Source organism: Zingiber officinale, chromosome 1B (assembly GCF_018446385.1).
Source record: "Zingiber officinale cultivar Zhangliang chromosome 1B, Zo_v1.1, whole genome shotgun sequence".
Taxonomy (NCBI): Eukaryota; Viridiplantae; Streptophyta; class Magnoliopsida; order Zingiberales; family Zingiberaceae; genus Zingiber; species Zingiber officinale.
The window spans coordinates 152,194,679-152,266,767 of NC_055986.1; the positions used below are offsets into that span (position 1 = coordinate 152,194,679).

General features: G+C 39.6%; 2 protein-coding genes and 1 non-coding gene across 4 annotated transcripts; 1 reads left to right on the forward strand and 2 right to left on the reverse strand.

Moving 5' to 3' along the window:
- Window positions 1–25,450: 25,450 nt before the first annotated feature.
- On the forward strand, window positions 25,451–27,624 carry LOC121985222 (H/ACA ribonucleoprotein complex subunit 4-like). The gene has a single exon (XM_042538536.1). It carries the CDS (start codon window positions 25,544–25,546, stop codon window positions 27,407–27,409), a length of 1,866 nt encoding a protein of 621 aa, XP_042394470.1. The 5' UTR covers window positions 25,451–25,543; the 3' UTR covers window positions 27,410–27,624.
- A 13,234-nt stretch (window positions 27,625–40,858) lies between these two features.
- LOC121985230 (probable WRKY transcription factor 47) lies at window positions 40,859–49,603 on the reverse strand. 2 transcript variants are annotated; one of them, XM_042538557.1, is made up of 7 exons: window positions 49,463–49,603; window positions 49,181–49,400; window positions 48,978–49,055; window positions 48,748–48,894; window positions 47,822–48,148; window positions 47,619–47,732; window positions 40,859–41,573 (listed from the first exon to the last, which is right to left on the reverse strand). In XM_042538557.1, the coding sequence occupies exons 2-7, from the start codon at window positions 49,394–49,396 to the stop codon at window positions 40,992–40,994; spliced, it is 1,464 nt and encodes a 487-aa protein (XP_042394491.1). In that variant the 5' UTR covers window positions 49,397–49,400; window positions 49,463–49,603; the 3' UTR covers window positions 40,859–40,991. The 2 variants fall into 2 exon arrangements, with proteins under 2 accessions (XP_042394491.1, XP_042394483.1); XM_042538549.1 differs by lacking the exon at window positions 49,463–49,603 and having other exon boundaries at window positions 49,181–49,445.
- Window positions 49,604–60,076: 10,473 nt separating this feature from the next.
- LOC121994402 lies at window positions 60,077–60,182 on the reverse strand. Its single transcript, XR_006115708.1, has one exon. It is a non-coding gene; the product is annotated as a small nucleolar RNA R71 (small nucleolar RNA).
- Between the last annotated feature and the right edge of the window lie 11,907 nt (window positions 60,183–72,089).

Here is a 72,089-nt window from a genome sequence, read left to right on the forward strand (position 1 = left end):
CAAATGGGTGAACCGGACTTGACTCGAGTTGAATCGGACTAAACTAGTTCAAGAAATCAAATCAACGGTTCAGTAGACTGACTGGGTTGGGTCTAGATTGTTGTGTTGTCAGAAATATTGACATGGAAGATGTGTGGCAAAAGATCATCTTTATGATTTGAATCAGGATGAGGATAAGCTAGATGATGTTGATAGAGATAAGACTTCATCCAGATATAGCTTTATCCAGATAAGAGTTGATCCAGACAAGGATCCGATCCAACTCTATAAAAGGAGATGAAGGCTCTATGTTCAATACAACAATTATTTCATCCTACTCTTCATCTTTACGTTCATACGAACGTGCTACAAAGCTCTGCAATTGGGGAAGCTCAAGGAAGGGTGTGTTGCACTCAAGACTTCCAGATCGTCCGTCATCTTTTGTTTGGTTTGATTATTTCAAGTTGTATTTAATTTATTATTATTTGTGCTTGAATTTTAAACTGTAAGATGAGTTTCTCTACCTTTGGAAAGCATCCCAAAAAGAGACCATTAGTGGATGGGCGCCTCCCGTGATTATGCCTTGGATGTACTGATCTTGGGGAGTTGGGAACCAAGTAAATCCTGTGTGTTCTTTCTTATTATTTGATTTATTATTTCCACTGCTACTAACTAACTCTGTAGAAAAGAACATGACAAAATGTGAAAAGAAAGTATATAAAAAAGACGATCGATATTCACTCCCCTCTATTGACATGCATCGATCCTACAATTGGTATCAGAGCAGGAGGCTCTGATTGGACTAACCGCTGATAGAGCAAGCATACAACAAATTGAGGGGGAGAAGGATAAAAAGGTAATTTCACTTAATGCCAAATTTAAAATTACATATTATATGCTTCAACGCAGAGGCCTACGCACACTACCTGTCGGCGCGACATCACAAGGCTAGGGATTTCGACGGCGACACGAGAAGGGAACGACAAGTACATGTTTATATGATGATGTGAGGTCCATAGGGTAGGGGATGGGAGCTTAGGTGAGTTTGATAAGCATGCCAAGGATACTCGGTGGGGTTGAATGATTTTCAATTTAGAGTTTCCATGGATTCTTGGTTTCATCTCGCGATTCTCCTGTTCTTTGCTTGGAATAGGAAGATTGTGATGGATTACAGTATTGTGGAGGATTTCTCTTCATGGATTGAGTTTCTGAATAGGGTTCTTGGTGGTTTCGTTTGGTTTGAATGGTGTCTCCTCTTTTCTAATGCTTGGCTATGTTCGATTGGATTTGGTGATTGCTGATGCTTTATGATTTGAATGGTGAAGCTCTGGTTTCTTATGACATTGAAATCACTGGATGGACTTGAATTGAAACAATGATATTTTCTTTCCTCTGTGCTTCTTACTAATGTCATTGAACCTCTTCTTTTACTTTCCAAATTGCTGTGGAATTGGTATGGTTTTAACTTGATGAGGTTTGGTTTTGTGTGAATTTAAGTCGAGAATGATATGTTCCAAAAATAGCTGTATAGTCTGGATTTGAGGAAATTTCTGGGTTCTATTCAATGTTGCTCTGACTTTTAGTATAGCTGTGGATTTCTGAGGTTCATTCAAAAGATTTCAGTGTGTTTCATGGTGATATCCGGGATCATTAGGTACTTATGTATTCTATGATAGCTTGGGTGTTGTTGGAGGTTTGCATCATGGTACACTTGTTTTACGAGTTAGCGGTGACTTTATGGTCCAATCTCGTGGGTTGATGCATGTATTCGAAGAGTTCTTCCTTTTTTCCCTTAGTATTGGTTTTGGATTTGTTTTTGATTGGCAGATTGTTGTTAGACTCATTTTCCTTATGCTGTTGTTTAGAGATTCATAGATGATTTTGATAAGGATTTGTTTCTTCATGTTGGGTTCAAAATTTTGGTCAAAATTGGGATTGTTGTGTTGAGATTGAATTGTTGTGCTGTTCTGCTTCCTTTTGTTGCCGTGGTTTTGGTGAGGTTGGGAGGTTTTGATTCTATCACAAAATTGCATGTTATTCTGTTTTGTTGATAGAGAATCTTTGTCCAAATTCCAGTTGCAATTCTTGATGATTTCAGTTATAGATTTAAGCTACTGTTTAGTAACTGAATAATGTTGATTAAATAAAGGTTATTTTGAATTAGTGTATACAGAATGAATGGAATGTGCTACTGATATAGGTATAATGTAGATAGATTATGTTTTCTTATGTAGCTAATTGGATGAGTATGAGTATAAGTGGTAACAGTACAGGATGGGTGCCCCGGGATGAGCTCTGGGGAGGGCCCTTCCAAACATGACTAATATTGTAATTTATGACTGATACTATAATTTATGATTGATACTGTAATTTATGTTAGCTTCGGCTAAAATGACTGCATGCTCTCCTACGAGGTACCTCTAGAGTCATGGGACTGAATGACTGCCTCAAATAGTGGTTACCGGATGTGTGGCATATCTACCCATATTAGCTATTACATATTGTATTTTCCCTTTTTATTCTGTATTGAGTTTACGTTCTATGCCTATCAATTACTGTTCCTGCTACTTACAGATGTCATATTATTCATATTGGATTATACTTGCTGGGTCGGTAGACTCATGATGTCTACGTTACAGGTGAGAACGTCTCCCAGGATATGACGGAAGATATGCGGATGGAGTAGACAAGGAGACGAGATGGATGCATGGCACTGTCCGAATGCCTTAGGAGTGCATAGCAAACTTGTTCCTTTGTGAGATCTTCTTCATTTGTATAGGGAGATGCTTGGAGGATTTATCGTTTCTTTCTGTTAATTTCTTACTTGAGATGTTGTCATTTACATTGGATAAGATGATTTATTTCGATGGAGTCGTTACTACGGTTATTTCTATAGCAGATGTTGAGAGGGTTGTTTTAAAAAAAACATAATGGAAAAACTAACGATGTTTCAGTTGGTATCAGAGCGACACTCCTAAGTGACAGCATGCGCACGTCATCTCGTCAGGAACTCGTCTACTTCTACCAACAAGTTTGTAAGATCTACATAATTATAGTCCTTGATTTAATGTGGTAACTTAGCTATGATATAACTGATACATTGATATGTATATATGAGACAACGATGAGAATATGTTGGAAACGTACAGGTTATGGCTGATCAAAGGAACAATGGTAAGATAGGTAGCCAGAACAATCAGTTCCTAGAAGGGCTTACTGCACTTCTACAAGAGCAGAACCATATTCATAGAGAGCAGATCCAGCAATTAGTGCAGGCTAGGGAGCAGGAGAGTGCACCCAGATGTCCTACAACCAGTGCACACCCAGTCTACAAATAATTTTGGGAGCTCAGACCAACATAGTCTAAAGGCACCACAAACTCGATCGCTACAGAAGGATGGATTCGATCCCTGGAAATGATATATGGATTTATGCAGCTTACAGATGCGAAAAAGGTCAGATGTGCGATATTCATGCTGCGGGATGATGCACGAGTATGGTGGGAGGGTGCACGCTTAACAGTGGATCTGACTATATTGACTTGGGTTGATTTCAAGGAAGTATTCTATGGGAAACATTTCAAAGTCGATAATAGAGCCCGACTGTCGAGGGAGTTCTTGGAGCTTTGCCAAGGAGATTTGACAGTGGCTGAGTGCGTTAGGAAGTTTGAGAGGGGGTACCCATGCTTGCCAGCCAGCCAATCGAGGAGCTGAAGCACTGTACTAAGGGATTGAGTGTTAGAGTATATACTAAAAGCCTAGCTTTTGGTATAAACATTTATCTAGAAATAAGAATCACATTGGTCAAATGTCTACATTTATGATAAATGTAGTTGTTCAATTAATTTATATTATAGATAACATGGTGTGTGGTGTCACACACAGAGGATCATGTTATCAGTACCTTATAAATTATAAACAGTAGCTCACGACCATAATGGAAAGGAACAAACCATTGGAAGGTCGTAGTGTAATTAGGTATTAGTTTATCTTAACTATATAATTACACTAGTACACTTAGAGTGTATTGAGTATGACCATTTGAGGTCGTTCCTTTTGTACTGACTTTATGAAGGAACAAAGACCTCAGTTATTATGGAAGTGTGTGCTCTTAATCCTAATATAATAACAAGCACATATATTTGATATTTATTTCTTTAATTTATCAATGGGTGAGATTTAGTTCGATAAATCAATAAGCCCGATAAGTTGGGAAATGATATCACTTATAGTGTGTGTTGTTGATTATAGAAGGAAACTGTGTCCTAGTGATCTAGGTTGAGAATGTCCCCAAGAGGAGCTCATAAGGATTGTCATGTTAAACCCTGCAGGTGGACTTAGTCCGACATGACGATGAAGTTGAGTGGTACTACTCTTGGACTAAGATATTAATTAAGTGAGTTGTCAGTAACTTACTTAATTAGTGGACATTTGTTATCTTAAACACAGGGAGACTAACACACTCATAATAAGAAGGAGCCCAAAATGTAATTTGGGATTGGTGCGGTAGTTTAATAATAGTTCTTTAGTGGAATGAATTATTATTGATGAAATTAAGTTGTGTGTTCGGGGCGAACACGGGATGCTTAATTTCATCGGGAGACCAAAACCAATTCCTCCTCTCGGTCCCTATCGTAGCCTCTAGTATATAGAGATTTATACCCATCGCATACCACCTTCTTACCCATCCAATGGGGCCAAGCTAGCTTGGAACCCAAGCTAGGGCCGCCAAGACCAAGTGGATGAGCCGTGTAGGTGGCGGCCAAAGCTTGGGTCCCAAGCTTAGGTGGCCCGCCACTAGAATATTTAAAAGGATTTTATTAAAATTATTTTTATGTGGATATCATGATTTTAAAGAGAGTTTAAAATTAAAATTTCCTTTTATAACTTTCTACAAAAGATTAAGAGAAGAGATTAATCTCTTTCCTTATTTGTAGTTTAAAAGGATGGTTTTAATTTTGGTAAAACTTTCCTTATTTGTAAATCATCTACATGTTTAAAAGAGAGTTTAAAATTTGAAATCTTTCCTTATTTGTTGATTAAAGGAGGATTTTAAATTTTAAGAAAACTTTCCTTTTAACCATGTTCATGATTTAAAAGAAAGTTTAAAAATTAATAATTCTCTTTTATTAGTTTCTACAAAAGATTGAGAAAAGATTTGATATCTTTCCTTATTTGTAGATTAAAAGAGATTTTAATTTTTAGAGATAACTTTCTTTTTATCCACATGTTTAAAAGAAAGATTTTAATTTATTAAATTTCCTTTTTTAAACCAATCATGAAGGGATTAAATTATTGGAGAAATTTTATAAATTTCTGGAGACAAATTAGGAAGTTTTAATTAATTAAAACTCTCCTTGTTTGTAGCTTTGGTGTGGCCGGCCAAATAAAATTGAGAAAGAAAATTGTTTTTAATTAAATAATTTTTCCTTTTCAATGGAAAAAGAATTAAGGAAATTTTTATTAAATTTTCCTTATTTGCCGAGATCAAGGATTATAAAAGAGGGGGTAGAGGAGGCTTCAAAGCTAACGACTCTATTCTATTTTCTTCTTTTTTCCTTGGTGTTGTGGCCGACCTCTTTCTCTCCTCTCCTCTTGGTGGCCGAACCTTCTCTATTGGCTTGGAGCTTTTGTGGTGGCCGGATACTACTTGGAGAAGAAGAAGAAGAAGGAGAGAAAGCTTGTATCCCTTGAAGCTTGGTTGGTGTTTTGTTCTTCGTCCTTGGTGAAGCTTCTTTGTGTTGGCCGAACCTAGCTAGGAGGAGAAGAAGGTGCTTGGTGGTTTCTCATCTCGGAAGATCGTTGCCCACACAACGTCCGAGGTTAGAAGAGGAATACGGTAGAAGATCAAGAGGTCTTTCTAGAAGGTATAACTAGTAATTTTTCTTTCCGCATCATGCTAGTTATTTATGGAAATAATACCAAATACAAGAGGCTTACGATTCTAGTATTTCGAATATGTTTTTCGAAGTTGTGTTCTTTTGTTTTATTTTTCCTTGTGATTTGATTGTTCTTTTCGGTTAACCTAAAGTTATTTTAGGAAATTAAATATTAGATTTCTATAAAAGGTTTTGTCTAGTCGGTGGTGGTTGCTCCCATATCCAAGAAGGCCATGTGCCTCGCCACGTCAGTACTGGGAACCAATTATGGAAATTAATATTTAATGGAATTAATAACTTAAGGTGATTTGGGTCGAACGTGTTAAGTTCCGCAGGAGATCCAAGTCAAAACCTAAAAGAACAAATAGATTAAGTTTTGGATCAAACGTGTTAAGTTCCGCAGGCGATCCAAAATTTAATTTAAAAGAACACATGGTAGCTAGGAAAAGGTTCAGACCTTTGTACAAAATTTTTGTACAGTGGAACCTCTAGGCTTTCCGAGTAGCAACCAACATTAAGAGCTGCCATTCGCCATGATGTCAGATTAAGTTATGTCACCACATTCAGAGAGGCAGTGGACCAGGCATTGATGTCTGAAAGGAACAGGAATGACATTGTAAAATGGCAAAAAAAAAAGCGAATAACCATAAGGGAATTTTTAGAAATTTTATGGGAATTTTTCGGAGACCGTATGGCGTGGGTTATGGGGATAAATATTGGGCCCCCAGAAAGTCTGTTTAGGCTATCCCATTGAACGAGGAAAAGTTTTATTTTCTTTTTCATTTTCTTTTCTTTTTTTCTTTTCCTCCATTTCTTACCCGAACCCCCTCTCCTCCCGATCCCTTCCTCCTCCTCTCCTCTGCGCGGCGCCAACTAATTGCCTCCCTCAAATCGACGACGCTTCCTCTTCTCCCCTCGCGCACAAAACCGCCGGCGGAAGCTTCGAGTCCTTCCCCTTTCCTCTTCCCCTTCTTCCGTGCCCTAGATCTATCTCTCGCCTCCGCACCTCTGCACGGGACGATCTCCGACCGAGGGCAGAGAGGCGTGCCCTAGCCCCGAACCACGACCGACCCATTTCTCGTCTTTCCAATCAGAGGCACCACCTTTGCAAGAGGTGATCTTCGGCCAAAAGGGGAGGGTCCTAGCCCTGGTTTGGTTGGAGTTGATCATGATCTGCTACTTTCTCCTCCCGTGCGCTGGTGGTGAGGTATTACCGTCGATCTCTTCTCGTTGTTTTCTTCTAGCCGATCGTTGACCCCTGAGGTGGTTCTACCAGCATCTTTAGTTGCAAGACCCTAGCAACAGTGGCCCTTCTATTGGATTCTAGCCATTTCAGTAGTTAAGTGAACCCAAAGGTGGTGAATGTTGCTGGGGCCAGATCTGCGATTCTTGGAGAGGAAGCCAAAGTGCATGTTGTGGAGGTAAGGGAATCAATGGACATGGTTTAGGGGTAAGACATGTTTTGTGTTAGGTTATTAGAGGTTTGATTCTCTTTTCCGTTGTAGGATATTTGATTAGCTTTTCAACGACCACAGTAGCTGCAGTCGGCAAGTTCCGACAGTGAGTTCTTCAAGATTGGATCAGCTGCTGAAGCATTAGTTTCAGGTGAGTATTGGAATTTGTTTTAGAACGTGTTATTATATGGTAGTGTGGTTATTTAAATAGGTGATTGGAGGAATAGATAATCAGGGTTAAATGATGGATCTAATCTAAGTTCGGATTAGACTCATTTTATGTGGCTAACCGAGGTTAATGAATGAATTAGGGGTTCTGGTAAATAAGGATTTTTGGTTTAGCTATTTTGTTTATGATTTATTACAGGATTCAGATTCGGGACGAGCACTTCGACATAGAGGTTGATTAACTCGATCTACATTGGAGGCATGTACCTTGACCTATCTATTTTGATATGTCTTGTTTATATGTTTAGTAGATTTTAACAAGTAGTACTAAATATGTTTATATCTGCATTGGCATACCACTATTTGTTTTTCGAACATGTTTTGTTTGTTACTTGTTTAGCATTCATGCCCTGTTTACTACTTATGTTATAGAGGTAGTGACATGTTATACTTTATGATATATCGGACTGGTTAGATACCATATCTGACCTATGTACCTAGATCATATTATTTGATCCACGTATTTGGTACATGTTTTTATGGAGGTAGATAGGATCATGATATTTCTATGCTTAGTGTCATGCATCATTACGTATGATTGCATGCTGAGCGATTGACAGCTCTATTATTATTGAGCACATCGCCAGTTACATGGATCTGCACACACAATCACTCATGGGTTAGTGGTTTTTATTCATGCAGGGTGTGTTGCAGCAGGTTACTCTTTTTGGCTCAGTTGGTCCGCTCATGGGTAGTGTGACGCAGCGTGGTAGCCGGCAGGGATCCCTCCTCTGGATTATCTCAAGGAGATGAGAGCATTGCACTCCCCCACTTATGATTTGGGGTAGGAGGATAGGTATACTCCGACAGCATACCGTCCACTCGGTCACTCATCAGGAGTAGTGACGACAGAGTGCACGGTTGTCACAGCCCTACCCACTCGGTCTCACCATCGTGTGTGAGATGGTTGACTAGCGTTAGGGGTGACCAGGACATGTCATTGGCATCATACGCATTGATGCATTTATTGCTTGTGTTTGTTGCATATTGGATGAATGCATTTGATTGACATGCATACAGGATTATGATACTCCTCGGTCTGACGACCTTGCTTTTCCTTATATCCAGGTCCTGATTAATACAAATACTCCTTTACCTTATAGTTTTTCATTTTCCATATGATATTTATTCAGGAGACTGTACGGATATTTATTACTGCTGGTTATTATTTACTATGCATGTCAACTAGGTATCCGCTAAGTGTTGGACTCACACCCCGTTATTACTATTTTCAGGTTGAGGCTGTTCAGGAGGTTCCAGTCGCTAGTCCCCCACCACTTCGCGTAGCGACGAGTTCACACATTTTGGTTGTTCTTATTATGTTATTATCTATGTTTTCAGACTTGTATCTTTTGGCACTTGGATTTGGTACGATCCCTTGTTATCGATAGATTTTCATTTGGATGTATGCTGGACATTTGAGTTTTATGGGTGTAGTTGAGTAGGACTTATGATTTGAGTTTCATGGGTGTAGTTGAGTAGGATATCGAATTTGTATTTTATGGGTGTAGTTGAGTAGAATATTTGAAATGATTCCCTTATCGTTGCTTAGGTTTAGGGTTTTTACTATTACACTGTGTGGTTGTCACTTTTATTTTATTGTTATTGTTATGGCCGTGTTGGCGTGGCCCTGAGGGCATTGTAGGAAGTTTCATATTGTCACCCGTACAGGGGAGATATTGCCAAAATTTCTTCTGGCAGAGACTACTTGGGGTGTGACAGGCATGATCAAGGAGGAACAGAACAAGATATCGAGTTATCAGGAAAGGGATCAATAAGAGCTGGGTAAGAAGAGGTTTGTTCCTATTCAGTTCCAAGGCAAGCAACCGCCAAAACATACACAACCATGTCAGCGATTTCAGAAATCACAACCAACTAAAGGTACTGCTCCCAAGGTTGAGGACAAAGTTCGGTGCCTCAAGTGCGAGAAGATTCATGCTGGACAGTGTCTGACGGGTACAGATGTTTGTTATATGTTCAAGAAGACAGGGTTTGCTAGAGACTGTCCTCAGCTCAAAGAGCCAACCAAAGGAAGAGTATTTGCTATGACACAAGAGCAGGTGGATCTAAATGTGGCTATCATCATAGGTATGATTTTTGTTGCTAACATACCATCTCATGCATTAATAGATCTTAGAGTTACCCATTCTTTTATATCTGTGGCTTATACCACAAAACTGGGCATTACACCTGAATGAATGGTTATGAGATATAGCATTTCTTTACCTTCCGGAGAAGAACTGCACAGTAATAGGATGGTAAGGAATTGCCAGATGATGATGCAAAACTATATAGTGGGTGCATAACTTATCGTGCTGGAAATGACAAAATTTGATGTGATCCTTAGAATGGATTAGCTAACTTGGCACGAGGCGGCCATCGATTGCAAACAATGGACGGTTAAGTTAAAGCTACCAAATGAAGAATTCTTCATTTTTTATGCAGCCCCAAGATCGACCTTCGCTCACATGATTTCAGTGTGTAAAGCTCAACGAATGCTAAGTAAGAGGTGTGAGGGCCTGCTAGTCAATATTACGGTTAATTCAGAGACTCGTCGACCGAGTTTGGAGGAAGTGGAGGTAGCTTGAGATTTTCCATAAGTGTTCCCAGAGGATATTATGAGTCTACCCCCTATCCGGGAGGTGGAGTTCGGAATAGAATTGATACCGAGGACCACACCAGTGTCAAAAGCACCATATCGATTGGCGCCTACAGAAATGAAAGAATTGAAGGAGCAGTTGCAGGAACTATTGGACAAGGATTTCATCCGACCAAGCGTGTCACCATGGGGAGCACCGGTATTGTTTGTTCATAAGAAGGATGAGACCATGCGTTCGTGCATTGATTACCGAGAGCTGAATCGAGGTACAATCAAGAATAAGTAACTATTACCCATGATTGACGATCTGTTCGATCAGCTATAAGGAGCAACAGTGTTCTCAAAAATTGACTTGAGATCAGGGTATCATCATATGAAGGTGAAAGAGAAAGATGTTCATAAAACGACATTCAGAACTCGATACGGACACTACAAGTTTATGGTTATGTCATTTGGACTTACTAATGGCCCAACAGCATTTATGGACTTGATGAATCGGATCTTTCAGTCGTATTTGGACCATTTCGTTATTGTCTTTATTGATGATATACTAATTTACTCTCGAAGTCACAAGGAGCATCGTCTGCACCTGCCAACCGTGTTTCTGCGCTTGCCAACGGTGTTGCAGACACTGAAGGATAAACGTTTGTACACAAAATTTAGCAAGCGAGACTTCTGGTTGAGAAGGATTCCATTTATGGGGCATATAGTTTCATAGAAAAGGATAGAGGTGGATCTAGCCAAAGTAGAGGTAATCAAAAATTGGGGTATACCAAAGAATGTTATCGAGATCCGAAGCTTCTTAGGGCTGGCAGGCTACTACCGGAGGTTCATCTAGAATTTCTCACAGATCGCTCTGCCCTTGACTTCGCTGACCAAGAAAGGGGTAGGTATGAATGCACAGACCAGTGTGAGAAAAGTTTTGAGGAGTTGAAAGAAAGTTTGATGACATCACCAGTGCTTGCTATCCCGGATGGTTCTGGACGGTTCGTAGTGTACATCGACACCTCCAAAAATGGATTAGGAGATGTGCTAATGCAGAATGGGAAGGTCATTGCATATGCTTCACGTCAGTTGAAGGTGCATGAGCAAAACTATCCCACACATTGATCTGGAACTAGCGACAGTCGTTTTTGCTCTAAAGATTTGGAGGCATTACCTTTATGGGGAACGTTGTGAGATTTTCACAGACCATAAGAGTTTGAAATATTTTTTCGCACAGAAGGAACTAGATATGAGACAGAGGTGGTGGCTAGAACTAGTGAAGGACTATGACTATAATATTAATTATCATCCGGGTAAGGCCAATGTGGTGGTAGACACCTTGAGTCGCAAGTCCGCAATGTTGTTGCAACTAACCACTCAACAGCAGTTAATATCCAAATTTTGACGGCTGAGTTTGGAGGTAGTGGCACAAAATGAGTAGATTAGTTTGTCAGCATTGACCATAAAATCAAACTTACTGGACCAGATCCGAGAAGGACAGGTGATGGATAAACAATTAATCAAATGAAAATGTAGGGATGAGGAAAAGGGGTGTGCTATCTATTCGATGGTGGATGGAGTTGTGTGATACAAGGGCCGCATTTGGGTACCTAAGATGGGGTCACTCCGGGAGAACCTCATGATTGAAGCACATACCACTCCGTACTCCGCTCATCCTGAAAGCACGAAGATATACAAGGATATGTAGTTATTGTATTGGTGGTCAGGCATGAAGAAAGACATAGTCAAAGTAGCACACGAATACCTTACTTAGCAGCAAGTAAAGACCGAACATCAAAGGCCAGCAGGACTATTGGAACCACTCTCAATTCTCGTCTGGAAGTGGGAAGAGGTTTCCATGGATTTTGTGGTAGGTAAAGAGCCTACACAACTATTAAGGGTGAATATGTCACACATGTGGTAATCACCATTTGAATCAGTCATTCAATCCATAATCATGACCCTAGAGGTACCTCCTACGAGAACATGCAGTCATATATCCGAAGCTAACATAAATTACATTATCAGTCAAGTTTGGAAGGGCCCTCCCCGGAGCTCATCCCGGGGCACTTATCCCGTACTGTCACCACACATGCACATACCCATCCAACACCCCTATTCAATAAACATGATCTACACATATCATACTTTGCAAACATACATGAACAATACTTGAACGAAACCGTTACTTGAGGAACTTAACTCAATTCATTCCATAATCATGCATACACATAAACATACTAGTAAACGAATACCTATTCACATTAGAAAATCATGCATAAACATAAGCAAACCAGTAACCATGAACCCATCCACATCCAAGAGTCATGCGAAACAAAAGAGAGATCAAATCATAAGAAGAATTGAAATTACCATGGAAAACATGATCCCATGGAGCTCAAGTTACACTATTCGATACTAAAAACCCACAATAGCTTAAGAAAAGTGAAACCATAGGAACACATCTATCCCTTCAACCTACGAAAAGCTCAATCCATCAATGTGATAACAATTTGAAGAGCCAAGAGCTTCATCACACACAAACGGATCATACCCAATTTCCACATTCAGAAAATCGACACTATCACAAGAAAACAAGAACACCATGAGTCCAATTCACTACCTTGATGTCTGTCTAAAAGAAAATAAGTCCAAAGCCAACACCAAGAGCAAAAATCATATTGGATTCACACCTTGAACTACTAGATCAGACCATATAGTCACGACTAACTCAAAAACCCAAGAACACCATCAAACCAAACCTCCAATCGAATACTAATCGTTCGAGAATTCATAAGCACCCTTTTTAGCCAAGAACCCACCAGGTAACACATTTAAATCAACTGAATAAGTCTCAAAATTCCATAACCATATGAAGGTATAGAGCAACATTGAATTGAAATTGAACTAAAATCTCAGCTATTCGAAGCAACATAACAACCTCAACAGGAAATCCACACATCTGAATTTGTCCAGCATTTTAGAAACAACAGGGAGCAACAAGATCAATAACAATCAAGGCGTAAAATACCATCAACTTGCCCCAAAACTTTTGGCAGCACAAGGAGAAAGCCAAACACCATCTCAACTAGCCGAGACTACCAAGAACATAATCCCTAACACAAACATCAAGAAGAAATCGAACAAAGCCAGTCATTCACGTGCTAAGGTCAAATCCATTGTAGAAATCAGAAAGGGAAACATGCATGAAGCAAGAACAATCAAGAACATCACAGAAATCCCGAATCCCATCTCATCCAAGTAGACAATCATCTTTAGCAAGCATATCAATTCCTCCTAGCACCTACTCCTTACCTCACTGATCTCATACCAACATAATGGAAAGTACTTACCTTTCACTCCTTTTATCTTCTGTCGAGTGCCTTCACCTGATGCTATTGCGTCGATGGTGATCTTCGTCCGGTAGGAGGTGTCCTCCATGAGATCAGCTGCATAGTGGAACTCTTGACTGGAGCTCAAGACGAGGAATGACAGAGATGGCAAGGGAAGAAGACGGCGATTCAGGAATACAGTGAAGAGAAAGGAATCGGGCGAAGCTAGGTATAGCTTTTATACCTAGGTTAATTAAACCCTAACCTTAGGCTAATTAAAGCAATCAACTCCCAACTTAATTGGGTATCTTATGTTTCCATTAAACTTCATACCTCTATCCTCTTGAAACATGTCGTACAAGTTTATTTATAATTATGAAAATTTTCTAAAATTCGTAGAAAATTTTATAACCTAATCCCTTAATTAATGCTAGTGTGACTTAAGAAACTTTCATAAATAAATTCCTTAATTACACTCATGAGAACTTACACGAGAAGTGTAGCGTGTTACACTTCTCTGACTCTGCCGATAGTTATGAAAGAGGATTTAGTGGATTACCCGTCGATAGGTCCGTGGGACCTGGGTCTTGGAGTAGGAGTCGCTGAAGGCTCTGAACCAAGAAAAATCGACCATGTCTGTTTTTGTTTTTCGTGTTTGATTTTTCGCTATGCACTTTGTTTTTCAAAACTAAAAAAGTTAGTTTTCTAAAACCACATGATTCACCCCCTCCCTCACGTGTGTCTCGATCCAACACATTGTTATATCTCCATCATGATAAAGTTTTCGATCCTTGAATTCCAAAGATCAAATCTCGACGCTATAAATGGTGGGGGCACCCTAGTATCATATCCGAATCCATATTAGAAATTCATCTTGAAGTTGAATTCCCTTGATGATAATCTTTGACTTATTAACTTTAGAGCTTCAACTTCTTCTTCTTCTTCTAGCTTGTTGCCCTTTTCGACGATAAGTCTGGTGAAGAGAGGCCTTACTTTAATACCACATGTTAGGATCAAGGGGAGCTAGAGGAGGATGGAGGTGAATATCTCACTTACTTCGACGAAGATGATCTTGCAACAGAATACTTGAAGCGAACAACTCTCCAATGCTAATATGAGGATTTACTTGGTATCCTCCTCAACGAGGTGACTAATCCAAGGATCTACACAGCGTACGCCCTCCATTATGAAAATACTCCTTTTCGAAAATACTCTAGAGGTGGAGAAACCTCATACAAGCTGTCAACAAGAAAATACAATAAGGAAATGAATGAATAATAAAATAAACATCTTGCTTAATCTCTTGTAGCTTGTAGATGCCTCTTGCAGACTCATAAATACAACATCACTTTGCCTTGAATCTTCCAAGAACCGGTGGTGAGAATCAGAGAGAAGAACTTGCGTTTGAATCTTCATCGTCGCCTTTATATCCTGGAGATTAGGGCTCCAAATCGATTGACCTTACCCCCAATCGATTGTCACGTCAGATCTGAGCACATCTAGATGTCCAAACCTTGCAACGACTCTTTTTCCTTCTCCCAATTGATCACTTGGTTGATTAAGTGCTTCTGAATCAATCACTCAATCGATAGATCGCCTCTATGCTCTCGCTATGCATCACGATTTCTCCTCCCAATTGATTAGCGGATCGATTGGCGCATCCTAATCGATCAACTAATCAATTGGGAACGCCTTTGTACATCATAAATAAAACATGCCCAATCGATCAATTAGCGCAACCCAATCGATCACCTGATTGATTGGGAACTTCTCTATGTCACAGAGAAATATAGTCAATAGATCACCTAATAGATTAACACAACACTCAGTCAATCACTTGATCTATTGCCCAACCTTAACATGCTTAACTCAAGTATAGGGTTCCCTTGTCCAACTTTCGGTCAATAATGACCTAGTTAGACTTCTCCACCAAGTGTCCGATCAACCTTTTAACCCATTTAGAGTTTGCCAACTTCCCGTTGGACTTCTGATAAACAAGTGCATTCCTCCTTGACTCATTTGGATTTTCCTTTTTCCTAACCTCAGTTAGGACTTTACCTTGCCAACGTGTGTTCCTCCATGACCCACTTGAACTTCCAAACACCAAACGTTCAGTCAACCTTTGGCCCATAGATGGATCCTCATTGGGGCTATACTGGGCTATAGCCCAGTCCTATTGTCCCATCCAAAATTTTTTTTTAGGGAGAGATATAATGTGAGTTTAATTAATTTTGGGTTGTTGGCTTGGTGTAGATCTTGCAGTGCTGCACATCTCTACAAATCGACGATTAAACCATCCGTTGAGTCATCAGGAATCAGCGAAGCCACAAAGGCTCGGATCTCGGAAGCGCTGACGTCTACCATCATTAGCAGTAGAAGAAAGGTCAACCCTAATTTCTCTGTTTTCATTTTCATCTTAATTAGATTTTAAAAGTGTCCACCTTCTTGTCCTCGTTTTTCTTCGTGATTTCATAGTTACACCTATTTCAGATGATCATATGACACATGGTTCGGTGGTTGTCTCTTTTCATGGATAGATATTTAGGATGCAATAAGATTTAGAGCTTGGAATAATAACTAATCTTTTTTTTCCTTGGCCACATAAATTAGATATTTAGATGTGGCATTATGCCTTGTCTTGGTTTTATGTGATTAATCACTTGATTTTGATTTTGTCTATTTTATTAGCATGTCTACTACTACTCTTAATTTTTTATTTATTCTATTGTTATTTCATTATTTATTTAGGGATATAATTTGAATTATTTTACAATGGAACACCAATCTATTATGAAGAAAGGAAAAACGATAACCTCTTACTTTAAAAAAAGAGATCGTCAAACAAGTGAAAGCACTTCAATTCCAACCGTCCCTACAAGGCAATATCAATCTAGTGAAAGTCTTCTGATTCTTAGTGTCCAAATTCCTTCAATTTCTTCTTTAAGCGGTGACCATCAATCATCCTCTATTTGTATTGAACGAGATCCGGGAAAAAGAAAATAGATATATGAATATCATATCAATGCACGAGATGAGATTGTTGGTGCAACCTTAGGTCAAGGTTGACCTGGTTGACCCGACTCGAGGTGACTTGACTCAAGTTGTATTTTGATGTTTGACTTGGGAAGATTGTCGGTGCAACCTTAGGTCAAGGTTGACCTAGTTGAGTTGCATGTTGATGTTTGACACTCGTGAGAGAGTTCTATTCTTGATGTGAGACAAGAATAGATGGTTGGGAGTTTATTGGTCCAACCCTAGGTCAAGGATTGACCTGGTTGACCTGAAAAGTCCAAGTATGGAGACTTGGCACTGGGAAAGTCCAAGCAGGGAGCTTGGCACGCAAAAAGTCCAAGTATGGAGACTTGGCACTGGAAAAGTCCAAGCAAGGAGCTTGGCACGGGAAAAGTCCAAGCAGGGAGCTTGGCAGTGGAAAAGTCCTAACTGGGATGTTAGGCAGTGTGGAAAGTCCTGGTGAGTGAAGCCAGGTGAAAATCCTAGTGAGTGAAGCTAGGTGAAAGTGGAAGTCCTGGTGAGTGAAGCCAGGCAGTGGGAAAGTCCTGGTGAGTGAAGCCAGGCAGTTGGAAAGTCCTGGTGAGTGAAGCCGGGCAAGGAAAAATCCAGATGGATCAAGGGTGATCGGACATCTAGTGTTGAGAAGGTCAAGTAGGTCAAGGGAGTGACCGGATACTTGACACGAAGAGAAAAGTCCAAGTGGGTTTGAAGGGATTGACCGGACACTTGGTAGGGAGTCTTAGCAGGTCAAGAGAGTGACCAGATGCTAAGCATGAGATACCAATAGGTCAAGGTTGACCGGATATTGGTTTGGAAGACTTGGAACTTGGTTTGGGCAAAACCCAAGCTCTGGATCGATCAGTGGATCGATCCAGCGATACGCTGGGTATCTGATCGGTCTGGTGACCGATCAGATAACGATCGCTGGCTTATCGAGTTCTTCGATCGGTCCGCACCGATCGAAAGCCAACAAGGCAAAGAGAAGGAGGGATCGGGCCGGACCGATCCATAGCACTCCGATCGGTCCACGATCGATCAGAGACGATCAAAGAACTTGGGCGAGTTCTTCAGGAGAGTGCCGATCGGTCCGGGACCGATCAAGACAGTCCCGATCGTCCCCAAGACCGATCGAGAGATTCGACCGATCGCTTCACCGATCGGTCCACGCACCAGCCGCTGCGTAGCAACGCTAGTTCTCCGCCTTCTTCTTCGCAGTATAAAAGAGGGCTACGGACTTGGTGATACTCTCAGCCTACTTCTTCTTCCTTCGAAGTTCTCTCCGCTCAAGCTTCGCTTCTTCTTCCTGCTGAGTTTTGTTGAGCTCGTTGGGTGCTAAAGCTTCGCGTGAGCTTCTTCCTGTTGCTGGTTTTCTAGCTAGGCCTGGATCCGAGAAGCTGCTGCTTCACCAGGGTTCCTGCTGACTTCAAGAAGGCAAGCAAGTGTTGTTTACATTTCTGTTCTTGTTTTCTTGTTCCTATTTGTACTCCTATTGCTGTTGCAAAGATTGTGGTGAGGTTTCTCCACCCACAAGGAGTATCTATTAGCCGGGTTTCCGGGGACTCATCCACCGACGGATTGGTAGGCTTCGTCCACCTTACGAACACGCCGAGGAGTAGGAGTTCATCTCCGAACCTCGTTATATGGTTTGTCTTTCTTCTCTTGTTTTCTTTCTACGTTGTATTTCCGCTGCACTAACCCAATCGTAGGAAGAAACGCGAAAGATTGGGGTCGGTTATTCACACCCCCCTCTCTAGCCGTACGAACGATCCTAACAAGTGGTATCAGAGCGAGGTCGCTCTTCATCGGATCAACACCCGTGGGAGCAAAGCTAGAGAATGGATCTCTATGGAGAAGACATCACCATTCCACCCTTCTACGAATGCGGTGACTTCGCGTATTGGAAGGTAAGGATGAAGTACTTTCTTATGACTAACATAATGAATTGGTTTTGTGTACAAGAAGGTTTTATTCCTCCGGTGGATAAGGAAGGAAAACCACTTGAGAAGAAGGAGTGGACAAGAGAACAAATTCACAAATCCGAAATCAATGAAGAGGTAACGAGAATAATTGAATTTTCATTGCCTTCTAACATCTTGTGTAAGATAGGTTACAACAATGCCAAGGAATTATGGGATAACTTGGCCAAGTTCCATGAGGGAAGCTCAAATTCAAGCCATGAAGAGGAGCTAAGTGAGCCAAGTAGCTCACATCATGGAGGAGAGGAATTAGAAGTTGAGGGTTACTCAACATCTAAGGACGAAGAGGAGGAGAGTTCTTCTTCAAGTTCGGAGCAAGAAGAAGAAGCTTCTACCTCCGAAAGGGATGAAGAAGAGAGCTCGCATCCACCCTCAACCCTAGGTAACTCAAGCAATTTAAGTTCAATTAAATTACACATTATGTGCTTTGAGTGTAGGGAACATGGACATTACAAGAGTAAGTGTCCAAAGAGGGTAAGAAAGACTCCACCGGCGCCAAAGGTCAAGGAAGCCGGAGTCCCGAAACGCAAGGGCAAGGAGCACATCGTGTGCTTCCAATGCAAGCAAAGGGGACACTATAGGAGCCATTGTCCGAGGGGAGGCAACCTCACAAGGGCAAGAGACCGGGCACAACGATAGGGGGAGCTAAGGCAAACCCTAAGGTAACCTCTAAGGTTCATTATTGCAATTCTAATAAAACTCATGCTAGTAGTTTTGTTGCAATTGTTAATAATGATAAGCATGTTAACTTTAGAAACCAATACATGTGCTTAGGAGCTAAACATGTTAGCCTAGGTAAGGATAACACTAGAAATACCAACCCTAAGATTAACGCTTCTAAAGTTAAGGAAAACCTAGGTAGAAATCCCAAGAAGACTAGACACATGCCTAGGAATATCTCAAGAGAAAATGACAAATTAAAACTTGAGGTATTAGAGAGGGAAAATCAAGTCTTGAGGTCAAGACTTGATAATTTAGAAAAGGCTCTTAAAAACATGGAGAAGTCATCTCTAGGGTTTAAGAGTCAAAAACCCAAGTCCAAGGACAAGAAAGGTTTGGGTCACAAACCTAAGTCCCAAATGGTCAAGCCCACTTACCACAATGTTCCATTCGATTATGGAACAAAACCTAGGGCTAGGAAGACCATTACCAAGGTTACAAGGGGAGTCACCCCTATAGTTGACTTTGACGAGACCCAAATGACCAAGGCTTCAAAGCCGAAGAGGGTCATTAGGAGGGTTGCTAGGGAAGTCATCCCTAGTGAATATTTAGTGAACCCAATGAGCTCAAATAGGTATTGGGTTCCTAGGAGCATCTTCTCTACCCCATAAATGGGTTAGAGAGTGTCAACTCCAATAAGAAGGGTAGTTAACCCAACTTTGAGGAAATTGACACTCAAGGAGCATTTTCAAGGTTTTGAGAACTTTTGAAAATGAAATGGAATTATCATTTACTACTTTGAAGAGTTAAATGTGCCTAAAGATTGGAAATTTCATTTTTAATCTTATTTGGCACAATTTAAGAAAACCTAGAGAAATACCATAATTGGGATTTTGGTTTTCTCTTAGGGATATATGGGCAATCTAGGGTTAGATTTTAAGTTAGCTAAGGCTAAGGATACTTAGATAGGGAATTTAGGAATTTTATTTGTGCTAACTTGCCATGATTGGTTGCCATATGCCATGCCATGACATCATATTCATTTTATTATCATTTGAAATGTCATGATAATGCTTAGGCTAGTTTATATGTCATGCTTTATTTAAGTTTTCAAACTTTATACCATGACATCATGACATTGGCACATATTTTTACTTATGATATCATTATATGTCATGTCATCATCTCTTGCATTATAATCAATGAAATTGATTTAAGGACAAACATATAATTTGATATTGAGATCAAATTGGTGTTTAGAAAATGCATGAGAACTTAGCCTAAGTTGACCTTAACCCATATCTCACATCAAATTGACTTGAATGTGGTTTGATACACCTTAGATGTGTGTGAGATATTAGGATCATGAGTTAGGATCAAGGTGCATTGTCCTTGTACCTAGATGACCCTAATTCAAGAAATTAAGGATCATAGGGAAAGCTTGTGTACAAGTCATGTACATCTAGCCCTAAGATTATGGTCCTAAATTCAAATGGTTTTAAAAGCATTTTAAAATTATTTTGAAAAACCTTGATGAAGCTTTCCTAGTGATAGCATTCATCATTGAACATTGTGATACAAAGTTGAGTTAAACTTGAACTATTTCAAAGTTTTTGAACTTTGTATCGAGATTGAAAAATGGAAACTATTTTCATAGAAAACTATTTTTTCTTGATAGTGTATGATATGAGGAATGTATCCTCAAAGTTTCGTAATTTTTGAAATTTTCTGTATTTTTCTGTGAGTTTCTGAACTTCTCCCGGAGAGAAAATCAGAAATCTCTGATTTCAGTGGCTGGATCGGTCCGGGGACCGATCCAGGGAAGATCTGATCGGTCTGCGGACCGATCCAGAGTATTGTGGATCGGTCTGCAGACCGATCCAGTGAGTTCCAGTAGCACGAGTGCGATCTGGTGAAGGGCTGATCGGTCTGGGGACCGATCAGGGCGTGCCGAATTTCTGATTTTTCAGCTGTTGTCTGAAATTTCAGTTATGGAAATGGTGTTTTTGGATTTCTAAAGGTTTGGAACTCTCAAAGACATTGTTGGTGCAATGGTCAAAGGGGGAGTTGACCTTTAGGGGGAGTTTTACCTAATTGTCAAGGGGGAGTTGACTTTTAGGGGGAGTTTTTACTCCTTAAGACTTTTGAGGATTAGTGATATGGGATTATCACTAAGTTGATTGTTGAGTTTAGTATCAAGGGGGAAATTAAGAGTTTCAATGAAAGGTATGGGACTTTCATTAGGAAGAAACTTTTGACCTTGATACCCTCCTTTTCTTTTGATGTGTGTCAAAAGGGAGAGTGTTCATTGGAGAGTTATTGGAGAACCCAAGTTAGGTTATCGGGTTAACCTAAGCTAGGGAAGAATGTCAAGGAATGTTCGAGAAAGAACATTGGAATTCTTTTGATGTGTGTCAAAAGGGGAGAATTATCGAGAACCCAAGTTAGGTTATCGGTTAACCTAAGGGAGAATGCCTGAGAATGTTCAAGGAAGAACATGGACATTGGAAGATGAGTGGAAAACCTAAGTTAGGTTATCGTTAACCTAACTTAATTATGAGTTTTGTCAAACATCAAAAGGGGAGATTGTTGGTGCAACCTTAGGTCAAGGTTGACCTGACCCGACTCGAGGTGACTTGACTCGAGTTGTATTTTGATGTTTGACTTGGGAAGATTGTCGGTGCAACCTTAGGTCAAGGTTGACCTAGTTGAGTTGCATGTTGATGTTTGACACTTGTGAGAGAGTTCTATTCTTGATGTGAGACAAGAATAGATGGTTGGGAGTTTATTGGTCCAACCCTAGGTCAAGGATTGACCTGATTGACTGAAAAGTCCAAGTATGGAGACTTGGCATCGGGAAAGTCCAAGCAGGAGCTTGCACGCAAAAGTCCAAGTATGGAGACTTGGCATCGAAAAGTCCAAGCAGGAGCTTGGCACGGAAAAGTCCAAGCAGGAGCTTGGCAATGGAAAAGTCCTAACTGGATGTTAGGCAGGTGGAAAGTCCCGTGAGTGAAGCCGGTGAAAATCCTAGTGAGTGAAGCTAGGTGAAAGTGGAAGTCCCGGTGAGTGAAGCCAGGCAAGGGAAAGTCCCGTGAGTGAAGCCAGGCAGTTGGAAAGTCCCGTGAGTGAAGCCAGGAAAAATCCAGATGGATCAAGGGTGATCGACATCTGGTGTTGAGAAGGTCAAGTAGGTCAAGGGAGTGACCGGATACTTGACACGAAGAGAAAAGTCCAAGTGGGTTTGAAGGATTGACCGGACACTTGGTAGGAGTCTTAGCAGTCAAGAGAGTGACCGATGCTAAGCATGAGATACCAATAGGTCAAGGTTGACCGGATATTGGTTCGAAGACTTGGAACTTGGTTTGGGCAAAACCAAGCTCGATCGATCGGATCGATCCACGATATTGGGTATCCGATCGGTCCGTGACCGATCGATAACGATCGCTGGCTTATCGAGGTTCTTGATCGGTCCGCACCGACCGTAAAGCCAATGAAGGCAAAGAGAAGGAGGGATCGGTCCGTGGACCGATCCATATGACTCTGATCGGTCCGACCGATCAGAGACGATCAAAGAACTTGGGCGAGTTCTCTGTGAAGAGTGCCGATCGGGACCGATCAGCACAGTCCCGATCGGTCCCCAAGACCGATCGAGATTCGACCGATCAAAGCTCACCGATCGGTTCACGCACTAGCCGCCGCGTAGCAACGCTAGTTCTCCGCTTCTTCTTCGCAGTATAAAGAGGGCTACAGACTTGTGATACTCTCAGCTACTTCTTCTTCCTTCCGAAGTTCTTCCCCACCAAGCTTCGCTTCTTCTTCCCGCCGAGCTTTGTTGAGCTCTGGGTGCTAAAGCTTCGCGTGAGCTTCTTCCTGTTGTTGGTTTTCTAGCTAGGCTTGGATCCGAGAAGCTGCTGCTTCACCAGGGTTCCTGCTGACTTCAAGAAGGCAAGCAAGTGTTGTTTACATTTCTGTTCTTGTTTTCTTGTTCCTATTTGTACTCCTATTGCTGTTGCAAAGATTGTGGTGAGGTTTCTCTACCCACAAGGAGTATCTATTAGCCGGGGTTCCGGGGACTCATCCACCGACGGATTGGTAGGCTTCGTCCACCTTACGGACACGCCGAGGAGTAGGAGTTCATCTCCGAACCTCGTTATATGGTTTGTCTTTCTTCTCCTGTTTTCTTTCTACGTTGTATTTCCGCTGCACTAACCCAATCGTAGGAAGAAACGCGAAAGATTGGGGTCGGCTATTCACACCCCCCTCTCTAGCCGTACGAAGGATCCTAACAGAGATAAGACGTTTATATCTAAAGATGAGGCCTTATCAACCAGATATGTTGGAGTATCTGGCTACAAAATTTGGAAGTCAGAATCGTTGGTTTAAAAAAAATGGTTCTAGAAATTTCATTGGTTAGAGTATTCGCCTTCAACAAATAAGGCATATTGCTTTTATTGTTTTCTTTTCCTAAATGATGTTAATTCATCTAATATCTTAGCACTAGTTAAATGAAGGATTTGACAATTAGAAAAGGGTAAACCAAGGAAAAACATGTGCATTTCTTGCCCATATTGGTTCTGCAACTTCTTTACCTCATACTATATGTGAAAGAAAGACTGAAAATTTGATGAGACCCTCGTAACATATTGATAATGTGATGCATGTCCAATCTAAAGAGGAAAAAGAGAAAAATCGGATATAGATGTACAAATGATTTTCTTGAAGATTGTTTAGCACTCTATATTGAACAAGATTTACTTAAGGATATAGATGTAAATTCTATTATAGATGAATTTTATGTTTTAAAATCTCGTAGAGCACAACTTTGTTGAATAGAATAATGTAATGACTTTTTTGTTATACATATATATAATCTATTATATTTTTTTATGACATATAATTTATTATATTAAGTTCAAGCCCCCCTAACTTAAATTCTTGGATCCGTCCCTGCTTTGGCCCACTTGAATTTTTTAATGTCTGACTTTACTCACTAGGACTTATCACCACCTAACTTCACTAACTAGGATTTTCTACCTGGCTTCACTGACTATGATTTCCATCATCTAGCTTCACTTACTAAGATTTTCCTATTTGACTTCACTCACCAAGATTTTCTCAACGCCTAGCTTCGCTTACTAGGATTTCTCAGCTGTCTGACTTCACTCATTAGGTCTCTCCATCTGTTCGGCTTCACTCATCGGGACTTTCCAACTGTCTGGCTTTACTCACCATGACTTTCTCACCCGCCCGACTTCACTTATCGGGATTTTTCACACAAAGTGTTTAGTCAACATTGACCCATTTGATTTTTCTTCTTCTACCAACCATCCCTATAGTCTTGTCCTTGCCTAACTTCAAGTTAGCACTTTCATAGTCAAGTGTTTAGTCAACCATGACCTACTTGACTACTCTTTCACTTCAAACTAGTCAAACTTTGACCAGAGGAGACTTACACCAACATTCTCCCTAATGGACAATTGCACTTGCAATCTCCATATATTGTCAAACATCAAAACTAAACCTTGAGTCAAATTAGTCAACTTTGACCTAGAGATAATTGCACCAATATTTTTTTTCTTGGATTAATAACCATTTAGGTTATAACTAAGTAAAACTCTGTATTTTTTTTATTATTTTTATGTCATTTATTTTTATAAATTAATTATGTCCTTGCTAAGATAGAAGCAAGAGAAATTATAACTTGATTTACAGATCGTATATTCAACTCTGCTAGTCAAATAAACTTTGAAAATTGATTTACAGATCGTATATTCAACTCTTCTAGTCAAATAAACTTTGAAAATGAACAAATAAATTTATACTCTTAAGTTTAATAACTAATAAAATAAGTTTAAAATATAAAAATTTTAAACAATCAAACACATTTGAATTGAGAGATCAATAACATTTAAAAGATCCAAATTTAAATAAAGATTAAACTAAACTCAAGCACATAAAAAAATCAAATCAAATTTTAATAATTATTTTAAGGGTTTGATTCAATTTAGGCTCGGCTCGATTTAGCTACACTTATTTATCACCTTAATTTTGAGTGGGTTTTCAAGAAATAATGAATTTGTTTATTCGACTATTCTATGAATTAATGTAACTTAGCCCCATGGGATATCAAGTTAGTTAAAAAGTAATATATTTATTATGATAAGACATCAATTACTAATAAATATTTAACCCAAAGTAAAAACCCTCTTATTCTCTAGGCAACGGTTGATTATACAGCCAACGGTTGATTATAAATTTACCAGTAATTTATCCCGTTTAGTATATTTTTGAGACTGTGAGAGACGATACAATTCTACAATGTGACCGAGCGGGAGGGCCGCCGCAATCTAAAGCTCGCGTTCCCTGTAATAAAATACCTCTGCCGCCTCTCTTAATCCCCCAAAACCCTAAATAAACCCACCCTCGCCTCCACAGCCGCCATGTCTTCTCAAGGATCCCAGATTCCCTCGTCTTCTCCACCAACCACCGAGAAGAAGGGGAAGACTAAAAAAAGCTCGGACAACGCCACGCCCTCTGCCAACGACGGCCATCTCTATCTCGCCCCTTCCGCCGTCGTCTCCAGCGAAGGCGACCAAGTCAAGGACTTCTTCATCAAGCCTCAGTCCTTCACTCCCTCCGTCGACACCTCGGCCTGGCCGATCCTCCTCAAGAACTACGATCGCCTCAACGTTCGCACCGGCCACTACACGCCACTCCCCGCCGGCCACTCCCCCCTCAAACGGCCGCTCGCAGAGTATCTCCGCTATGGCATCCTCAACCTCGACAAGCCCTCTAACCCGTCCTCCCACGAGGTTGTCGCGTGGATAAAGCGCCTAGTTCGTGCCGAGAAGACCGGCCACAGCGGTACCCTCGACCCCAAGGTCACTGGCAACCTCATTGTATGTATAGATCGCGCCACTCGTCTCGTCAAATCCCAGCAAGGTGCTGGAAAGGAGTACGTCTGCGTCGCCCGACTCCACTCTGCCGTCCCTGATGTTGCCAAGGTCGCTCGTGCCCTTGAGACCCTCACTGGCGCCGTCTTTCAGCGTCCTCCTCTTATTTCGGCCGTCAAGCGTGAGCTTCGCATCAGAACCATATACGAGAGCAAGCTGCTTGAGTATGACCCTGACCGGCACTTGGTCGTCTTCTGGATCTCATGCCAGGCTGGAACGTATGTCCGTACTCTCTGCGTCCATCTTGGGCTGATCCTTGGTGTTGGAGGGCATATGCAGGAGTTGCGGCGCGTCCGCTCTGGCATCCTCGGTGAGAAGGATAACATGGTGACCATGCACGATGTGTTGGACGCGCAGTGGATGTATGACAACTTCAAGGATGAGAGCTACTTGAGGCGGGTTGTGATGCCACTGGAGGTTCTGCTTACTAGCTACAAGAGGGTGGTTGTCAAGGATTCTGCTGTAAATGCCATTTGCTATGGTGCCAAACTGATGATTCCTGGTCTTCTTAGATTCGAGAACGATATTGAGGTTGGAGAGGAAGTGGTACTGATGACAACGAAAGGTGAAGCGGTTGCTCTTGGAGTTGCTGAGATGACAACTTCTGTTATGGCAACATGTGACCATGGATCAGTGGCCAAAATAAAACGAGTGGTAATGGACCGGGATACTTACCCCCGCAAATGGGGGTTGGGCCCAAGAGCTCTGATGAAGAAGAAGATGGTTGCTGAGGGGCTGTTGGATAAGCACGGAAAGCCGAATGAGAAGACCCCAGCTGAGTGGCTAAGAAATGTAGTGCTGCCAACTGGTGGAGATTCAATGGTCGCTGGTCTCGCTGCTGCACCTGAGCCTATGGTGAAGATGGAAATGGTGATTGAAGAAGTTACAGAGGAGAAGAAAAAGAAAAGGAAACACAAGGATAAGGATGATGATCTCACTGATGGATGGAAGCACAAGGTGGAGGATGCTGGAGAACCACCGGCTTCTAAGAAGGTGAAGGTCGAAGAAGTTGCTGAGGATGCTGTTTTGGATTCTGAAGCAAAGACGGCGAAGAAAAATGAAGATGAGGTTGAGGAAGCATCGAAGCAGAAGAGTGAAAAGAAGAAAAAGAAGTCCGAAACAGAGTCGGGAGAAGTAGAATTAGCTGATGCTGAGAAGAGTTCCAAGAAGAAAGAAAAGAAGGAAAAGAGAAATAAAAGTAAAAGTGAAGCTGGTTATTCTGATGAAGAGAAATTGACTGAGAAGAAGAAAAAGAAGAATAAAGAGGACATGGGTGGTGAAGAAGCTGCATTGGCAGGCAACACAGAGAAAAGTGAGGAGAAGAAGAAGAAGAAAAAGAAGCACGATTCATGAGTAAAAAAAGAGTTCACATATGCTGGTGTCAACTCACTTGCATATGGTCATTCCATTGTGCTAGTTTCTTCCAAATCTTATTTTCATTTCTGCAAAATGAGTATGGAGCGAGGTATATGGCAATGCCATATATGCTTTTGCTTATGCTTGTGACTTGTTACCCTTGTTCGATTTTCAAAATCCTGTTACTGTTAAATGCGATTTTGATTAGCTTACTTTCTGCAGCATCTTTGCTTTATATTTTGACAAATATTTCTATCAGGCTTGAGTGAACTCTTCTCAATTCTGCTAAGTTCATTACACGTCACAAAGATGCAAGGTAGTTCTTTTTAGTTCTATTGGCATATATTGAAGTTCGCTATTATATTATACAAGTGGAAGTTAGAATAAATCTACAACAATCTTTCTCAAAAATATAAAAAATTTAAATAGTAAATATCCATGTTCTAAAAGGCCGGTGCATAAGTCTGATGTGGACATCAAACGCATTATTTTGCCTTAGACAGTGTTTTAAACGGCCAAATATGATAAAAGGTGATTCATTCGCTCTCAATATCTCTATCAATTTATTTTTATTGTGGCAAAAGATGAATACGTTCGCCCCCAATGTCCTCGTCAACCCATTCCAAGACCAACACGGAGGAGGTAAATCACGGGCGGTTACTAGCCATTAGTACAGATAGTAAGACATGGGGGATAGCATGCTCGGACACGTCGAATTTTGACTCTGAGACCTCATGTGACAATACATCATGCTCAGACACATCGTGTTTTAGGTTATCAGAAAAAATGATTAACCAGGCTGGGTAACATCGAGCCTGGGGTGACTGGCCAGACCTCACGGAAGTTTCCCACCGGCTATCAGGGTAAATTGGGAAACGCTCGCAACGGGCAGCTCAGGAATCCAGCATCCTTTAGTTGCGTGCCCCATTTGGAGAAAAAATTCCTACAAATTCGTCATAATTGTGGCTCGAATCACGAGTACCTGTGTGACAATCTGGATACCCTGCCACTGCACCATAGCCCCGGGACATGTGTCAAAGCAAATAAGTGAGGCGGTTAAATTTAGCAAAAATTTTAAAAATTATATATATAGTGATGCACTATCGTTCTCTTCTAAAATATAAATAACTTCATCCTAAATCCTAAATCCTAAATCCTAAATCCTAAATCCAACTCCCTCCCCCATCACACACAACCCACCTTATTCTACTTAGAAAGCCATCGCTTGCTATCAACACCACCATACTAGGTCAGCTTTTATATATTTCTAGTAATTTTTTTTCTAATTTTTAATTGTTTATTTAATTATTAAGGATTAATGGCGAAAATAAGAAGCAATTGAATGTAGAATTAAAGCAAAAGTCTAATAATATTATTTGAGATTATGTGGTGTTGTATCGGATGAAGCATCATATTGCGGGTATTATAGGATAAGTTGAAGCATATCCTAAAGCATCCGATGAAGATAAAAAAAAAAAGAATAAGAACTTATCTTGAAAATAGTGAGAATAAAAAGTGAGAAAGAATGAAATAACTAAAAGAAGAGAGGACGGAAGTAAATATAAGTGTTGATGTAGAGGATGATGATTGTCAAGTGGAGGAAAATTCTTCTAAAAGAAGTCAAAAAGTAATGGTATATACTTAGGCGCATTTAATAGTATTCTCTCCATCGGAGTCACTGCTATTATTTGTGTGGCCGAAGATGAACCAACTATTAATTTTATTAGTCATAAAGTTAGGTTGACAAGATAATAAAATTAATAGGTAAAACCTCCTCTTATAAATGTTTGAATTAGTATACGTCCACACTATCGTGGCATACGAAATTCACGGTGTTTTGAGGTGTTGGTGAATTTAAATAATATTGTTTGAGGAATCAATATTAATTTAAATTCTAAAGTTTTGACTAAATATTTTATTTTATGATTCTCAAGATTTCAAAATGACTTTCAATCCTCTTGTTGTTATTTTAAAAGAAAACAAACTTATTGGTCCAAATTATATTGATTGGACACGAAACTTGGACATTGTCTTAACTGCTGAAGAATACAAGTTCGTACTTCTTGAGGTCTGTCCTAGCATGCCTGATAAGGACTCTAGTGAAGAGGAGAAAGAGAGACATAGGAAATGAGTCAAGGCAGATGAGATGGCGTGGTATTACATTTTGGCTTCTATGTCAAATGTATTGCAACATCAGCATCAGACCCTACCCACTGCCTATGACATGATGCTCAATCTCAAAGAACTCTTCGGACACCAGAATCGGGTTGCCAGGCAAGAGAACAATAAAGGTGTATCTTATTCATTAGTTGTTGAAACATGTTTAGCGGTGTTATCTACCGATACCTGGTGTGTAGATACGGGAGCCACTGATCGTGTCTGCAATTCATTGCAGGGGTTCCAGAAAACCCAACGACTACATGAAGGGGAAATCACCGCTACATGGGCAATACTACTAGAGTGGCGGCTATTGCAGTGGGAGATGTTTATTTATCTTTTGATAAGAATAAAATTTTGATTCTGAGAAATTGTCTTTACGTACCATGTTTTAGAAAGAACTTGGTTTTAGTTTCTAAATTATTTATGGATGGATATTCTGTTTCTTTTGATGACAAAGTGGTTGTCAAGAAAAATAGGATGGTTATCTGTTTTGGTGCGTTGGTTGGCAATTTGTATACTCTTAATCTAATACTCCCACGATGCAATAAATGAAAATTAATAACACATCTTCTAATTCTAATAAGAGAAAGCAACCTTCGGAAATGAACCAAACATATCTTTGACATCTAAGGTTGGGTCATATTAACTTGAGTAAGATTCAAAGGTTAATAGCCGATGGACCTTTATGTTCATTGGTAGTGGAAAACTTTCCGATTGCGAGTCTTGCTTGGAAGGAAAAATGACAAGAGGCCTTTTAAGGCAAAGGGGTATAGAGCCAAATTGTTAGAGTGTATACTAAAAGCTTAGCTTTTGATATAAATATTTATCTAGAAATAAGAATCACATTGGTCAAATGTCTACATTTATGATAAATATAGTTGCTCAATTAATTTATATTGTAGACAACATGGTGTGTGGTGTCACACACAGAAGATCATGTTATTGGTTCCTTATAAATTATAAACAGTAGCTCACGACCAAGATGGAAAGGAACAAACCATTGGAATGTCGTAGTGTAATTAGGTATTAGTTTATCTTAACTATATAATTACACTAGTACACTTAGAGTGTATTGAGTATGATCATTTGAGGTCGTTCCTTTTAAACTGACTTTATGAAGGAACAAAGACCTCAGTTATTATGGAAGTGTGTGCTCTTAATCCTAATATAATAACAAGCACATATATTTGATATTTATTTCTTTAATTTATCAATGGGTGAGATTTAGTTCGATGAATCAATAAGCCCGATAAGTTGGGAAATGATATCACTTATAGTGTGTGTTGTTGATTATAGAAGGAAACTGTGTCCTAGTAATCTAGGTTGAGAATGCCCCCAAGAGGAGCTCATAAGGATTGTCATGTTAAACCCTGCAGGTGGACTTAGTCCGACATGATGATGAAGTTGAGTGGTACTACTCTTGGAGCTAAATATTAACTAAGTGAGTTGTCAGTAACTTACTTAATTAGTGGACATTTGTTATCTTAAACACAGGGAGACTAACACACTCATAATAAGGAGCCCAAAATGTAATTTGGAATTGGTGCGGTAGTTCAATAATAGTTCTTTAGTGGAATGAATTATTATTGATGAAATTAAGTTGTGTGTTCGGGGCAAACACGGGATGCTTAATTTCATCGGGAGACCAAGACCAATTCCTCCTCTCGGTCCATATCGTAGCTTCTAGTATATAGAGATTTATACCCACCGCATACCCACCTTCTTATCCATCCAATGGGGCCGGCCAAGCTAGCTTGGAACCCAAGCTAGGGCCGGCCAAAATCAAGTGGATGAGTCATGTAGGTGGCCGGCCACTAGAATATTAAAAAGGATTTTTATTAAAATTATTTCTTATGTGGATATCATGATTTTAAAAGAGAGTTTAAAAATTAAAAATTTCCTTTTATAGCTTTCTACAAAAGATTAAGAGAAGAGATTAATCTCTTTCCTTATTTGTAGTTTAAAAGGATGGTTTTAATTTTTGGTAAAAACTTTCCTTATTTGTAAATCATCTACATGTTTAAAAGAGAGTTTAAAATTTGAAATCTTTCCTTATTTGTTGATTAAAGGAGGATTTTAAATTTTAAGAAAACTTTCCTTTTTAACCATGTTCATGATTTAAAAGAAAGTTTAAAAATTAATAATTCTCTTTTATTAGTTTGTACAAAAGATTAAGAAAAGACTTGATATCTTTCCTTATTTGTAGATTAAAAGAGATTTTAATTTTTAGAGATAACTTTCTTTTTATCCACATGTTTAAAAGAAATATTTTAATTTATTAAATTTCCTTTTTATAAACCAATCATGAAGGGATTAAAATTATTGGAGAAATTTTTATAAATTTCTGGAGACAAATTAGGAAGTTTTAATTAATTAAAACTATCATTGTTTGTAGCTTTTATATGGCCGGCCAAATAAAATTGAGAAAGAAAATTATTTTTAATTAAATAAATTTTCCTTTTCAATGGCAAAAGAATTAAGGAAGTTTTTATTAAAATTTCCTTATTTGCCAAGATCTAGGATTATAAAAGAGGGGGTAGAGGAGGCTTCAAGGCTAACAAATCTATTCTATTTTTCTCCCTCTTTTCCTTGGTGGTGTGGCCGGCCCTTTCTTCTTCTCTTCTTCTTCTCTTTGTGGCCGAACCTCTTCATGCTCATGGAGTTTTAATTGGTGGCCGGATCTAGCTTGAGGAAGAAGGAGAGAAAGCCTACATCCCTTGGAGCTTGGTTGGTGGAAAAGATCTTCATCTTTTGGAAGCTTTGTGCTTGGCCGAAATTTGAAGAAAGGAGAAGGTGCTTTGGTGGTTTCTCATCTCAGAAGATCGTTGCCCACACAACGTCCGAGGTTAGAAGAGGAATACGGTAGAAGATCAAGAGGTTTTTTCTAAAAGATATAATTAGTATTTTTTCTTTCCGCATCATACTAGTTATTTTTGGAAATAATACTAAATACAAGAGGCATACGATTCTAGAGTTTCGAATTTGTTTTCGATATAGTGTTCTTTTGTTTTTCTTTTCCTTGTGATTTGATTGTTCTTTTCGGTTAACCTAAAGTTATTTTAGGAAATTAAATATTAGCTTTCCATAAAAGGTTTTGTCTAGTCGGTGGTGGTTGCTCCCATATCCAAGAAGGTCATGTGCCTCGCCACGTCAGTACTGGGAACCAATTATGGAAATTAATATTTAATGGAATTAATAACTTAAGATGACTTGGGTCAAACGTGTTAAGTTCCGCAGGAGATCCAAGTCAAAACCTAAAAGAACAAATAGATTAAGTTTTGGATCAAACGTGTTAAGTTCCGCAGGCGATCCAAAATTTAATTTAAAAGAACACATGGTAGCTAGGAAAAGGTTCAGACCTTTGTACAAAATTTTTGTACAGTGGAACCTCTAGGTTTTCCGAGTAGCAACCAACACAAAGAAGTGTTGGAATTAGTTCATCTGATTTGTGTAGGCCTATGACTATCCAGGCAAGAGGTGGTTTTGAATATTTTATCTCTTTTATAGACGACTATTCGAGATATAGTTATATTTACTTGATGCGCTACAAGTCTGAGTGCTTTGATAAGTTCAAAGAGTACAAGGCTGATGTGGAGAAACGTCATGGTAAAAGTATCAAGACACTACGGTCTGATCATGGTGGAGAGTACCTCTTAGGAGAGTTTAGGAATTACTTATCAGAGGCCGGGATTCAATCCAAATTGTCTGCACTTGGTACACCCCAACAGAATGATGTGGTGGAACGAAGGAATATGACTCTTATAGAAATGGTTAGATCAATGATGAGTTATTCAGAATTATCAAATTCATTTTAGGGATATGCTCTGGAAACGACGACGTACATTCTGAACTTGATACATTCTAAGTAGTACCATTTACTCCCACAGAATTATGGAATGAGCGTAAGCTTAGTTTGAAACACATTCGGATTTTGGGTAGTCTAGCACACGTGCTGAAGGGAGACACTAATAAGTTGGAATCATGTACAGAAGTTTGCTTGTTCGTGGGATATCCTAGAGGAATGAAAGGTGATTTGTTTTATAGTCCTAAAGATCAGAAGGTCATTGTTAGCACCAATGCCCGATTTTTAGAAGAGGATTATGTAATGAACCACAAACCCATGAGAAAAATTGTTCTTGAGGAAATAAGAGAGGACACTTCTACGTTAGTATCAACGGTACAAGATGAGATACCACAAGTAACTGCAACACGTGTCACAAATGATGCACAATTACAGGTAGTGTCTCGTCGTAGTGAGAGGGTTGTTAGGAAACCTGATAGATTCATATTTTGGGAGAGTCTTCGGACTTGATCCCTGGCGAACATAAAGTTGATCCCTGGACATATGATGAAACACTCCAAGATAAAGATGCAACATCTTAGCAAAATACAATGAACTCTAAAATATAATCTATGCATTCTAATCAGGTCTGAGAGCTTGTAGAACTACCAAATGGTGTAAAAGCCATTGGATGTAAATGAGTCTACAAAAGGAAAAGAGAAACAGACGGGAAGGTGGAAACCTTTAAAGAGAGGCTTGTTGCGAAGGGGTATACTCAGAAAGAAGGAATCAATTATGAGGAAACTTTTTCGCCGGTAGTCATGCTTAAGTCTATTCGGATTCTTTTATCTATTGCTGCTCATATGGATTGTGAGGTTTGGCAAATGGATGTCAAGACAACTTTCCTTAATGGAAGTCTTGATGAAAGCATCTATATGAAGCAACTAGAGGGATTCATTGGGAAGGGCAAAGAGCATCTTGTATGTAAGCTCAATTGGTCCATTTATGGACTGAAGTAAGCTACAAAATCTTGGAACATCTGATTTGATGAAGTGATCCAGTCTTATGGATTCATTCAGTGTCCGGATGAGTGTTGTGTATACAAGAAAAGTGACAAAAACGTGGTGGTATTTCTTGTACTATAGGTAGATGACATTTTTGCTCATTGTAAAAATGTCAAAGTGTTGTCAGACGTAAGAGTATGGTTTTCCAAGCAATTTAATATGAAGGACTTGGGAGAATGTGGGCATATTCTTGAGATCAAAGTAATAAGGGATCGCAAGAAAAGGATGTTGTGCTTATCCCAAGCTTCATATATTGATACTACCCTACCTCGTTTTAGCATGCAAAACTCCAAGAAAGGTTTTCTACCTTTTTGGCATCGAGTACCTTTATCTAAGGAGATGTGTCCTAAGACATCAAAGGAGATTAAGGCAATTCCTTATGCTTCGGCTGTAGGAAGCCTAATGTATGCGATGTTATGTACGAGACCGGATATCTATTTTGCCGTGGGCATGGTTAGCAGATATCAAAGTAACCTAGGACCGGGACATTGGACTGACATAAAGCATATATTAAAGTACCTGAAAAGAACTAGAGATTATATGTTGGTTTACTAGGCAGATGATTTGCTCCCTATGGGTTACACGGATTCAGATTTCCAATCAGATAGGGACAGTAGTAAGTCAACCTCGGGGTATGTGTTTACTTTGGGAGGTGGAGCCATAGCATGGAGGAGTGTTAAGCAGAAACACATTTCAGACTCCACCATGGAAGCTGAGTATGTGGTAGCCTCTGAGACAGCCAAAGAAGCTGTATGGCTCAGAAACTTCTTGATGGACTTAGATGTGATTCCTAGTTTGCCCATAGTTATCATAATTTATTGTGATAATAGTGGTACAGTTGCAAACTTGAAGAAACCACGAGCCCATAAGGCACGTAAACACATTGAGCGCAAGTACCACCTGATACGAGCCATCGTAAAATGAGGAGAGGTTATTGTCGCCAAGATTACATCAACAGATAACCTAGCAGATCCTTTCACTAAGGCTCTTCCGGTGGGAGCTTTTGATAGACATGTTGAAGGGATGAGAATCAGATGTATGACAGCATAATCTTTTAGTATAAGTGGGAGATTATTAGGATGTATACTATAAGTCTAGCTTTTGCATGAACATCTATTTTGAAATATTTTAAAATGAGAATCACTTTGGTCAAATGTCTGCATTTTATATTTCTATATATGTCAATGCAATTGCCCATTTAATATATATTGTAGATAACATGGTGTGTGGTGTTACACAGAAGATCATGTTATCGGTTCCTTATAAATTATAAATAGTAGCTCACAACCAAGATAGGTTGGGACAAACCATTGGAATGGTTGTTGTGTAATTTGGTATTAGTCTATCTTGACTATAAAATTACACTAGTACACTATGTGTGTATTGAGCAGGACCATTTGAAGTTGTTCGATTCATACTGACTACATAAAAGAACAGAACCTCTGTTATTATGGATGTGCATCTTCTTAATCCCTATATAATAATAAGCACGTATACTTAGTATTTATTTCTTTGACTTATCAATGGGTGAGATTTATCCATTAAATTAATAGGCCCGATGAGCTGGGAGATAGTATTATTTATATGATGTGTTGTTAATTATAGAAGAAATCTGTGTCCTAATTATTTAGGCTGATGATGTCCCCTTGAGGAGCTCATAAGGATTATCATGTAAACCCTGTAGGTGGACTTAGTCCGGCATGATAATAAAGTTGAGTGATACTACTCTTGGAATCAGATGTTAATTAACTGAGTCGTCAGTAACTCATTTAATTAATGGACATACAATATTTTAGACACGAGGAGATTAACACACTCATAATAAGAAGGAGCCCATATTGTAATATGAGATTGGTGCGATAGTTCAATAATAACCCTTTAGTGGTATAGGTTATTATTGATGGACTTGAGTTGGGTGTTTGGGACGAACATGGGAAACCCAAGCCCATCGGAAGACCTAAACCAATTCATCCTCTAGGTCTCTGTTGTAGCCTCTATATATAAAGTCTCGCATCCACCCATCCATAACCGAGTTTGGTTTAACTTGGTTTGGTTTAACTTAACTTGGTTTGGTTTTACTTTAACTTGGTTTGGTTTAACTTAACTTGGTTTGTTTTAACATAGTTTGTTTAGATTTTTTTTAAACAAAATTTTGTTAATTTTTCTTTCCTTGTAACCGACGACAAGTCTATAAAAAGGAGCAGGATGTGGCCCCTAAAACCTAACTTTCTACTATTCCATAACTCCCTTCTCTCCTTGTAGTTGTCGCCCCCTCTCCTCCTCCTTAGGGTCGGCGCCCCTTTCCCCCTCCTCCTCCTTGCTTAGGGCCAGCACCCTTATCCCCTCCTCCTCCTTGGTGGCCGGTGCCACTTCTTCATCTTGGTGGCTAGCGGCTTGAAGAAGGGGAAGAAGAGGAAGAAGTGGAAGAAGAGAAAGAAGAGGAAGAAGTGGAAGAAGAGAAAGAAGATTAGAAGGTGCCCCATCCTAGAGACTCCTTTTGTGGTCGACGTTTTGGAAGAGAAGAAAAGAAGGGTGGTGTCGTCTTGGTAGATCGTCGCCCACACGACGCCCAAGAAGAGGAGAGGAATACGGCAGAAGATCAAGAGGTCTTTAGCTACGAAAAAATGTACAACTAGTTCTTTAATTCTGCTGCGTTTCTAGTTTTGTTCTCTTCGTATCGATTTTGGATATCGATTTTGAATACCAACACAAGAGGCTAGCGATCTTGTACTTTGATCAAGGTGTGCTTTGATCATTCAAGAACTTGCTTGATTGATCAAACAAATGTCTGATCGAATGTGCGGCTTGCTAGGAATAGTTCTGTACTTATATAATTTTTGTACGGGAAATTTAAACAGAAAAAAATTCCAGCGCCCTTCACCTTTAAGTTCAGCCGGGCTTTGCCCGTTCGAGTGCATACAAGCACCCTCGTACTTGTTCAGTATTCACTTGGCTAAACGTATGCTAGAAACTTTATAAGGCTGAGTGCCTTTAAGCTCCGTTGAGCTTTACCTAATTGAGTGCAGATAAGCACTCTTACACTTGTTCTGTCTTCACTCGACCGAACGTATGCTAAAAGTTTTTGTAAGGCAGAATACCTTTTGTCCCGACAGATTTATGTTCGTCCGAGCTCGTGCACAAAATCCCTCAGTTTGTCGATCTCTACATGCCCCTTTGTGTGGCACAGACTTGGTAAGGCTAAGCACCTTTGGACCCGGCTAGTGTTTCCCGTCCGGGCGTATACAAAGAGTCTTATGCTCAACCAGGTATGGGCATCACCCCATCCTCTCGACTTTGGCTTCCACGTCACCTGAAGGGTTCACTCACCATAACCCATATCAATTAATTTTACCTAATCAATGATTTTTTCAAATGTGAATGTGTCTAAAAAAAATATAAATCACATTAAAAAAATCACCGATCTCAATATATTAGGTAAAATTAATATTTGAGAGTATTTATATAATATAGAGATTTATAGTAATCCACATAAACTAATTTTTTTGTCATTCTAAACTCTCTAGATCAATTAACCAACTTCAAAAATTTCAAAATAAGTCTAACTTGTTAAATTCATAACTTTCTATAGAAATTTTGCTAAGTTGTAAGTACACGTAATTGATTTACCAATGGAAGAAAAATATATTTGGTCAAATTATTATTTGAGGATATTTATATAGTCAGGAGATGTTTAGAAGCCCATAGAAACTTATTTTATACCATTCCGAACTCTCTAGATCCGTCAACCGGGTTCAGAATTTTTTTTAAAAAAAAGGTTATTCTGCGATGAATTCTAGATTTGTTGTAGAATGGATAAATATTTTTTATATAATTTAAAATTTTCTGATGTTGATTGATAGACCTAGAGAATTCAGAATGACATGAAACCAGTTTCTATAGGTTCATATAAATCACCTAATTATATAAATCTTCTCAAAAACTAATATTTCCTAATCAGTGACTTTTTGATTACGAATGTCTCAGAATAATCTAAACCGTGTTAAAAAAAATCACTAATCTCAATATATTATGTTAAATTAATATTTAAAAGCATTTATATAGTCAAGAGATTTATAGGGACTTATAGGAACTAGTTTCATATCATTCCGAGCTCTCTAAGTTCCTTAACCGACTTCGAAAAGTTTAAATTAAAAAATAGCATTCTGCGACAAATTTTTCGATTCATCATAGAATCTGCGATGAATTCATGAATTCGTCACAAATCTGCGAAAAATCCATAGATTAGTCACAAATCTACGATGAATCCAAAAATTCATCACAGAATGTCATTTCTTTAATTAAACTTTTCAAAGCCCGTTGCGGAACCTACAAAGGTTAGAATGATATGAAATCAGTTTCTATGAGTTCCTATAAATCACCTGATTATGTAAATTTCTTCAAACAAAAAATTTACCTAATCAGTGATTTTTTAAACTCTAATATGTTTGAAAAATCTAAATAACATTTAAAAAATCATCGATCTCAATATATTAGGTAAAATTAATATTTGAGGACATTTATATAATCAAGAGATTTATATAAACTCATAGGAATTATTTTCATGTCATTCTAAGCTATCTAAGTTCCTCAACTAGCTTCAAAAAGTTTAAATATATATTAAAAAAAAATTAGAATTATGAGATGAAGATTCGTCGTAGATTCAGCGACGAATTCTAGATTTTTCATAAGTTTTGCTATGAATCCATTATTTGTCACTGAATCTACCATGTATATAAAATTTGTCACAAAATTTATGATGAATATTGAAGTTCATTGCTAATTTTCAATGACTTTAGTGACAAATTATATTTTGTTGCTAATTTACGATGAAAATATTTTTCGCAAAATTGGTTGCTAATTTACGACAATTTATATTTTTGTTACAAAATTTATCGTAAATTAGTAACAAAAATTTTTTGTCGTAAATATTCATCGCTAAATAACAGTATTTTTTTTAGTGAACCTTGTATATCCAATCATCATCAAATTCACCCCAACAATCATTTTGTTATAAAAGAAACCCAATTGCTTAGTCGATTGAAACCATTGGAATGTACTACCTAGTTGATTCAGCAATGAAGAACAAAAATATTTTTGTTGGTTGATCAACCTTAGCTAACTATTTAGTTGACTTACTTACCAATCGATTGATACCATCCTTGAGTCAACTAAATCCTTGGATTAGATCAATTCTAAGTTAGAGTGTTCTTCAAAGTCAAGTTCTAGACAAATCCCAAATAACAAGTTCATTTCACTATCAAAACTTACCAAGTTTCACTTGCCAATAGGTGGCAGTACTTCTAGGACTTCTTTGTTTGCCAACAAGCTCTGCTTTCAAGTTTTTCATGGCCCAAGAGGCTTTTCCTCTAGGTCTTTCTTGTTTGCCAAGTTTTCGTTTATCTACACCCACCAAGACTTCTAGTCATCAAGCATGTGCTCACTTTTGATATGCTTGAACTTAATTTCACATGCCAAGTATTCGATTAAGGACCTATTCAGACTTTCGCATGTCAATAGTCTTGAGATCGAGCTAAGTTAGTAAACCACAACTTGCAACCAATAGTACTGTTCGATTTTTGACTGAGGGTTTCATAGCAAACCATAGGTTATCTATTCCGATTTAGTTAATATATCATTACGATGATATTGCACAAACAGCCTAAGATTATAATTAATGCACTTTCATAATCTCTCGTTCTCGTCTCCAAATGTTAAATTACCCACAACTCCGTTCCCTAAAATTCACCTTGCACCAGGCCTCTAATTCACTAAATGCACTCAACTCTATTAATATCTTTACCCTCCATGGGTTGAGAAGTGACAACCACCCTCGTTGACATTACAAGAGCACTGTGAGTGCTGACTCAATCGTTTCCGTCTATTAATCTACATTGCAATGCAATGGAAATTTATATTGAACATTGATAATGCAATGAAATTTAAGGCACCAGAACTCACAGGATAAAATATACTACTTAATGTAATTAATTCGCTGTAATTAGTAATTGAGAGACAACATGTTAACTCTGCTAAAAGAAAGAACTCATTATATACATCTAGAGATAGATTTCTTGCAGGCTTAGCTCCCATTATAAACGGTTCAAACGTACAATATATCTTACCCAAATATAATTCCCTCAATCTGATCTCTAATTAGTCCAAATGCATCATATATAGTTCTCCTATATATATGTAAAATTCCTCCACATGAGAAACTTTTTCATGACAAAAATCTCATATGAAAATTAATTAAACAAACAATTCTAGAAAAATAAATAATGCTAAAAGTGGTGGAAGATCAAACTGTTGAAGAAAGGAAAAAAGAAAAAAAAAATCATAATCCACTCAAGTCGGTCTCTTGAAGTGGCAGGTTGTGCATGTTAACATGAATACAACCAACGGATGATTTTCAACAATATAAATGGATTTAATTCCCTTGTAATTATGTAAATATATTCTGTTTTATTTATATATATATATATATATAGCCTTTTATATAGTTATGAAATTATATAACAGAGAGTAATTAAAAATAAGAACGATAAAGTATTTACAGTGGTATAATTTGATTGTATCAGTTAACGGAGAAGGTGGTGCAGGACTTTGCAAGTCGAGGAGATCCACTCGATTTTGCAGTGCCTCCGCCACCCTCCCCATTGGCGAATCCAGAAGTCACCCCCATCATCGACGAGATGGCAGCCGCTAATGCCGTTGTGAAGTTTGGGTGCGTCGCGATTGCAGCCGTAACCGTCTCCATCACTGACGATGACTGTGGCGGTGGCGGCTGTGGCCCGAATTGGATTAGAGATGGCTGTGGCAGAAACAGGTTGCACGTAGAGAGCGACGAGAGTTGGTGTTGGAGAGAGTAGGGGGTGTCGGACGGGTTTGTGAGGTCGAGTGTGACGGTGGGGATGGGAGTCAAAGCGGAGAGGGAGGCGAAGGGGTAGTGCATGTGCATCAAGCCAGTGCCGGAGGCAGATGCCATAAGAGAACTGGACGAGTGGTGGGTGTTGCCGGTGGTGGAGCCAGAGAGGAGCATGGCGGCGGCGGCTGTGGTGGTGTTCGCCATTACGGTGGCGGCTGGAGGGAGAGGGTGTTTGTGGATGCCCTCGTAGGTGGTCACCAGAACGCTCTTGTCGTTGGAGCATCTTTGTACCTTGTTTACCAATGCACAAATACAAGTAATTAGCTAGTCCAACATACATCCATTTGCAATATATGATGCTCAAAAGGTAAAATCTCCCTTGTTTTTCTAACCATGTGTGTGTGGATTTTGAAGATTAACATATCTCTTATACAAGGTGTGGCTTGATTTATTGTTCTAATATTCATTGTGGATTTTTTAAAGATGTTAAACTTGATTGAATCAATTGAAAACAAGTAAAGCTTAGAACTTGTGCTCATACCAATAGATTACCTTAAAGAGCCTATAAGAACTGTATTTTATCTTTGAAGGTATATTAGATCTGCATATATAAATAGAAAAAAATATTTAATTAGGTTGAGTCTAGATTACATAGATAGTTTATTTTTATATTTGTTTGGACTTGTAGTAAGATAATTTAGTCAAGTTTCTCATTTCCATATTATGTGTTAAAGATTATCCATGTTCAACTTAGGAGGTCTAAATCATTAGTAGGTACTTGATTTTGAGTTGTTTTAAAATGGTCTACGAGTCTTAAAAGATACTTTAATGGTTATCAATTGGTCCAACATAACTAAAATATGATTGATGTGGTGGAGAAGGGAACCCACCAAGTATGAATCACAGGCAGAAACATCAATCGACGTGGAGGTCAAGTCAAGATGATTAAAGACAAGAAACCGTTGGGTCACCAGAATTGGTAGAGCGGGTGACAACGAGCCAAGCGGGCCTGAAGTGTCTAATTAGCCTGGAGGCTCATCTGAGCAGATCGCTCATCTGGCAGAGACGACTATAAAGAGGACATTAGATGCTCACAACTATGATGATCAAATGAAGGATAGTCTGACTAGACCGCCCATCCGATCGGGCTAGGAACGACCTACTAAGCTAAGCAATCATGGAGAAAATAGCCTTGATTGACCGGGTGGGGAATCCCGGCCGAGCGGCTCTCCCGCTCGACCAAATAGTGAGACCCCTTGCTTAACTCATTGCATCCTTCTAGGAGTTGGTGTCGCTGATAGTAGGGTATGGTCAATAGGTAAATCGTACGACGGAAGCTTCCACTGTCATGTCAGGGATTTGCACGCCTTGTTAAGGAATAGAGACACTTTCTTGACATGTCTTTTCATATGACAGTTAGGAAAACATACACTTGCCTTATGAAGCGTGTATGTCTGTTACTGGAGCGCTATATAAAGGAGGGTTCATACACCGGTGGAGGTATGCATTATTTGTGCTTGAGCTTCTATTGTTACTACAGTTCTTTCTACTATTCCGGTGACTGATTTGAGCGTTAGAGAGCTAATGTCGAAACTTCTTCCTTGGCCCAATATTGACGTTCTTGGTTTTATGGAGCGGAGCGGAGTTTTCACAAGGTCAACTGCTGAGCCACATCCCTAGCCAGCTGTCTTCATCATTTTCAGATAGGATCAATGATCAAAAGTTATATTTCATTATTTTAGTGAACTAACTCATGACTATATGATAAAAACTGGCACATTTGGGTTGTATGTTTATAGATATAGGAACTAGGTGACTCGTTCATACTAGGAAACAATTGGAAAGTTTTGGTTCAATCAACTATTGGAGAAGTGTGTTTTTAGTTAGTTAACCTTGCTCATTCTATAAAACTCAACACTGTAATTCAACTAGAGCTATATTCAATTACTACTCATCACTAGGCAACTAAATCATTACTAGATGACTAGTATTCTATAATCAATTACTACACATCACTAGGCAACTAAATCATTACTAGATGACTAGTATTTTAATTCTAGTTTGCAATAATGAATATTAATTATTTCTATTGGTGCAATCAGTCTATGATCAGATTAACTAAGATTTATGTTTTAATGTTTGGGTAATATATTTTTTAATGATGTAAAGTAGATCAAGATTAATTAGATACTTGACTGTGGAAGATAACCAAATGGGTCGATCAAACACTTGGCAAGCAAGAAAACCTAATAGATATTAGTAGATTAGAAATTCAAGTGGGTCAATATTAACAGAATATTTGATTGATAGAAAGTCGAGGTGGATCAAATAAACCAAACATTTGGCATTAGAGAAATTCAATAGGTGTTGACAGTGGAAGTCTAGATAGGTCAAAATAGATTGAATGTATAACAAATGGTGAAAAATTCATGTTGACAAAGGAAGTCTAGGTAGGTGAGGGAGGACTAGATGTCTGACAAGCGATAGAAAATCCTTGCAAGTGAACAATGACTAGATATTAGACAATAAAACTTTAGGAAGGATAGTAAGGATTAGATACTTGGAAGAGAAAGTCCTAATAAGTTATGGAAAACTAGATATTATGCAAAGGAAGTCCAAGGATATCAAGGAGGATTGAAGGTTTAGTAATTGTAAAATATCAATAGGTCAAGATTGATTATATGTCAAACAAGGTTGAAGTTCTAAAAGAGTGAGCTCGAGGCCAGTGAAGTCTTGGAGACAAGGAGTCTTAAGTTAAAAGATGTTCTAAAGAATAGGCCTCCAAGTAATGGAAGTTTTGTTGAGTCAAGGTTGACTTAAGGCTATGCAAGGAGAAGTTCTAGTAGATTGAGGTTGGTTGCATACTGGATAATAGTTGAAGTTCATAGACAAGGAGTCTCTTAGCAACTAAAGTCTTAGTGAGTTAAGGTCAACGAACAATAAGGATACGAGGAAGTCCTAGAGATGTAATGTCTTTTGGTATGGAATGGATTAAACCTTAGTGTGATTGGAATCAGTGTGTCAGTCAACTAGAGAAATAGTATCAATCAATTAATGAATATACAACTATGAAGTAGTGATTTAGACAAATTCAGAATTCAAATCGTCGACTGATCAACATTCAACTTAGACAGAAAATAGAGAAAATAAAATATTTGTTTGGTTATGTCTAAAGGTTAGTTGACTAGTAAAGGATGGTCAATTGGGCTAACTGATTAAATCTTCCTAATATCAAGTCATTGGAGAAAAGTTGTAGGTAAACAATTGCATTCTAAAGTATGATAGTGGAGCAATCGGCTAGATGTGTTTAATCTGTCAACTAGATGTGTTTGATTAGTTGACTGTGCAACATCTTCTAGACTTGTGTAGAGGCTTGTGCCTCCGATAAAGCCGGGCAGTCAGAAGTCAAGGGGGTGTGACAGTCAGAAGTTAAGGAGACATGACAGTAAGAAGTCAAGGGGACGTGGTAGTCAGAAGTCAATGTGACATGACAGTCAGAAGTCAAGGGGACATGTCAGTCAGAAGTCAAGGGGGCGTGGTAGTCAGAGGTTAAGGCGATGTGGCAGTCAGCAGGTAGGGAAAGAGGAAGTAGGACCGTGTGACGACATCAGTAAGATGGTTCCCGGTCGGGTTCTCACAGACCAAGATCCTAGATCTGAGACACCCTGACATGGTGGACAGTCGGGGTGATACCTGAGCTAGACTTGACTGGTCGGGTTCTCACGGCTCGGTTATATCCAGGTCTGGTTCTCTCAGTAAACTAACTCCCGGTCAGCCAACTCTCGGTCGACTCTTGGACGATCTCACCATAGCTCCCAACCCCTCAAGGTTTAGGCCAGGTGTTATACCCAACAGATCATTTTGAGCTACCCTATTCTTACCCGGTCGGGACAGAAGGTCGGGACAAAAGGTGCTACACGACAACAAGGTCATGGAATTGTAACCGCCTGTCAGAGAATAACTGCTGTATATCAGGGAATATTCCAACGGTCTGCGGTCATCTACGAATGGAGCCTTCTTCCAGCCCACAAAAGAGTGTCACGTGTCCTCCATCACCAGACAGGTCCTAACACCCGACATTCCCTGACATCAGTCAGGCTCTAGAGGTACCCATTATCATATAAAAAAGGAGGTTCTCTCCCTTGCGCAAGTACGCTCTCTCGCACATTCACACTTGTCTTCTACTTTTCTTTCTCCTTCGTACACTATTCTTCTGGGAAAAAAATACCTGACTTGAGCGTCGGAGGGCCTGCTCAGGGAACTTTTTCCTTAGTTTCTGGCCTCTAACGTTTCGTGTGCTTGTCTGAGTGTACGCAGAGCTCAAGTACCGCCGACTCAGTCATCGTCGTCCGTCAGTGCCACGTGGGGGTCTATTCTTGTAGGCGCATATGGGAAGGGTGTCCTAGTCGCCTCTCCGTCAACACCAGCAACAGCTCATCAGACATTCGTCTGATTCAGATTCCGGACAGGATCATAAAGACTGATTCTATGGAGATTTTAATAAAATAGTTCTGAATGTTGCTGCATTCTAGAGCCTTCCTTGAGCTAAGAAAAGCAAGCAACAAGCAAGCAAGTAAAAGAAAACAACCATTTGTATAATTGTTATTACTTGTATTCATTTGTATTTTTCTTGTATATTATTTGTTGTGGAACAAAATATGTTGTAACTTGAAAGAGATTTCATTTCTGAAAGACATCAAGATGGAGAAAGATAATGGTGTTGTGAGGAGTTATGCACCTTACACATCATATGATTAGAGAGGGCTTCTAGTCACTTGGGGAGCTCGATTAACGTTATCTATCAAATAAAAGTTATAGCTACATCAGCAAAATTAAGGCAACCGGGGAGACTCTAGTCGACTGAGACTTGCCACGTCAGCAACAGAAGAGGACTATATAAAGAGGCTCAACGCAAAGCTTTGGAATCACTAATTCACTCAATCTCTTATTCATTCTTATGCTCTCATTATTTCTGTGTTGTGATACACTACAACCTCACGCTTTAATTCTGATCGGTAATACCTAGCGTAACTTTTTATTATTTCTTGTATTGCTATATCTATTTTAATTGTACTTAATTTTTATATTTTTGTCAATAAAGTTTCTCCACCATTCCAGAGTCTTTTTTAGAAAGGAAAAATTAAAAAATAAGAATGACTTCATTTTAATTGACTCATGTATCGACTTATGCTAATTAACTACTGAACCATTCTTACATATTTATATCATTCTATCTTACTTGATCAATTTGTATTAGCTAAATTATTTCTGCTGTGCTACTCTGTTTTATTTGATTATTGTTCAAGTTATTTCAGTTTATAAAATTCGTAACGTTATTCACCTCCTCTAACACCGAATTTGATCTTGCGCTAAAAATATCAAGGAGGGTGGCATTGTGGAGCTTAAGGGTGACAAAGAGGACAAATACAATCGAATTCAAGGCCGGGGAAGTCTGTATAGGGTACGGTAGTGGATGCCTTTAGTTAAGTAACGATGGAGACATGGCTTGCCAACTTATTCGCTAAGGGTGCATTGTCTAATTGCAACAGTGATTGATACCATGATTTGGTGAACATTAGAGATATATGAGAAAAAGCATGGTTAATTAGATTTGTTACGGGTGAGAATTTATTATGGGTATTTAGATTTTGGATGTGTGCCAACCGTCACTGTCCATGCCATTTGTGGCCTTTGTTGACATGGCAAATTGTCAATTATTGTGTGTTTGGAATGATAATAGAGGCTAAATTTTAATATAATTTTTAAAGGATATGTAGGTTTAAAATTTTTTAAATATAAGACTAGATTTTATACAACTAACTAAACTAGCTTTTATTGTACTAAGTGGGGTCGATGACTAGGTTTGTGTAATTATCTTTTTTAATGATGAGATTGACGACATTCATATAGTCAAAAATTGTGTGCTAAGTGATGAAGAAACTCTTTAGGTATACATCAATATAAACAACCCTTTAGATAACATACCTAATATAGTTTGTGACATGATCTAGAGTCAGTACTAACACAAACATGTGATAGTACATAATAATTTTTATTAGGTGATATAGATAATTGGAATTGTAGTAGCTTGAATGAATGAATCATCTTATTTTGGATTCGTTGTTTCCTCAAAGTTCTTTTGGAGTTGTTCTATCCTTAGTCTCATGGAGGTAGCTATACTCCTTACCTTATCACTCTCTTTCTCAGAATTATTTTGCTTTATACGAAAAAAGCCTTTTATGGTGCCTTTCTTAAAAGAAGGTAGAGCTATGAAATTGGGAGGTTGAAAGAAATTCCCTTGTAATAATATATAAACACTATAATAATATTAAGTACCTGTTTCCTAACGGGGCAGTCGTTGGACATGGTGCAACGATAGTATGCCCGTGGACAAGGATTGCCCTTGGCCATCTTCTGACCGTACTTCCTCCATTGACACCCATCGCTAATCTACACATGACAATAAACAGCTTTCCGTTGTTAATTTCCTGTACACAAGAAAGAAGTAGCTCAACAATTTATGATTATTAATTAATTACCATGGGAGCATCAGAGCGAGCGCGGACGGAGACTCTTGTTTTCCTGTATGAGAGCTCGGTGTCAGCATTCGCGTCCTCTTTGATGGCCTTCGTCTTCTCCTCCATCGATGAGCTTGGCTGGTCCGCGGAGCAATCGGTTGGATGAGAAGGAAAGATGGTCGGAGTAGTGGAGGTCGTTAGATTGAGAGGGGATGACTGCTCTCCATCGTCCTCTGTATAACGACTACTCCTGATCTTTCGCTTTAGTCCACTTGGACCGGGTTCCATGAACTGGTGATCCAATAATTGCAATCCTGGACCGGCTACGCTACTGATGATCTTCCCATCCTTCTCGCATATATTTTTATATTAAGATTAATGTATTATTAATTAACAACAGCCTACGTATATAGGATAGGAAGTTTATTGAGGAAGATAAGAAAAAAATAATATAATAAGCGAGGTAGCTTGTCATATGAATCAAGAATAATTTTTAAAAAGGATTAATTGTCACCGTGTATATGTTTCTTTTTAATTTTATATAAATTAATAGATATATCATAGAAGGATGGAAGTCAAATGATAACCACCAAATTTTTACTATTTTTTTTAATAGATATTTTCACAGGATATTAATTATGTGAAAGGGATACTTCCATCTTATTGCTATTGCAGAGAAGATAATAAAAGAAAAAGATATATCAAGTTTAGCGAGAAGTCAAAATGGTCGCAGAAGTAATCTAAAAGTTTTAGAATGTAGAAAAAAAGAAAAAAGAAATAAAAGAAAAGGAAAACATGCATAATCTGGTTTGGTGAGATTTCATGATCATTATTAATTGGAATTTCCATGGGCGGATGCCTTCTTGAATAATTACTAAGAAAATAATCTTGATAATTAAATAGAAAGAAAGAAAAAAAAAAAAAAGAGAGGGAGATGATAAGTTTACATGTTCTTGGCGTGGATGATCTCTTTGGTGTATCACTTGAAACTGCGTCTGCAGGGCGGTGTAGTTCCTTCTGAGCTGATCCAACATGCTTCTTAATCTCCAGTTTTCTTCTTTCACTAGCTTTAGCTCATCTTGAAGCATAATCAACTGTAAATAATAAACTGCTTCTTATGTAGTTGCAAATTAATGATTAGTTCATCTCTGAAAAAATAAAGAAGAAAAATGATGACCTTGATTTCAGGTTTCTTCTTGCTCCCGATGCTTGTTTGGAGAGTCTTTGAGGGCACTGTTAGAAGGTTTAATCCTGTCTGAAGTTGATTAAGAGGAGAGAAACGACTTAGATTTTAGATTTTAGATTTTGATATATCAAAGGGAAGAGGTATATAGAATATTTATTCGATGGGTAGGAGGATTAATAGATCAGATACTTAACGTCGATATTGGTAGTGCCTGATGAGCCAAGGGCGGACGACGATGAGTTCTCATCGTCCACCGCCACCGCTGCAGCCGTTGCTTCTCGGTGACGATTGTGGCCGGAGAAGAAATCCAACTCCCTGATGGGGGTTGTGTCTGCCGACTCCAACCGGAAAAACGTCATCTCCGGCGGCTTAGGATCCATGAGATGGTCTTGAGAGATGTTATTATACATGTATCTGACACATAGAGGTGAGATGAGAAGAGGGAAGATAAATGAAACAAAAATAGAGGCACCTACTTTTATCGGCGTAGCGCCGCAACTCGGAGTATGTCTAATTAGGTTAATCTGGTCCAATATAGAGAAGAAAAATAAAACAGAATTGAAGGATCATCAGTTCATCACGTCACTTTTGGCGTCGGCATGAGACAATAGTCCCATTGTAAATTCGACGCCACATTTCTAGTTTCATAAAATAAAATTTAAGTCCGAACTGGGCAGTGGTTGAGATATGAATGTTGTTATAAAATTTTAAAGTTGAAATTCGACGTGTTTGAATATGGCTTTCTCTATGTCTTGATCATCTGTACTAATGATTAATAATCACTTATGATTTATCTTTTTTATATTGATTTATGTATGAATAGTTGACGGAGACGTTGAACATGAACAAATCGCTTTTTACCGTATAAAATAAAATTTAAGCCTTCGGATGAAACTTCTCCCACCTTTTATTCTTTGACACATAGGACGGACTGAGGGACATCTTGATCAGTATAATTATTTTTTTACTATGATATAATAAAATTTAAGCCATTTGGAGAGGTGGTCTTGATTATGGTTTTACTGTCAATGTAACAAAATTTTAGACTCTTACATGCATGCATAATGAGTTTGTAATTAGATGAGAAATTATTATATAAGAATAGGCATCGAAGGTCTAGGGGAATAATTTTTTGAAAAATAAAAATCTTTCTCACATAAAAATGTCGTTCATTCATCATAATTCATTTCATTTTACTGCAGGGTAAGCGATGAGGAACATTTAGGATGAACCAATCATATAACACAATTTAGGCCCTGAAACAAAAAATGTATTCACTTGAGCATATAGAGAGCAATGGTGACTGAGAGAATTGAGAAATACAAGAATGGGAGGAAAATAAAAAAAAAAATAAAACTAAAAAAGGAAATTAATTGTTACATGCCAATGACACCCCTTGGATATCAATCCAGTATAGTGAACACACTTTAACCTTTTCAAAAGCCCCCGTCGGTCTAGTTGAGTTGTATACTTGGGTGGTAGATTATCACATAAGAGCAGGAATCGAATTTATACATGAATAATTTTTTGAAAAATAAAATCCCTCCTATTTAGAGAGGTCACTCAATCACCTGATGTGCGTAAATATTATGATCGTTTATGCATGTTTTAACACACATTCACTTGCTTTATACATATATATTCTTTGCATGATCGTCTCTCTTACCATATACTCATCATAAATACTCTTTTGTTCGGATATCTGCTCTTTGTTTGGTTTTGTGTTGATAGGGACAACTTTCGGAGCAAAAACAACGATTGTCGACGTACTGGAACGAGACAGAGAACACGACCATGCAACCTCGCACGACTGTGTGGCCAAACAGAGGAAGAACAGTGCACGGCCGTGCAAGAACTCTTGCACGGCCGTGAGGCCAAATAGAGATGGATCAGCGCACGTCAGTGCAAATCTGCACGGTCGTGTCCCCCACGACCAGCAGTCAAGCCATGCTGTTGGTGCAAGTTGCACCAGAATCAAACCTAAATTTTGATGTTGTCAAAGGTTCAAGTTAAGTCTTGTAATGATCTGATGATTTGGCTAAGTGCGCAGGCTATCAGGAAAGTCCTAATCACTGCCAGACAGTAAAGTCCAAACAGGTCTGGAGGACCCAACGTTTGGCAGGTAGGGTGAGGTAAATAACTGGAGGAGCGACGGTGAGGTCGGTTCCTGAAGGGAACAACCTAAGGTCGCTGATCCAACTGAAGAAACCGGGAAGGTTTCCAAGTTGGATCAAGACAGTTCTACTGTCTTATATTACTCATGCATATTACTACTCATGTATTATAACTGTGCTAACTTTGTTTTGCAGGAATATTATTGTTATATCGAACTAACTTTGTGTTGCAGAATCATATGACCCTTTGGACTTCAAATGGTCATAACTTTTGACTCAGAACTCAGAATCAGGCTCTGTCAGTGGCCACGCGTCCAGCACTCAGAAACCTTCAATTTACCAAGGGTTCAGTCGACTGAACAGGAGGTTCAGTCAACCGAAAAAGGCATTTTATCAGTCGACCGAACAAAGGTTCGGCCGACCGAAAAGGCAATTTTGGCAAAACAGATCAAGCTCAGAAATATGGTATCACAGCATGATAGGTCGACCGAAAATGAGGTTCGGTCGACCGAACAAATAAAAGCATTAATGGAGCATTAAGTGCGAATCTCGGCGAGAAGGAAAGGAAGCTGATCGGTCGACCGAAAAATGGGATCGGTCGACCGAACCATTAAAGTTCAGTTATTGTCAGAGATCGAGCCCGCGTCAGACTCTAGCTAGGAAGGAAGGGAGCGGATTCGGTCGACCGAACAGAGGGATCGGTCGACCGAACGCCCAAGGCACCTATAAAATGAGGTTCGAAGTCTGAGGCAAGTATAACTCTTCTGATCATCTCGAAAGCTCTTCTTTGCGTACGGATCGTGCTACACGTCTTCATTAGCTCAACAAGCCACTCCGTCCAGAAGTACCGACTGCGCTTCATATTCTATTACTGTCGGTATATTTTCATATTGCATTGTACTTATTATTTAGTAAGATAGTAGGGTGTTACTATCTTACTCATTTGTACGATCTGCTTCTTTCCGAATGACTTCGGAAAGAAGGGTTATAGTGCTTTGCCCATCGGTGCGGTCAAGGACCGCGGGCCTTCGAGTAGGAGTCGAAGTAGGCTCCGAACGAAGTAAAATACCTTGTCTTGTTTTCTTATTTCCGCTGCACGACTTTAGTTTCAAAATACGAAAAAGAAATAGTTTTTAAAAGGCACGATATTCACCCCCCCTCTATCGCTTCAAACGATCTATCAATTGGTATCAGAGCCTGGTAGCTCTGAAATTACTTAACCGTTTTTCGAGCAACTTTAAAAACTTTTTCTTTTTCTTTAAAAGTGTTTTCCTTAATTCTTAAGTTTTTTTTTTCTTCTTTATCTCACACTACTAATCCCAAGACAAGAGTCTTGGAAATTCTTTTTGTTTCTCAATTTTTGGTGCAAGAACAAATGGCACAATCTGAGGGATATTCGACCGTGCGTCCTCCGCTATTCGATGGAAGTGATTTCCCATACTAGAAAAAGAGGATGGAAGTTTTTCTCAAAATAGACATTGATAAATGGCTTATTATCCGATGCGGCTACACATCACCAGTCAACAATCCAGAGGAATGGACAGAAGAAATAAATAAGAAAGTACAAATCGATTCAAAGGCACTCAACACTTTACAATGTGGATTATCAAAAGAAGAATTAAAACGAGTCGGTCCCTTCGACAATGCAAAAGATTTATGGGAAAAGTTAGTCAAACTACATGAAGGGACAAATGATACAAAGGTAATAAAGCGTGATCTTTTATTAAATTCATTACTAAATATTAAAATGCTAGATGGTGAGTCGGCAAGCCAACTACACATGAGGATTAAGGACATCCTCAATGGACTACATATCATTGGCCATCAACTTGAGAATCGCGATATCATCAAGTATGCACTTAATTCATTCCCTCGAAACTCCTTATGGGCATCTATTATAGATGCCTATAAAGTTGCGAAGGATCTTTCCATTATTAAATTAGATGAACTATTTTGTGAATTAATATTACATGAGCAGACTAACTTGAGTCAAACCAAGAAAGGGTTAGCTTTGTATGTAGGACCAAACAAGGAAGCTAAGCCCCGAACAAAACCAGAACCAAAGCACTTGAGTCATATAGCATTTATGGCAAAGACAGAAGAGTCCGAATCCGAGTCTGAAGATGACTATGAGTCAGAGTCTAACGATGAGTCTGAGATAAGCCATGGATTTGCATCAGTTTCAAAAGGACACGATAAGGTAACTTTTAATTCGAAGTCTGAAATGTTGAAAGTAATTAAATGCTTGTTTAATAAATTAACAAAATCCGAAAAACGAAATAACTTGCTACTTAAGGAAATAAACCACCTTAAGGAACAAGTTAACTTGAGTAACTCGACTAATCAAGTTCAAGTTGGAACGACTCAAGTTACAAAACTTGAGGAAGAAAATTTCAACTTGAAAAGACAAGTCGAGCAACTCAAGGAAATGTTGGAAAAGTTCGATCTGGGATCCAAGTGTCTAAATATGGTACTTGGGTCGCAACGAGCCGTGTACAACAAATCAGGACTTGGCTACAACCCTAAACAAACAAATAAATCATATTTGTCTTTAATTAGTCAAAAAGTTAGAAGTCAAGTCCAAGCATGGGTCCAAACAAAATTTTTAATCAAACAAATTGAACCAAATCTATACTTGGTCCCTAAGAGTCAAATCTATTACTTAGATAGACCTTATCTAAGCTTTGACTCAGGGGGAGCAAGTAGAAAAATAATACAACCAACTTGATTAACCAAACTCAATACTTAGGACTAGGTTTATTTCTGCTTAGAATGGTTAGATGAAAAAGGTTTACCAAACCCTATAACATAGCATCGGAATGGATTGGGATGATAGTACGTCAAGGAAGCTTTGTCGAAGGCATGTCTAGGCTGAATATGGAATTCTACCTGGTGCACTAGACTTAGTGGATCTGACCGAAGCTACCCCAGTCAAACATGGGCTAGTTAGACCAAAATTTAGTATTAAGTTTTTTGGGCGGGAACAGTTTGGAAAGCCTTTAGCAAGTGGTCTAATGATATCCAAGTAGGTCGTATGCCTCGCCACTGAACTGAAAGCTTATCCTTAGGATGCCTGCTTGATTAACCCAAAGCTAAGTTTGAATCTAACATGGGTTCAATAATCTTTCTCGAATAATTAATTATCAAACTTAACTCAAACTTAAATTCAAAATTAATTATCAAACCCTAATTCAAACTTAAATTCAAAATTAATTATCAAACCTAATTCAAACTTAAATTCAAAATTAATTATCAAACCTAATTCAAACTTAAATTCATTATCAAACCCTAATTCAAACTTAAATTCATAATTAATTATCAAACCTAATTCAAACTTAAATTCAAAATTAATTATCAAAGCTAATTCAAACTTAAATTCATTATCAAACTTAAATTCATAATTAATTATCAAACCCTAATTAAAACTTAAATTCATAATTAATTACCAAGCCTAATTCAAACTTAAATTCAAAATTAATTATCAAACCTAATTCAAACTTAAATTCATTATCAAAACCTAATTCAAACTTAAATTCATAATTAATTATCAAACCCTAATTCAAACTTAATCTAAACATAATTCAAACATAATTCAAACTTAATCTAAACTTAATTAAGTCTAAACTTAATTCAAACATAATTCAAACTTAATCTAAACTTAATTCAAACTTAATTAAATCTAAACTTAATTTAAATTCAAATTTAATCTAAACTTAATTCAAACTTAATTAAATCTAAACTTAATTCAAACTTAATCTAAACTTAATTCAAACTTAATTAAATCTAAACTTAATTCAAACTTAAATTCAAACTTAATTAAATCTAAACTTAAATTCAAACTTAATTAAATCTAAACTTAAATTCAAACTTAATCTAAACTTAATTCAAACTTAATTAAATCTAAACTTAATTTAAATTCAAACTTAATCTAAACTTAATTCAAACTTAATTAAATCTAAACTTAATTTAAATTCAAATTTAATCTAAACTTAATTCAAACTTAATCTAAACTTAATTCAAATTTAATCTAAACTTAATTCAAACTTAATTAAATCTAAACTTAATTCAAACATAATTCAAACTTAATTTAATTCAAATAAAAATCAAACTTAATTAATTCAAATTAAATTCAAACTTAATTTAATTCAAATAAAAATCAAACTTAATTAATTCAAATTAAATTCAAACTTAATTCAAACTTAATCTAAACTTAATTCAACATAATTCAAACATAATTCAAACTTAATTAAATCTAAACTTAATTCAAACTTAATTCAAACCTAATTAAATTCAAACTTGATCTAAACTTAATTCAAACTTAATCTAAACTTAATTCAAACTTAATCAAAACTTAATTCAAACTCAATTAATTTCAAACTTAATTAAACTCAAAAATTTATTAAAATTATTTTAAAAACCTAATCAAAATTATTTTAAAACTTAATTAAAAATTATTTTTATTATGGTAAAACTTAATTAAAAAATTTAATTAAAATTATTTTAATACTTAATTAAATTATTTTAATTCTTAATTATTTTAATACTTAATTAAAATTATTTTAAAACTTAATTAAAATATTATTTTAAACTTAATTAAAAGTATTTTAAAACTTAAATTAAAATTATTATTAAAATTATTTCGAAACATAACTTAAATTTTTTTTAAAAAAAAACTTAATTAATTTAAAACTTAATTAAAATTATTTTAAAACTTAATTTATCTACTTTTTCAAAAAAAAAAAATTATCTTTATACACTTCGTAAAATTCTTGGATTTCTAAATTTCTTAAAGCGTTCAAAATTATTCTCGAAAACCTTTTCAAAATTTCTTCACTTAGTATAATTCTTCCATATTTTTATAACTTTAATAAATGTTCAAAATTAATTTCTTTATTTTTGAAATATTCACTAAAACTTTTAAGATCAAGGGTTGGACAAGGGTTGGACATTTCATCATAAGGACAAATTTTCCTTAGTTTTTCTAACCATGCTTGGACTTTTAGGGTTTTATCAATTCTAGGGGGAGCTTCAAACTCAATTTTACTTAGTTCTTTCAAATTTATTTTACTTAGTAAATTTTTTAAATTATTTTTCTATTCAATATTAATTTTAAATTTAGTAAATTATTTTCTTAGTAATATTTCTCAAACTTTTATTCTTTTCAGCATTATTTTACTTAGCAAATCTTTTTAAATTTTTATTTTTGCCTTACTATGTTTTAGCGAAAATTTTCAAAATTCTATCTTTTTCTAAATTCTTTTTAACTTAGAATGTATATTCAAAATTATTTTTTGCCTTAGTAATATTTTTATCAAAATATTATTCTTTTCAAAAATAATAAATTTATTTTGATTTGGTAAATTATTACTATACCTTGAGAAGTTTAATTATACTGAGGTGTTAGTTTTTCTTTTACAAACAAAAGGTTAACTCTCTTTTTAAACATAGCTAAACTTTTTAGAGTGTTAAACCTTTTCACTTTTATGTATTCTTACTTATGCTTGGTTTTTTAGTCTTCCCCTATTTTTGATGTGTGTCAAAGGGGGAGAGATAGTGAATTCAGGGGGAGTTGCTTAACTCAGGGGGAGAATTAAAAGTTATATTGCTTGTTTATTTAGTTGTTGCATATTTTTAACTTAACTTTGAACCTTGGTTGTCAAACATCAAAAAGGGAGAGATTGTTGGTGCAAGTTGCACCAGAATCAAACCTAAGTTTTGATGTTGTCAAAGGTTCAAGTTAAGTCTTGTAATGATCTGATGATTTGGCTAAGTGTGCAGGCTATCGGGAAAGTCCTAATCACTGCCAGACAGTAAAGTCCAAACAGGTCTGGAGGACCCAACGTTTGGCAGGTAGGGTGATGTAAATAACTGGAGGAGCGACGGTGAGGTCGGTTCCTGAAGGGAACAACCTAAGGTCGCTGATCCAACTGAAGAAACCGAGAAGGTTTCCAAGTTGAGATCAAGACAGTTCTACTGTCTTATATTACTCATGCATATTACTACTCATGTATTATAACTGTGCTAACTTTGTTTTGCAGGAATATTATTGTTATATCGAACTAACTTTGTGTTGCAGAATCATATGACCCTTTGGACTTCAAATGGTCATAACTTTTGACTCAGAACTCAGAATCAGGCTCTATCAGCGGCCACGCGTCCAGCACTCAGAAACCTTCAATTTACCAAGGTTGTTCAGTCGACCGAAAAAGACATTTTATCAGTCGACTGAATAAAGGTTTGGTCGACCGAAAAGGCAATTTTGGCAAAACAGATCAGGCTCAGAAATATGGTATCACAGCATGATCGGTCGACCGAAAATGAGGTTCGGTCGACCAACAAATAAAAGCATTAATGGAGCATTAAGTGCGAATCTCGGCGAGAAGGAAAGGAAGCTGATCGGTCGATCGAAAAATGAGATCGGTCGACCGAACCATTAAAGTTCAGTTATTGTCAGAGATCGAGCCCGCGTCAGACTCTAGCCAGGAAGGAAGGGAGCGGGTTCGGTCGACCGAACAGAGGGATCGGTCGACCGAACGCCCAAGGCACCTATAAAATGAGGTTCGAAGTCTGAGGCAAGTATAACTCTTCTGATCATCTCGAAAGCTCTTCTTTGCGTACGGATCATGCTACACGTCTTCATTAGCTCAACAAGCCACTCCGTCCAGAAGTACCGACTGCGCTTCATATTCTATTACTGTCGGTATATTTTCATATTGCATTGTACTTATTATTTAGTAAGATAGTAGGGTGTTACTATCTTACTCATTTGTACGATCAGCTTCTTTCCGAAAGACTTCGGAAAGAAGGGTTATAGTGCTTTGCCCATCGGTGCGGTCAAGGACCGCGGGCCTTCGAGTAGGAGTCGAACTAGGCTCCAAACGAAGTAAAATACCTTGTCTCGTTTTCTTATTTCCGCTGCATGACTTTAGTTTCAAAATACGAAAAAGAAATAGTTTTTAAAAGGCGCGATATTCACCCCCCTTCTATCGCTTCAAACGATCTATCACATGCACAGCCGTGCAATCCTGCACGACCGTGTCCCAAGAGCAGTGCCCCATATCCACACGGTCGTGCCAATTGGCACGACCGTGCAGCACGGCCAGAGGCAAAAGAAGGCACAGCTGTGCCACATCTGCACGGTCGTGCCGCGACGCCATGCCCTAGCCTATAAAAAGGGTTATAACCCTTCTCCTCTAGGGGGGAGCGAGCCGTTAAAGGGAGAATTATCTTGGTACCGTTCCACACCATCCAGGACCTTTATCCAGCGATCCTTCATCACCACATCAACTCCATAAGTAAAGGATTGGATCCGAAGATCACTCGTCGTCGTTGGATAAGCATCCTTTCTCTTTCTCTCTTCTTGTTTGAGGATTATTTACTTAATTACATTATGTCTTCGGGTTTTTCTCTGATGTCTATGGAGTAGATTCCTTGTTCTAGGATTAGGGAGTAGTTGTGGATTGATTTTGATGTAAGACTCATATTTATGCCTTTATTCATTGGATGATTTCGCTTGCTTTGTTTCAACTATTATGCACGAGACTTGTCGCTAGATTTCCATATCGTATTAATTGATTGTGTAGAAATTACGAACCTCGTAAAGAGAGTATCTTAGATCGTATACCCGAGGGGCCCTATTGACAGGGGTAACCCGTTCATGGACATCTAGGGTATCTCCTTGAAAGGAGAGGCAACTTCTCCGCAAGGAAGTAAGAGACCAAACCAAGCCCTTATTTCTATCCTTAATGACACCAATTAGAGTTGCGTTCTTGTGATCTACCGAGGCACTCTAGTAACAAGGGTTAACCGTAACAAGACTTCACAGGGATCTTCTCTATTTAGTGCTTAAGGATAGTTGCTTTAACTTCAGACGAATGCATGTTGATGGACAATGAGTAAAGGATAGAACGTAATACATTAATACCACCACAATGAAATCGAACTCCTAGAACTCTTCATAAAACAAGTTAATTACTTTATCTTTACTAGTTCTCATTTTTGCTTCCCAATCTCTTTTCTTTAGATAACTTACAACCATCGATATATAGCTAATCCTACGTGAACCATTGCTAGTGCTTATAACCAGTCCTCGTGGGATCGATAATCTTTATTACTGACGACGAATCCGTGCACTTGCGGAATCGTAACAAGTTTTTGGCGGCGTTGCCGGGGGTTGCATCTATAACATTAGTGTAACAAGTTTTTTGCACCATTGTTGGGGGCTGCACCTATAACATTAGCGAAAATCATATTGGATTAAACTAGACTTTGTTTTTTTTCTTTATCTTTCTTTTTTCTAATATTCTGCATTTCAGAGATAAATAATTTTATTTTTATTTTTCTTTATTTTCTGTATTTTTGTTAAAATGCTAAAAAAATAATATAATATAATAATAATAATATTTTAACTCTTTTCTTTATTTTATTTCATTTTATTTTATTTTGCTTAATTTTACACTCGAAATATTCCATATCTTGTTCTTGCATACAAAGAACTAATCTTTCAGGATAACTTCTACCGTTCGATCTAGAGATCGATAGGACTTTCCGGAGAAGAAGAAACTTACAAAAAGCATTTCAAGCCAAACAAGAATCTTCAGAAATGACTGACAAACTGTTGAAGGATTACGCAGCACCTTATGCACGAGGGGTTCAGTCTAGCATCACTCGACCGCCAATCGAAGCCAACAATTTTGAAATCAAGCATGTCGTAATCCACATGATTCAGCAGAACCAATTTGGAGGAGGAATGCACGATGATCCAAATCATCACTTAGAGCTTTTCTACGAGATTTGCGGTACTATAAAAGTGAACGGGGTCCCTCCAGAATCAGTAAGGTTACTTCTTTTTGAATTTCCCTTGAAAGACAGAGCCAAACAGTGGCTAAATTCTCTTCCAGCAAACAACATAACGTCTTGGGAGCGGTGTGAGCAGAAATTTCTGGATAAATTCTACCCGCCAAGCAAAACTGTCCCACATGAGGAATTTGATCGCAAGCTTCAAACAGATAGAATCAGAATCATTATTTGAAGCCTGGGATAGATTCAAAAGTATGCTGAGATAGTGCCCCCATCATGGCCTTGAGAGATGGTTGGTTCTACACATATTTTGCAATGGAATCAACTATCACACGAAGGTATCCCTTGATTTTGCAACAGGAGGAGCATTAATGAACAAGAGCCTTGATGAAGCTGAAGAGATCATAGAGAATGTGGCACGGAACCACCATCAGTGTCCAACCGAAAGATCTGGTGGTTCTTTCTCAGGGAATCCAATAAAGGCGTCAGGAAATTCGACGTATATACAGTCACATTCATGTCTACAAAGCTGGACTCTCTGACCAAGAAGCTTGAGGCCATGGGAAATAACACGGCCAATGCAATAATATGTGTTTGTGAAACTTGCGGAAGTATGGATCACGCTCAAGATACTTGCCCCTAGGGCCAATACAAGCACAGATAAACCAACTTGAGCAATGCAATGCAATAGTCAGTTACAACCAAAAGCAAAATAATCCGTACTCCAACACACACAACTCTGGATGGATGAACCAACCAAATTTTTTGTACCGGAATAATCAGGACTAAGGACCAGCAAAACAAAGCTATCAGCCTGGGCAACAGAGCTACTCATCTGGACAATAGACTTATCAACAACAACAACCTTCACAACTATCCAGAATTGAAAAGAAGCTCGAAGAAGCTCTCTCAGAGCAAAAAGAGAGGATGAATGAGATCAAGCAATTGACTCAAAGACTAGAAAATTTCAAAAAACATCAAAAGATGCAAGATAGCCAGATAGCCCAGTCCTTTTCAAGAGCACAGGGAACATTTCCAGGAAAGCCTGATATAAACCTGGTGGAACACCACAACCGCATCGAGCTGAGGAGCGGACGAACTTTGGGAGACCCCCAAATCACTACTCAGAAAGGACTTGACCCAGAGGAAGAGCCCTCTCCCCTAATGCCCAATCAGATCCAGAACAGGGATAGAGAGGAGATCACCAAGAAAGTTGAAGGAACTCTTCAAATCCCCCCCCCCCCCCCCACAAAGTCAAACAATTCCTTTCCCTCAGAAACTGATAACATCCCAAAAGGATGAAGAGTTCAACCGATTCCTGAAGAAGATTAAGGAAATTTACGTAGAAGTACCACTGATAGATGCACTGCACTAAACGTCGAAGTTCGCAAAATTTTTAACGGGTATTTTATCTAACAGGAGGCTGAAGGGCGACTTCGAGACCGTAGCATTAACGAAAAATTGTAGCGCTCTACTTATGGCAAATATTCCACCGAAACTTCAAGATTCAGGGAGTTTTCCCATACCTTGTAAAATTGGTTCTGAACTCATACAGAAAACTTTCTGCGACTTGGGAGCCGGCGTTAGCCTACTTCCGTATTCGTTATGTAAGAATCTAGGACTCCAAAATATTAAATTGACTACTATGACGTTGCAATTAGCTGACCATTCATGTAGATACCCAATGAGAATAGTGGAAGACGTGTCAGTAGAAGTAGGCGGATGCATCATTCCCACAGATTTCATTGTCCTAGATATGGAGGAGGATTCCAAGATATCAATTATCCTTGGGAGACAATTCCTTGGCACTGCTGGAGCCCTCATTGATGTGAAAAGTCATACGTTATCCTTGGAGATCGGCAAAGAAAGGTTAGAATTTGATTTATCTGATTCTTCTAATTGCGCCCCCTCTTCTCAGGGAAATTCTAGCAAGATGAACATACACAAAGCTGAGGAATGCAGTTTCCAAGAGAGATCCCCTCCAGCGAGCAATAAGAAGTACATTTGTCCTGCGCGAGCGAAACTAAAGGTGCAGACTGGAGCATTAACCCTAAGAGGAGAGCCGTGCTTCCATGGGTTTAGTCCATACTAACTAAAACGGGGTCAAATTAAAGACCTAAAACAAACCCTTCTTGGGAGGCAACCCAAGGGTTTTCATTTTAGTTCATTATTCCGTTTATCATTTTATTTCTCTAGTAAGTTCAGTCGAGTACTGTTATTATTTCTTCAATTTTGGATATTCACTTTCAGGATGTGCATAGCCACCACGAGCTGGTCGTGAGCATTTCATGGGCATGGAGGCGTCAGAGGAGCCAAAATGGTGAAAGGCGAGTCACCGTACGCTTAAGGGAGTCGGCCGTGTGACCGCACACGGCCGTGCGAAGCCAACAGGGGGACAAAGGCCATTGGTCGTGCAACCTTACACGGTCATGTGACCTATGCAGAGAAAAGAAGGACACAAGTCGTGCCAATTGGCACGGGAGTGCAAGACTACCAGTGAAGAAGGAGACACGGGTCGTGCCGTGTGATCAAGGCAGAGAGGAAGAAGGCACGGGCCGTGCCAACCAGCACGACTGTGCGATTTTGGTCGAGAGGAGAAGAGAGGGGGTTGTGCCAATTGGCACGACCATGCAGAAAACCTACTTACCCGACCATGTTTATAAGACGCGGTCGTGCCCCTACCCGTGTGCGCCACCCACCCCTTTAAAAAGCCCTAATTCCCATCTCCTTCTCTCCCAAAAGTTTTCTCCTCCCCACTACACCTCATCAAACCCCAATCCCTACCTCTAAAGTTCATCTTTACTTAGATCTACATCTAGATCTAACACTTCTTCAGACCACAAATCCGGAAAGAGAGAAGCAACACCCCTATTTTTCTTCCTTCTCCTCCTCTTCCATCCTCAAGATCCATCTCCACCTACAAGGAATTCCTCAAAGTTCACCTTGCACATCATGTCGCAAATCTTGAAGAGATTTCGTCGAGGAAGCGGTGGATCTGGTGAAGGAGATACGCTGGGAGGCGATAAAGGCAAGGGGAAGGCTTCTTCTTCAAAAGACAAAGGAAAAAGGGTGGCGCGCGATGAAGGTAATGAAAACGAGTTTAATATTATTTTTAGAAATTATGAACATAAAGCTAGATATGATATCCTTGTCACTAGAAGAATTATATGCACTAGATATATGGATCCCACTACTTTGGATATGCTATGAATTAAGGATGACGTAGATTGGATGATTAGTTCCTTAGTCTGGAAGGATATTATGTACACTCATTCACCAACTTACCCCCGCCTAGTTCTTGAATTTTTGAGCTTAATTGATGTTAAATTTTCATCTGAGGGTGACTACGTAGGGGTCATAACTTTTAGGTTGATGAATAAAGAAGTTCAGTGGATGTTTAGCGATTTTAATAATTTTTTTAGTTTACCTATTGGTGGTGCCCGTAGATTTGATGATGAGATTAAATGGAATGAATTTTTGACGTCAATAACCGGATCAAAGAACCCTTATGAACCCTCTAGAGCTAAGGCATTCCGCATGCAAAACCCGACCTTTAGATACCTTCACCGAGTAATGAGAAAAATGATTTTTGGTTGAGGAGAGAGTGATGGGGTGGTTAGAAAGGTAGAGCTTTATTCTCTTTGGGTGGTATTGAATAAAGTGGATTTTGATTCCGGATTTCATTTCTTACAAAATTTGTTGAGGGCAGCTAAAGCATCTTCGGGGATGATAGTGTTTGATGGATTGATCACCCAAATAGCATTTAATCTGGGTTGTGAGCTTAATGTGTTAGAGGTCATTCATGGTAATGACAAGATCGACATCGATTCTTGTCTTGCAATGAAGATGATTTGTCGGGATGAGAATGAGTTCACCTTCCCTAGGAACAATGGTTTTCCATTACCCTTTCCTTGCCCCGAGCGCACTTCAGTTCACAACCCTGCGAACTCGGTTATTACTGACTTAAACCCCGAGACTATTCCCTCCCTTATATAAGATACCGAGTACCACCAAGAGCCCTCATCATCAGGATTCCCGCAACCTTCAGGATATCCGGAACCTCCTAGGCACTCTTTTGCCTATGGTACGAGACCTTCTAGATTTGATTTTTCTGACTTTCGTGCCTCCTTAGACTCCCTCCATGAGAAGTAAAATGCCCAACAACAATTGTTGGAAGGTCATTTCAAGTTATCTGACGATCAATTTAGGGAGGTACAAGATCATTTTCAGTTTACTAGAGATTTCTATAGTCAAGTGTCAGGATTTGTTCAGGACTATGAGGTTGACCAGGAAAGAATGAGAAATTTTATGGATGATATGGATATTACTAGACAACAAGTAGATGCCCTTTATCAATATCATCAACACATTGGCCATCTTCCTGGTATGCCTAGATTTCCCTCTTGCACACAACGGGGACCCCCTTATCCCCCACCCCCGCCACCGTATTGATTTCATCAGGATGATGAAAAGTTTAAGTCTGGGGGGGGGGGGGGGGGTATTGTATCTGCACAACTTGAGTCGAGTCGAGTTTTTCTCTTCTTTCTGAATATTTTATTAGTTTGCTTTGTTTACTCACATTTTATTAATTTCATATTTCTACTTGTATCTCATTTGCACTTTCCTTTCCTACTTGTAATTCTTTATCATTTTTGTTTCTTTTTGAAAAAAATATAAAAAAAATAGTTTTGAGGCATATTTGAGAACATCAAACCTTCTACTTTTTCTGCTAACTTGTCCGATAGCAAAATGACTAGTATTTTCTTAGTTCATGTGTTGTCAAGATAGTGTTAGTATGTTTGGTGTATCTCCTTTCTCTATCTTTAGTAGCATGAAATAAGCTAAGTATTGTACGGAATTTGGTATAAGTCTTGGCCTAACCTTAAAAATCTTATTTTCACTACACTTAAGTATTTAAGCTTAAATAGTAGAAATATTTTTTTAAAATACTTATGATTCATCCAAATTGTTTAATACTTTTGTTCCCATGGCAATTTCTTATTTACATTTTGGTTATTGGATAACCTCGGATCATGGAAGATCATTTGGAAAAATCTAAATCCCAACATATGCATATCGCATTTGTGATTAGTGCTACACCTCTATAGCACAAAAAAAATGTGTTGAAAAAGGGATAAAAAATAATTGTCATGAGTGGAAACTAACAATTTACCCCTTTGAGATCGAGTTAGGTTATTGGGAAAATAAATGTTATGTTTCTCTTGATTCCGAGTGGTATCCTTTGGGACCTTGTGTAATTTAAGGAAAACGAACCAAGTATGTGGCAGGTAAGTGTTTATCACCGAGGATATTAGGAGCTCAATTGTATGACGACTTAACTAAGACAGAGAATTAAAACTTGAAGAGTTTGAGTTACTTATTGCACCGAGCACAAAGAACTTATGCTTAGGCCATACTTAGGTTACTCCATAATCGTGCTTATTAATGAAACTAGTTGATAGAGTTAGACAAATGCACTAGGGAATATGAAACACTGTAGGAACTCATGAACATAGTTTGCAGCATTTTGCTTGAGGACAAGCAAGGTTCAAGTCTGGGGGTGTGATGTGCATAAATATTATGATCGTTTATGCATGCTTTAATGCACATTCACTTGCTTTATGTGTATATATTCGTTGCATGATCGTCTCTCTTACCATATACTCATCATAAATACTCTTTTATTCGGAGATCTGCTCTTTGTTTTGTAATGTGTTGATAGGGATAACTTTCGGAGTAAAAATAGTGATTGTCGACGCACCAGAATGAGGCAGAGAACACGACCGTGCAACCTCGCACAACCGTGTGGCCAAGCAGAGGAAGAACAGTGCACGATCGTGCAACTCTTACATGATTGTGCGACCAAATAGAGATGGATCCGCTGATGGCCATGCAAATGCACGGCCGTGCCCCCTACGACCAACAGCCAAGCCATGCACGGTCATGCAATCCTGCATGGTCGTGTCCCAGGAGCAGTGCCCTAGATCCACACGGTCGTGCAAATTGGCACGACCGTGCAGCGCGACCAGAGGCAAAAGAAGGCACAACCGTGCCACATCTGCACGGTCGTGCCGTGGCGCTGTGCCTTAGCCTATAAAAAGGGTTCTAACCCTTCTCCTCGAGGGGGGAGCAAATCGTTAAAAGGAGAATTGCCTTGGTACCATTCCATGCCATCCAGGACCTTCATCCAGCGATCCTTCATCACCACATCAACTTCAGAAGAAAAGGATTGGATCCGAAGATCACTCGTCGTCGTTGGATAAGCATCCTTTCTCTTTCTCTCTTCTTGTTTGAGGATTGTTTACTTAATTACATTATGTCTTCGGGTTTTTCTCTGATGTCTATGGAGTAGATTCCTTGTTCTAGGATTAGGGAGTAGTTATGGATTGATTTTGATGTAAGACTCATATTTATGCCTTTATTCATTGGATGATTTCGCTTGCTTTGTTTCAACTACTATGCACGAGACTTGTCGCTAGATTTCCATATCGTATTAATTGATTGTGTAGAAATTGTGAACCTCGTAAAGAGAGTATCTTAGATCGTATACCCGAGGGGCCCTATTGACAGGGGTAACCCGTTCATGGACATCCAGGGTATTTCCTTGAAAGGAGAGGTAACTTCTCCGCAAGGAAGTAAGAGACCAAACCAAGCCCTTATTTCTATCCTTAATGACACTAATTAGAGTTGCGTTCTTGTGATCTACCGAGGCGCTATAGTGACAAGGGTTAACTGTAACAGGATTTCACAAGGATCTTCTCTATTTAGTGCTTAAGGATAGTTGCTTTAGCTTCCGGCGAATGCATGTTGATGGACAATGAGTAAAGGATAGAACATAATACATCAATACCACCACAATGAAACTGAACTCCTAGAACTCTTCATAAAACAAGTTAATTACTTTCTCTTTACTAGTTCTCGATTCTGCTACCCAATCTCTTTTCTTTAGATAACTTACAACCATCGATAGTTTAGCTAATCCTAAGTGAACCATTGCTAGTGCTTATAACCAGTCCTCGTGGGATCGATAATCTGTTGGATCGAGAAGCGCTAGAGGGGGGGGTGAATAGTGCTCGTGGCTTTCACTATTTTCAAATTCGTAAATCGTACGAGTTTAAGCAGTGGAATAAAGAAAAGGGAACAAAAATAATACACAAGGACACGAGGAGTTACTTGGTTCGGAGCTTGTGGCGACTCTTACTCTAAGGCCCGTTGATCCGGCGGTAAGAATGGGGGGCCCACCTTCTGAAGGGTCCCAACCTAAGGACGGATGGAGGGCTGGCCAAGCGGGTAATGGTCCGAGCGGAGCTAGAGATAACCCATCCATGGGCTTGGGTTTCCGACGCCAAGGCAGGAAGATCGGAGCTGGGACCGAAGGGCCGATCGGGTGGTCCGTTCGGCCAGGATAGGGGCGAGGGTACAAAGGTGGCCGAGCGGCCTATGCGCTCGGCTCGGGTTATGGGATATCAGCAGAAGCATGTCTGATGATTAGGCCGTACACAATATCACACGATGGAGGATCTTGCCGTCACATCATGGGAAGGTTGATATAGTAGCAGTATGGCCTCATGGACGTCTTCCTGACAGATCCATATCTGGGCATGGCCCTTCTGGCAGACCCATACCTGGGCATGGTCAAAGGCAGGTGGTTGCTTTGACTGGCGCGCCCAGGCTTCTTCGAGAGGTCTATATAAGGTCTCCATTTCTTCACCGGAGGTAAGCAAATCTTCATCTTGGGGCCACCTATTCGTTATTCCTCGCTTGACTTGAGCGTCGGAGGGCCGTCGCCGGGACACCCCTCCCGGCTCAGTTTTATTGCAGGTTCGCCGGAGCGCTCGAGGATCCAGCAGGGAGCGCCACGTGCCCAGTGTCCGTTGACTCCTGGTTCGGACAGGATCAAATTGGCGCCGTCTGTGGGAACGCTCCTGCATTCGAACAAGAACAATGGATGAGGCTGGACGACAACACACGGTGGCGCTTTCAACAGAAGAACTCGACGCTCTGGTCGAGATGAGGGCCGCCAAACTTGTGGAGCAAAAACAGAGGGCACAAGCAGCAACATCTGCGTCGGGTGGCCGAGCTGAAGCACCTCGAGCCACCGTCGCATTCCACCGGCCTTAAGTCGTACCAGCTCGGAGAGATAGAGGCTCTTCTTCAGACGAAGTGCAAGACAGAAAAGGGAAAGCTCCCCGAGCGGACACATCTCCGAGCGGATCAATCGCCAATTCTCGAGGCTATTCTACGAGACCCCTACCCAAGCATTATGCCTCCGATCGGCGAGTATAATGGAACAACAGACCCGGATGATCATCTGGGTAAGTTTGATAACACAGCTACACTCCATCAATATACAGATGGAGTAAAGTGCCGCGTCTTCCTCACAACCCTCTCGGGATCGGCTCAACGGTGGTTTCGGAGGTTGCCGGACGGATCCATCACTAGCTTCAAGGACTTCTGAACGGCCTTCCTCCACCATTCCGCTAGCAGTCGGCGGTATCAGAAGACAAGTGTCAGCTTGTTCGCCATCAAGCAAGAGCCGAGAGAATCGCTTCGAGCTTACATTCAGCGATTCAACCAAGTGGCGATGGATATCCCAACGGCCACATCGGAGACGATGATGAATGCCTTCACGCAAGGCCTTGTAGATGGGGACTTCTTCCGGTCGCTCATCCGAAAGCCGCCCCGAGATTATGATCATATGCTGCATCGGGCCAACGAATACATAAATGTGGAAGAAGCGCAAGCCGCTCGGAAAAAGGAAACTCCAACCGAGCGGGCACCTGTTCAGGCCGAGCGGAAACAGCATGCCGCTCAGTAGCCACCAAGAGGACCGAGGGCCGAAGCAATCCGATCCCCCCACGCCAGGTCGCACGTACAAGAAGTGGCTGCCGCTCGGCCCAAGCCAAAGAAGAGGTGGACCCCTATGTTCTGCTCCTTCCATCAGACGGATACGCACAACACAAGGGATTGTCGAAGTCTTCCCTTCGTGGCCAATCCCGTTCCCAGGAAAGCCGAACGACTGTCGACTCCCATCGACAGGAGACAAAGGACCCATGAAGCCGACCGGACCCGCACCGAAAGGCGACATCAACAGACACCCGATCGGCACCGGTCTCCAAGACAGGAGAATCGCCGGGCGTCCAGAGAACGGTCACGACCGTCCGCTTAGGAAGAGGAAAACAGGAGCAATACTTCCCGGGGCGAGATCAACGTCATTGCTGGCGGGCCAACCGGAGGAGACTCCAACCGGGCCAGAAAGGCGGGCGTTCGGCAGCTACAGATCCACACAGTCGGCTGTAGTCAAGAGCGGGCAAGTGGACCGGAAATCACTTTCGTCCCCGGAGACTTGGAAGGAGTAGAAGTGCCCCACGACGATGCTCTGCTCATTAAAGCGGTAATAGCAAATTATACTATTCACCGCCTATTTGTTGACACAGGGAGCTCGGTTAACATCATATTCAAGAAGGGGTTCGATCAGCTGCAAATTGATCGTGCCGAGCTGCTGCCCATGACGACCCCGCTCTACGGGTTTACTGGCAACGAAGTTCAGCCGGTCGGACAAATTCGACTAGCTACCTCACTGGGAGAGGAGCCGCTCAGGAGGACCAGGACAATAAACTTCGTGGTGGTCGACTCTCCTTCGTCCTACAATGTCATTTTGGGACGACCAGCGCTTAGCGAATTCCGAGCCGTCGTCTCAACCTTCCACCAGAAGATGAAGTTCCCCGTCGAAGACAAAGTGGGAGAAGTACGGGGGGATCAGTTAGCAGCTCGGCGATGCTATATCGAGATGGTCCGAGCAGAATCCAACTCTGCTCGGAAGGCGCCTCGAATTGAGGTAAATGCCATCACCGAGAAACCTCCTGCTTTAATTTATGATGAAAAGGAGGAGGTTCAGATCCATCCGAACCGATCGGAGGCCACAACTTTTATCGCCTCTGATCTGGAAAAGGAGCAGAAGGAGGAGCTGATCCAGTGCCTCCAACGAAATCATGATGTCTTCATCTGGTCGACACATGAGTTGCCCGGGGTTTCGCCAAGCCTGGCGCAGCATGAATTGCATGTCCGACCGGACGCTCGGCCAGTGAAGCAGAGGAAAAGGGATTTCAGTGCCGAGCAGAACGCCATCATCCGGGCGGAAGTAGAGAAACTTCTGGAGGCCGGCCACATACGAGAAGTGCAGTTCCCTAGCTGGCTGGCCAACGTGGTATTGGTCTCCAAGCCGGGCGGCAAGTGGAGAGTCTGCATCGACTTTCGGGACTTAAACAAAGCATGCCCCAAAGATTTTTATCCCTTGCCCCGGATAGATCAGCTGGTGGACTCTACGGCCGGTTGTGAATTGATTTGCATGCTCGACGCATACCAAGGCTATCATCAGGTGCCGCTCGCCCGTGAAGATCAAGAAAAGGTTAGCTTTGTGACTGCCGACGGCACGTATTGTTACAATGTGATGCCGTTCGGACTGAAGAATGCTGGGGCCACCTATCAACGCTTGATGAACAAAGTGTTCAGGGAGCAGATCGGGCGGAATCTGGAAGTCTATGTGGACGACATTCTCATTAAGTCTGTCCGAGCAGCCGATCTTTTCAAGGACATAGAAGAAACCTTCCGAACGCTGCGCAAATATGGAGTCAAGCTAAATCCCCAGAAGTGCTTGTTCGGAGCAAAAGGAGGGCGTTTCTTGGGGTACATAGTGACCGAACGGGGAATCGAAGCAAATCCTAGCAAGGTGAAAGCTCTGCAAGACATGCCGCCCCCAAGAAATACAAGAGAAGTGCAGAGGTTGACCGGTCGGATAACTGCTTTGTCTAGATTCATCTCCAAAACCGCCGACCGGAGCCTTCCATTCTTCAAGATCCTGCGCAAGGCTACTAAGTTCCAGTGGGACGAAGAATGTGACCGAGCGTTCGAAGAATTGAAGACGTATCTTAATTCTCCGCCAGTGTTAGCCAAGCCGATCGGGGGTGAGTCACTTTATATTTATTTGTCATCGACTGAGCATGCTGTAGGCTCAGCACTTGTGAGGGCAAGCGGCGAAGAGCAGCCGGTGTATTTTCTAAGCCACATTTTAAAAGATGCTGAATCTCGTTACACCGGGCTCGAGAAGTTGGCCTTTGCTTTGGTTCTAGCCGCTCGGTGCCTTCGACCGTATTTCTTGGCTCACACCATCATTGTCCGGACGAACAGTCCACTCGGAAGAGTACTGTTGAATCCAGAAGCGTCCGGACGGCTCATCAAGTGGACGACAGAATTAGGTGAATTTGACATCCAATATCAGCCCCGCTCGGCGATAAAAGCCCAATCCTTGGCTGATTTTGTGACCGAAGTGCAAAGGCCAGAGCCGGAAGCTATGTGGAGAATATTTGTGGACGGGTCCTCCACTCGGCTCGGAAGTGGGATCGGAATTTTGCTGCTCTCACCTCAAGAAGAGAAGATGCACCTATCCGTCCGGCTGGATTACAAAGCTACCAACAACGAAGCAGAGTATGAGACCCTCATAGCCGGATTGCAGGCAGGGTGCCGGTCGGGTGACTCTCTATTCGGATTCGCAGTTGGCCGCTCAACAACTTTCTGGCACCTTTGAAATCAATAGTGTTCGGCTTAAACTCTACGTTGAGGCCTTTGAAAAGCTCAAAGCTACTTTCCGAGAGGTTCTTATACAGAAGATCCCCCGAACGGAGAACCAGGCAGCAGACGAGTTAGCCAAACTCGCGAGTTCAATAACACCAGTTGCCATTCAGCAACCAATTGAAAAAGTACTGCTGGTGGCGCACGTCGATCGGATGCAAGGCCTCACGTTTCCAAGCGACTGGAGGACACCTATTATAGAATTTCTCCGTTCGGGCACCACACCCTCCGATGAATATGCAGCCCGGCTCCTCAGAAGAAGAGCCGGTCGGTTTACACTCATCGGAGATCAGCTTTACAAGAAAGCTTTCTCGCGCCCGTTGCTGAAATGTGTAAGCTTGGAGGACTCAGCTTACATCCTCCAAGAAGTACATCAAGGATCATGCGGGGGTCATCCGGGCGGGCGCTCATTGGCCAAGAAGATCCTCTTGGCCGGATACTTTTGGCCAACTTTACAAACAGATGCCGCTCGGACAGTATCTACCTGCCTTTCATGCCAGAAGTATCACAACTTCTCCCACCGACCGGCCGAAGAAATGAAGGCGTCAAGCGTTTCATGCCC

What these genes read in the sequence shown, in the direction of transcription:
- LOC121985222 (XM_042538536.1), top strand. Translation starts at nt 25,544, where the DNA reads ATGTCTTCTCAAGGATCCCAGATTCCCTCGTCTTCTCCACCAACCACC.
- LOC121985230 (XM_042538557.1), bottom strand. Translation starts at nt 49,396, where the DNA reads ATGTATAATAACATCTCTCAAGACCATCTCATGGATCCTAAGCCGCCG. An exon ending in CTCGCTCTGATGCTCCCATG is followed by an intron (nt 47,733 to 47,821) that starts GTAATTAATTAA and finishes TGTCATGTGTAG; the next exon opens with ATTAGCGATGGGTGTCAATG. An exon ending in ACTGCCCCGTTAGGAAACAG is followed by an intron (nt 41,574 to 47,618) that starts GTACTTAATATT and finishes TTGGTAAACAAG; the next exon opens with GTACAAAGATGCTCCAACGA.